This window comes from Protomyctophum parallelum (assembly GCF_964188405.1).
Source record: "Protomyctophum parallelum genome assembly, chromosome: 8".
Classification (NCBI taxonomy): domain Eukaryota; kingdom Metazoa; phylum Chordata; class Actinopteri; order Myctophiformes; family Myctophidae; genus Protomyctophum; species Protomyctophum parallelum.
Window position 1 is genome coordinate 29794781 of NC_139703.1, and position 72089 is coordinate 29866869.

At 41.2% G+C, this 72089-nt stretch overlaps 5 protein-coding genes across 8 annotated transcripts in view; 2 read left to right on the top strand and 3 right to left on the bottom strand.

The window, feature by feature from the left end:
• Nucleotides 1–4849: 4849 nt before the first annotated feature.
• Nucleotides 4850–7604, top strand: slc32a1 (solute carrier family 32 member 1; the record flags this gene model as incomplete). The annotated part of the gene is made up of 2 exons (XM_083771979.1): nt 4850–5485; nt 6417–7604. Exons 1-2 carry the CDS (start codon nt 5084–5086, stop codon nt 7602–7604), a joined length of 1590 nt encoding a protein of 529 aa, XP_083628105.1. The 5' UTR covers nt 4850–5083.
• Nucleotides 7605–9767: 2163 nt separating this feature from the next.
• aurka (aurora kinase A) lies at nt 9768–19581 on the bottom strand. 2 transcript variants are annotated; one of them, XM_083771974.1, is made up of 10 exons: nt 19245–19581; nt 17762–17827; nt 15692–15977; nt 15563–15602; nt 15259–15453; nt 13212–13350; nt 12822–12970; nt 11774–11948; nt 10523–10718; nt 9768–9887 (listed from the first exon to the last, which is right to left on the bottom strand). In XM_083771974.1, exons 2-9 carry the CDS (start codon nt 17822–17824, stop codon nt 10548–10550), a joined length of 1218 nt encoding a protein of 405 aa, XP_083628100.1. In that variant the 5' UTR covers nt 17825–17827; nt 19245–19581; the 3' UTR covers nt 9768–9887; nt 10523–10547. The 2 variants fall into 2 exon arrangements, with proteins under 2 accessions (XP_083628100.1, XP_083628099.1); XM_083771973.1 differs by lacking the exon at nt 9768–9887 and having other exon boundaries at nt 9944–10718.
• An 8915-nt stretch (nt 19582–28496) lies between these two features.
• prelid3b (PRELI domain containing 3) lies at nt 28497–37125 on the bottom strand. The gene is made up of 6 exons (XM_083770437.1): nt 37008–37125; nt 35191–35359; nt 33778–33867; nt 33187–33257; nt 31706–31808; nt 28497–30791 (listed from the first exon to the last, which is right to left on the bottom strand). Exons 1-6 carry the CDS (start codon nt 37037–37039, stop codon nt 30675–30677), a joined length of 582 nt encoding a protein of 193 aa, XP_083626563.1. The 5' UTR covers nt 37040–37125; the 3' UTR covers nt 28497–30674.
• Nucleotides 37126–40344: 3219 nt separating this feature from the next.
• LOC310863651 (tubulin beta-6 chain) lies at nt 40345–44599 on the bottom strand. Its single transcript, XM_083772137.1, has 4 exons — nt 44498–44599; nt 43465–43573; nt 43162–43272; nt 40345–41984 (listed from the first exon to the last, which is right to left on the bottom strand). Exons 1-4 carry the CDS (start codon nt 44552–44554, stop codon nt 40819–40821), a joined length of 1443 nt encoding a protein of 480 aa, XP_083628263.1. The 5' UTR covers nt 44555–44599; the 3' UTR covers nt 40345–40818.
• Nucleotides 44600–56176: 11577 nt separating this feature from the next.
• The window catches only part of LOC310863532 (guanine nucleotide-binding protein G(s) subunit alpha-like), a 43619-nt gene continuing 27706 nt past the window's right edge, over nt 56177–72089 (top strand). Inside the window, exons 1-6 of one of the 3 annotated variants that reach the window (XM_083771944.1) lie at nt 56177–57543; nt 57596–57932; nt 60626–60698; nt 67381–67435; nt 67822–67941; nt 68588–68716. In XM_083771944.1, the coding sequence (XP_083628070.1) occupies nt 57794–57932; nt 60626–60698; nt 67381–67435; nt 67822–67941; nt 68588–68716 (516 nt within the window). In that variant the 5' untranslated portion in view covers nt 56177–57543; nt 57596–57793. Of the gene's footprint in view, nt 57933–60625; nt 60699–67380; nt 67436–67821; nt 67942–68587; nt 68717–72089 lie in introns of all 3 variants that reach the window. The other 2 variants (XM_083771945.1, XM_083771946.1) reach the window with 2 other exon arrangements.

Sequence of the window (72089 nt, forward strand, 5' to 3'; positions counted from 1 at the left end):
AAACGCGTCCACCAGTGACATATGGGGAAATGGGGAATCCAAGCTAATAGAAACTGCAGGCTGTCTATTCCTGAAAAGTTGCAATGCGAAAATGGAAGCCATTATTCTCACGATAATAAAAATCTAAATATTCTTTATATTGATATACGGTATATTGATGTTGCCACTGCAGGTGGACAGGTATCTGCTCCACAGCCCTCCTATAAGACACAGACCAAGTTAAAAACTGTGCTATTTTTATCATGAACATGAGGACCAATTATATGAACATATTGAAAAGTGGTCCTTTAATAAACGTTAATAAAAACTGCTACGTTCAACTATAGCCTACTGGAGTCCCTATTTTTGGCATAGCCTATCATAGCCGTGATAGCCCTAGACGAACATATCTACAACAAGTCTACAAGCTGCACTCAGCAAGTCATTGTGCTGTCAGCTTTATAGCTAAATCCGATAAATCGGTTATTTTCGCTGGGTGACAGTTAAACGTCGAAGTAGGCTTGGTTAAGCCAAAAAAGTCTGAGTGATTGGATGGCTATATTTTATTTTGTGTTTTTTCCGATAGCACCATGGCGCTGCATTGTCCGCTATATAGGCCTGCAAACAAAGAACCTGCCCAGCCCCGCGATTTGGGGTTACCTGCACCTCAGTCCTATGACGATATAGAACATTTAGAATCAGGTTGTTATAGCACAGATATAGCACATCTTAAAGTTTAAGATGTGCTATATGATTAGCCAATCACTTGGCTATATTTAGCAGCATGATGTTTGTAACCTATACACGTTTTTCTTTTTTAAATGTGGCTGTTTATGTTCTTGTTCTCTGTCTAACTGGCAGTATTATAGGCATTGTTGTCAATACTGAGTTACAATTCCCCAACTCAATCCCTATAGGCCTACACTATCATTTAGTTTTTCTAACGAATTTCTCGGAAAGCTGCAAAGGTCCAAAATGCCACAGCTGTGACTGACTGCTGAGGTCCCATATTATTATAAAGCCGATCGAGCTTCAACCTTATTCCTCGCATTATTTGTCATTTAACCCATGACTGACTGGCCGCTGTGTCTTTCTGCCTGCCTAGCGAGGCGGAAAATAACACTCAGCAATACTCAATTAATAAGGGAACCCGAAAAAGACAGTCGGGCCCCCAGGGGAATGCATTGGAGAGAAATGAGTCCACAGACATGTGCATCAGGCTAATCAGACGCCCTCCAAGTCCATTAACATTACCATCACAATCACAGGTATAGGCCGGGCCCGCAATGCCGGCTCCATTTGCAGTTTATGGGCTAAAGCGTATGGCCCTTTGTTTTTTCCGGAATAATAATAGCCTCAACAATACACCGAATAAGATGCCTTTCAGTGTAGTTCGGTTTCAGAACCATGGATAGCTCCCCCACATCTACCCCTCTCCCGCCATATCATCTTCCCATTATACAAGCCTCATATTTGTTTGTAGCCCTATAAAAGCCTATATTATTACTTCGAAGAACATTCTTCTCCATATTGCGTATATCGTATCCTGATAATAATTAATCATTTTCTGTGATTCGAATAAAGGGGCTGGCTGACATGAAACTGAGGAACCGTGCATGTGCGCCAGCTCACTCAAGTGTGTAATGTGAAAAGGAGGGAGCATGGAGCTCCATTTATAGACTCCGTATAGTCCGTACTGAATAGTATACGACGGTGCATGTCGCTATTGGTGTTGCTGCCTGCTTAAAAGAACAGATCACAATGGCGACCTGTTCTTTTCGGGCATGAAACGCCATATAAATTGGCCCTTTGACAGAGTGGAGAACATCGTCAGTTGTTTTAGTGGGTGGGCCCGGCGGGGTGCTGAATGGATATAAATGCAGGGAAATTACAGATTTTCTTCTTCTTCTTCTTCTTCTATCATAAACATGCAGCACCGTTGGCTCGTGGTAGAGTCGAGATCTCAGCTGCCTTTGTCTGACCTCACAAAGCGGAGCAAACTGGGCATACAGTAGATAAGAGCTTGATTGGCTACCGTTGCTCTGTCTGTCCATTCAGATAGAGAGACTCCTCTAGGGACCTGACCCTTCGTTGGCTCTGCACGACCGGCGATAAACTGCAATGAGAGGAAAATCACTTTTACCCTTTGAAGAGATACAGACATATAGTGTGTGTATCATTGTGTGTGTGTGTGTGTGTGTGTGTGTGTGTGTGTGTGTGTGTGTGTGTGTGTGTGTGTGTGCGCGCGCGCGCGCGCACGCGGCCGCGATTGATTTAATACTTTATTAACAGTTTGCAAATAGTATAGGCTACAGTTGTACTACGATATTACAATGATTGCAAAAAAGATAACACAAAAATCCCTAGGGGCTTGTTTCCTTTACGGTCTCAAGAGAGAGAGAGAGAGAGAGAGAGAGAGAGAGAGAGAGAGAGAGAGAGAGATTTTTATTGTTATTTATATTATTATTAGTATTATCATAATCATATGTGTGTGTGCTTGCATTGTTTTCTTATCAGTATACAGCGAGATGAGTGAGTCGGAAATCGCCCTCCTGCCCAGCCCTCATGCACGCCGCGGTGTCACGGCTGTTCTTTTCATCGTGCGTCACACTCAATCAGACAGTTCTAAGCACAGATCAGAAGAGGGCTGCAGCGCGCTGATAACACGCACACACTCATTAACCCTTCCCATTCCCACGCGGGGGAGAATAGAATGGCAGCCATTTTCAGTCAAAATCGAAAATTGTACAATGGTGTTCGTCAATGCTTTCCAAAAAATAATAAAAAATAAATAAAACGACAAAATAAATCGTAATGTATAGGCTGGTCTACTCTCTCTGATATGATGCTATCATAGGCCCACGCCGCCTGCTGAATGCATGTGGCAGGCCTACATTCTGGATCCAGTTTTCATTCATAATTTCAATTTATACGCCTTATCCCTAAACTTATTTGAAATGTTTTACTATTTAAAAAAACCAAGCTCACTCACTCGATGTAGATCGGTGAGTTAGTTGAACTGTTTTAAAATGTTTTTCAAAATAGTAAAACATGGCAAATAAGTTTAGGGATAAGGGATAAGGGTGGCGCAAGATAGAGCCCATACTGCCCTACAGGGCATGAACTAAATAAAATAAAATAAAAAATATAACATGATGCTAACATGATTTAAGGGTAAATCAACGAAGAACACTTTGTGTATGGTATTAGTCTATGATGCACTTTGAGCTGTTTATATCAGGTTACAGAGATAATGGAGACATGTTCAAAGCCTGCCGAGGTTCACAAACGAAAGCCTTTCTAACTAGCCATTTCCTCAAAACAAACAAACGCAGGCCTTTAAAAATAAAATAAACATGCAAGCATGTACAGGTAAGCCTGCCCTACAGGCTAAATTGAAACATGAATACATGCAGCCCGAAAATATTCTATGTACAACAAGCTCACAATACATTGGGTGACCAGTGAGGCAATAAATGTGAGCTTGGCTATAAATGCCTATAATTTGTAGGCTACTAGTAGGCCTACTGCACTGTAGACGTCGCTTGCCCATAAGATCAGTTCTCGACGGCAAGGAAGCGACACCACCCTGCGAGCGACAGACTATAAATGTCACACAGGCTATCAGCAATGCCTCCCTCAAAAATATAAGACAGAATATGTTGATATACTCATGCATGATTATGGCATTATGCAAAGCCTATAATGCATGTTGAGCACAATTAAAAAGAGCTAAAATGAAAGCGACTTATGAGGCCAAATGTATTAAAACAATGATCTGAGTTCAGTCAAATCGGTCTTTATTTAGAGCCTAGATTATGGTAAGGCTAGCATGCATGGTTATTTATAAAGCTATTTTTTTTAAATAGGCCAATTCAGCTGAAACAAAACCTGAAAGAAAAAAATTAAACATTATAGGCTCTTGATGTTATAAAAAAATATTATTATCTTATTACAAGTATAGAATAATTGGTTTAATAAATTAAGTCATGACCCTATAATTATAGCATGTATTTGTAGGCCTATGTTTCGCCTGAATACAAAAAATTTAAAACGAAAAATACATTAAAAGGGGGAAAAAGAAGGAGGAGGTATTGTAGTGGTAGCCTATTGATTGATATAGGCTCTATATGCGCTCTCAAGTTCAATCACCAGCTCGGTTATAAAGACAAAACGCGCAGCAACAACAAAAAGAGAATAAAACAACACGAAATTCGATCCTTATAATTCCAATGGACACAACTCGGGTCCTACTGACAGTCCGCGTCCTCTTGTTGCTCAAAATGAAACTCGTGGAACAACATCACCAACAACAACAACAAAAAAAAGGTTTAAATTCAGTTGTGGCAAGTTATATAACCAATGGTTCAAAGAGTTGTCGGGGTTTCTTCCACTTTCCGCCCCCTTATATACACGCAAAAGTATGCAAGACTAGAGGCCCCCAGAATGCCATTGGATGTTAGAAGGAGGTATATTATAGATTATGGGATGGGGAGGGGATGGGGTACCAACTAGCACCTCCCCTAGAAATGCAGCAAATCTCTGCCGTTTACTTGTGGCGGGGTGGCTGTGCGCACTGGCTGCTGGAGACGTGAGTCCTTGCATTGGAAGACTGATGAGGACACGTGTCTCCTCCCTGCCACCCGGGCTCCACCGTACCGCATTGGCATCATCAGAGAACCAACTGTGGAAACCGACGCCAATTGTAACCCGAAGAAACACGATATTCTTTTGAAACCCCTTTTCCTGCAGGGCTCGCCATTTGCGTAAAGCTTTTTGCGTATCCGCGTCGTTGAGATCAGGCTGCACACCAGACGGATTCGTCGACCATCATCAGAGCGCGTGCAGTGACAAGATGCAGGGACGGAGCAGCGACGTCTGAAGGTGACATGAACCTGGAGGGAATCAGGAGCAGCAGGCAGACCTTCAACAAGAAGTGGAGATAGCAACTAAAAGAAAGCACCTATACCAACTTGCCGAGAACCTGCGCGTTTTTTTCCGTGGCTTTGTCAAAGAACCAAGAGTTGGAATCCAAAATAGCACAATTACATTGACAAAAAAAAAGATTTAGCGGAAAAGAGGTTAACAATTTAGAGGAGCCAAAATGGCGACGTTAATCAAAAGCAAGATTTCTAATAAACTGTCAAATTTATCCACCACCGTGTCGAACAAATCCCAGGCGAAAGTAAGTGGCGCGTTCGCCATGATGGGCTTCCAGGCCGCCACGGACGAGGAGGCTGTGGGCTTCGCAGCCTGTGATGATCTGGATTATGACCACAGACAGGGCATGCAGATGGACATCATGGCTTCAGACGAGCAGGGAGGAGAAGGGAGCGCGGAGCTCGGCGGAGACGGGACGTTGGACGGCGACAGTCACTACCAGAGAGACGGCACCGGTGCACCGCGCTCTGAATCAAAAGACGGAGGTCCGATCGGCGAATTAAAAGAACCGTCACCAAAAATCACAGCTTGGGAGGCGGGCTGGAACGTCACGAATGCAATCCAGGTAAAGACCCCATGGTGTGGGAAATAAAAGTAATGGTACAAATTATAAACGGAAACAAAATAATAAATGAACTATAACCCAAGTAGTCATGTTCCCGATACCAGTGATGAATATATTCACGTTCAGTCGCCAAAAACTGCACATAACCTGAACAGTCAATGTCAGTTGCGCATGCAGTCTCAAAATGATCAAATGAATATCGGAGGGGGACAGTTATTTTGTTGGCTTTGGGTTTATGACTAATAACTACATACACTGGCCCATTTGTTTTATTTAAGCTAAAATCATGAAGCAACAGCATTCAAATGGAAATGTTAGACGTCGACTTGCCCTGAAACATAAACATAATCATGTGAACCATGGCTAGACGACTCGACATGACGCATTCTATCGTACAGGAATTAGTTCCTCATAATAATACCTATATATTTCAAAAAAATCATGTCCATTTCATTTGCACGAGAGGTGTACGGTGTTTAACATATACACATAAGGCTAATGTGTTAAGTATTAGCCTATTTTCATGCTACCCATCCAATTTACGCACGAGAGCGCACGTCTTCATGGTGCCAGTGTGCCTGAAAAGACGACCTGAAAATGTGAATAGAATTGATTAAATTAGGCCTACTCGGCCATTTCTGTGTAGGTGAGATAAAAAAGGGCTGTGGTCACAGCAGTCATCGTTACGTCACACTGTGTCTCCTTCATCGTGTGATGATGACACGCGAGGCGTCATTGCGTCAGAGGATTGGATGTGCTCAAAGCGAACTGGAATGCCCACAACATCAAACCATGCATGGCTTTGCACAGCATAGACCTGAGAAATTAACACCTGAATTATTCCTTGTAAAGTTAAACATGAACAAAATGTGCATTATAGGCTACATTACTCATCATAACCAATGGCATGTGTGTGTTTGTGTATTTGCAGGGGATGTTTGTCCTTGGCTTACCATACGCCATCCTCCACGGGGGATATCTCGGACTATTTCTTATTATTTTCGCCGCCGTGGTGTGTTGTTACACGGGGAAAATCCTCATCGCTTGCCTGTATGAAGAGGACGAAGATGGGCGGCTTGTGCGTGTGAGAGACTCTTATGTGGACATTGCCAACGCTTGCTGCCAGCCCAGATTCCCGGCGTTAGGTGGTCATATCGTGAATGTAGCACAAATCATAGAGCTATTGATGACCTGTGTCCTGTATGTCGTTGTCAGTGGTAATCTTATGTACAACAGCTTCCCCACCATGCCGATTTCCCAGAAGTCTTGGGCCATCATCGCCACAATCGGTCTTCTCCCCTGCGCCTTCCTCAAGAACCTGAAAGCAGTGTCAAAGTTCAGCTTGCTGTGCACAGTTGCCCACTTCATCATAAACGTACTGGTTATAGCCTACTGTCTCTCCAGAGCAAGAGATTGGGCCTGGGACAAGGTCAAGTTCTACATCGATGTCAAGAAGTTCCCAATATCCATTGGCATTATCGTGTTCAGCTACACCTCCCAGATCTTCCTCCCGTCTCTGGAGGGGAACATGTCGAAGCCCAGTGAGTTCCACTGCATGATGAACTGGACACATATCGCCGCGTGCATCCTCAAAGGCCTATTCGCCCTTGTGGCCTATTTGACCTGGGCTGACGCCACCAAGGAGGTCATCACAGACAACCTGCCGTCGACCATCCGAGCTATTGTCAACATTTTCTTAGTCGCCAAAGCCTTGCTTTCGTACCCATTGCCGTTTTTCGCCGCCGTCGAGGTTCTAGAGAAAACGTTTTTCCAAGGACACGGACGAATACAGTTTCCCGACTGCTACGGGGGCGATGGACGCCTGAAATCGTGGGGGCTCACACTCCGGTGTTTGCTCGTGGTGTTTACGTTGCTCATGGCCGTTTTCGTGCCACACTTCGCCCTTCTCATGGGTCTCACTGGCAGCCTGACAGGCGCAGGGCTGTGCTTTCTGCTCCCCAGTCTCTTCCACCTCAGGCTTTTATGGAGAAAGCTGCTATGGCATCAGGTTTTCTTTGATGTCGCTATCTTTGTAATAGGGGGTATATGCGCCATATCTGGTTTCATTCATTCGACGGAGGGGCTCATAGAAGCTTACAAGTATAACATAGAAGAGTAGATGCGAACCACTGCGGCAGCTAGACGTTATAACTGCAAATCCACATTTAGTGAAACGCGACTTTCCAACAAGCGCAGCTATAGACGCAGCAGCCCCCTTGCTTAATTCATGCGTAAAATGCGCGCGCACAACACATGCACATATCTGCGTTCATGCAGTCTTGCGTCGGTTCTCTCTCTCTCTCACACACACACACACACACACACACACACACACACACACACACACACACACACACACACACACACACACACACACACACACACACACACACACACACACACACACACGCGTGAGAGTAGACAGTGAGGGAGACTCAAGCACTCACAACATACTATATGGACAATTATATGTTGTATAAATATGCGAACATTACAAGTACATTTACATTATTTTCCAGTGTGAAGGTTTACAATTAGGCTATTGACCTTTTACGAAATTGCAAAATCGGCAATTTGTCTTTTCATCTCTCATGGGTTTCCCCCCACATGAGAATTCACCTCATTAAACGTTCAAGTTTGTTGTGACTATGGACAGAAATTCGACAATATAATGTGATCTAATAAGATGTTTATTTTAAAAAGAAAATGCCACTTTCTTCTTCAAGGTGATGTGCAGTATTTTATGGGTATAGTGCAGCGATTCCCAACCTGTGGGCCGGGGCCCACTGGTGGGCCGTGATGAAGTAACAGCCCCCCAAATAATTGGCAAAACAGTATGTCTTATTGATAACGTTATTAATGTACAAAATATATATTCATTGTGATACCAATAAATAGGAACTTAGTAGGACTACCTATGTTAGTTCCATTGATCCAAGCCAGAACATGCATGGCGATCGATTGACTGATCACCAAAATAAACATGATCTTAAAAAGCACCCCCCAACAATATCTGACCACTTGACACGGATGCTTTTTGGAGATTTTCAAGTGCGGGCCCTGATCCAGAAAAGGAGGGAGGAAAGGTTGGGAACAATAGTGAATGGTGCCTGCATGGCACAGATAAGCTATATGGACAAAGACGATGGCAACACTATATGGCAATAACAGACAGTAAAAAAAATAGAAATGATAAAATATTTCTTAAGTGAGGAAATTGGACCTTCTACGAACATTTAAAATAGTGGAAATGCATACAGTAAGGTATAGATGGTCTATACAGAAGTTATACAAACTATGCATTGAATGTATGATATTCAGACAAAACCTTATGAAACTGGAAATTACTCAATATTGGCATTAACGAATTTGTTGTGAAAACCTGAGATTTAGGCCTACAACTGGATTTATGTATAGCTTTCAATTGGCGATAAAAGGCTAATACATGCATTTCACCTGAAAGAGGCCTAATCACAGGCCAAATATGTGGTGATATAGGCTATTCACACACAAATGAACCTCAAATTGAAGGTTTCCACACTGTTATCTGTGCATTTGACATGTATATTGCGAGATTAATTCGAATCATTCCTGGCTCGAAATTCGGTTGTCTGAATCAAAAATGTATTGAGCTCATAAAAAAAGAGAAAACATTTTTTCCATTCTGTGCAATCCAATGGGTTCTGTGGAAATGTTATAAAACCGTATGTGTAGTGTTATTGTGGTTTCAAAAAGATGGAATGTATATCTCAAAATCGTTATCATATATGGAAAAAAGAATATTAAAGAATAAAGAAATAAGTGAAATTATATTGTAAAAATGTGTGGTTTTATGTAACGAAAACGGTGAGAAACGTGTATCTTCTTTCTCTATATATAATAAATCAAGTTTGAGAAAATAGTCCCTTTTCCTTTCTATAGCCTGTATCGGCTACATTCGTTCATTATATAGCCCATTTCATTTGTAAGCCGGCGAAGCCGCAGTGAGAGCGGGACAAGGATCCATTTTCATTAAAGCCCAAATTCTGACATTAATCTAATTAGTAGCTATATAAAACCGAAATCGGCAAATGAATATAACAATATGTACGTAAACTTAATCCCCCCCCCCCCCTTGCAAATTGCCATTTATGTCTCCAGTTCATATAAATCCATGTTGTATAGGCTTATATAACTCTGGTGTAGGCGAATCCAGACAAATATGCCCGTATAAAAAAAATCTGGCCATGCGAGGCTATGTTGCATAACGTTCAATCGTTGGGCCCTTCTTGTATGTAGGAGGGGGGAAAGAGGCTGAGCTTCTGGCCCAGGCCTACCTGTTAATTTCATGTGACGGCATCTTGACAAAATGTCCTACTTCGCCATCTGTCCACTGTGCACTTCAGCTTCCTTAAAGCTCCAACTAGGGAGCTCGATCTTTTTATGAATCAATAAAAGTCTAAAGTAAACAAAATATAATGTACGAAATATGTACACACTCTTTATTTAGTCATAGCATAACCACATAAAAAAAAATACAAGTCACATTACAATTACAAATACGTCCGAGTAGCAGGCCTCTGCCTGTCGCTACATTATGCCTATAGAGCCCCCTGGTGGACAAACGAAGACATGAAGAGTTGCAGATGGAACTCAAAATGCATGGTTCTTTTGCATCATATAATGAGCAAGGTTAAACGTGCTGTTACATTGGATGCAAGCAGCAGTCTCCCCGATGTCTTCGTTGTCCCACCAGGTGGTTCCAATAGGCCCAAATGAAAATGTACATCAAGTTATTAAACATTAATTTAAAATAATAATATTCACAGAATGCCATTTGGGATGACCATCCCGTTTTAGAAAAGGCAGACAAAGGACAACATCCATATCAAGATATCAAGTAAATCCACAGTGTCGGAACAGAAATGCTCAGCAACCTGGGTCCCTTTGACATAATACAACGACGCTGCACAGCCAATAGCCTGATAAGACATCACGGTTTAGTTTACCAGGCTATGCAGCCATCACAGCCTGGTAAGACATCACGGTTTAGTTTACCAGGCTATGCAGCCATCACTCTGTACTAGGAATCGATGGGGACAGTGGGCTTCTTTGTAGAGTTCTCAGCCACCCACGGGTGAGTTAGAACCCCCTGGATGGGCAGCCTGTGCATGGGGTTATGCTTCAGCAACCTGCTAATCAAGTCTTTGGCACCAGCAGTGACAGGAATCTGAGCCGGGTAAGTATACTGCACCTGCATGAATAGAAAAATGTTGCACAGGTATGAGCCAAGGGCCTGATTGAGTAATCAGGTAAACTGAGCTTAAAGCTACTATAAGCAATAATATGTCAATTTTAATCACTTTTATTTTTTGGTATTCAGACAGCCAGCAATGGGTAAAACGCTCCACCCCCCAAAAATTAGTCTCTATGACACATCTAGGGGCCGCAATCTGCATTCAAAGATTTTCCTAGAAGCTTTGCCATTGGTCGATTTGCCTGTCTGCTTCCCGATTGGTTAATCATTGCGACCGGGGTTTTTCCGACCAATGACAAAGCTTCTAGGAACAACAGCTTCTAGGAACAACAATGACTACATTTTACATTGGGAGCGTTCTATCCATTGCTGGCTGTCTGTCTGAATACCAAATAAATAAAAAGGTAATTAAAATTTTGACATATTATTGCTTATAGCAGCTTTAACCGGTTTTTTTGTGTCAAGTAATCAGATTACTCACCTAAAAATAAAAAATAGACATTTGACCATGTTCCACAATCATTTCATAGTCTATAGCGAGTGCACTCAATAGTTTGAGTAAGCAGTTGCTAGATCTATGGCAGAGGAGTTTCTGAAGTTCTCCCACTTATATAATAATTCGATTGACACAAACCTGTTATATTGTATACTAATCTTGTATGAAAATATGAAATATCTCAGGGTAATATAAATATTAGACTGCTGCAATGGTCTTGTCGCATTGTGAATCACTGGTGCCGACTGATATAAAATTACATGGAAAATGAAACCAGGCTTCAACCTTTTACATTACAGCAGCGGAGAAGCAGAGGTTTGTTTGTGAGAATAGTTTGTTTTTGACCTTCTCTCCTTTTATTGAGAGTTCAAGTGAAGACTGACGAGTCACTCTGCATTTCAGAGCATCAGTATGCAGACCGCTAGGCCAACAGTCTGGGCCTACTGTATATACAAGTAATGTTTTGTCCAAACGTGGGACGGATAAAAATAACATTTGAGGCTTTTGAAATGCATTTGTGGTTTAATGAAATGTTACTCAGTGAACTGTATCTTACCCGCGAAATCATGCGGTAGGTCTCATCATGACCCTTTGACTCGAAGGGGGGTCTGCCCACCAGGAACTCGAAGCAGAGCACGCCTAAACTCCACAGGTCCACCTTTTCATCATGGGTTTTTCCCTCAATCATCTCTGGAGGTAGGTAGTCCAGAGTTCCACACAGTGTTGACCTCCTGAACAACCAAAGTGAAAGGATAAGTGGTATGAGACAAATGTCACTGTCACAAAGTGTCTGAGGTCATGATCAAACATCGCTGATTTAGCTGGAATAAAGTTTGTAGGACTATTGTTGTCACATGTCATGGCCAACTTTACATAGGTACACAAACAGGTTATTGCTTGAAAGTTTGAATACAAACTAAAGGAAACTGTTATTTCTTGAAAGCTTTAAATCTAAGGGCTAAACATGCAACACCACCAATATGGTCCTTGATGAGATCTAGCAGAACCAACTCGATTATTCAGGCAAGTTCAGTACTATAAATACACATTTGCACGATACAGTATGTGTCCAAACTAAGTTGTCAATTGACAAGATGTGTGGTGAATCTGCTACTAGGTCGTTCAGCCACAGTAAAGTGCAAACTTCTTCAGGATTAAAAGAAGCATTCACCCATTTTCTGATCCTCCCTAAAGCTTATTATGAACCCATTTAGACCAGAGGCCCATTTTGAAAAGGCCTTCTAAAACAAAAAAGTTTTATTTAAGACACCCTAAAACCTGAGGTCCCAATCTACCCAGTCGGTGTCTCAGAGGGCTGTGGACAGTTAGGAAACCTTTGGTAAAACAAGACTTCAAATTGATGCAAGAATGGCTTAAAATGTCTTAAACATGCCAACTTCAAAGAAAACGAATGTTCCATTAGCTTGGCCTTGGACTCTTGTCGATTAAGTCATTGGTTTCTGAACCATCCACAGTGCACGTAGTGAGTTGACAGAACTGGTGCAATCTTATAATGCCACATTAGTGAAGACCAAAGTTTGAAAATGGTTAAGTTCTCCCTTAAAAACAAGTTTAGGTATATGCGATGCATGTGGAATGTGTACCTGGAGGAGGGTGTGTGGACAGACCAGCCAAAATCAGCAATCTTCAGCTCCCCATTGGCCCCCAGCAACAGATTCTCTGGTTTGATATCCCTGTGAATCACCTTCTTGGCATGGCAGTAGTAGAGGGCATCTGCCAGCTCCATGATGTACTGGAAGATGTGAGAAAACAAAAGTCCAATTCAGGGATGTGATCAGAGAAAACAAGACTACACATATACATATTAGTGTGTCAAAGGGCTATATGTTATAAAGTTAAGTTATAAAAATAAGTTATAAATTGAGCGTCTGCTAAATGCCTGAATTATAACTAAAGTGGTTGCATAGCTTTAAGTAAAGCCCCCATCCACATGAAAAACATTACAAATGCCCTGATTCATTAAGCAGACTTACGGTCGCACTCCTCTGCTCGTTAAAATTGCCACAGCGCTGCAGCTCGCCGTAGAGCTCCCCCTTGGGTGCATATTCCAAGATAAGGTACACACGAGCAGTATCATGGAAGTAGCCGTACAGTCGCAGGATATTTGGGTGCCTGTGGTATACAGATATGAATATTGAGACTGAGACACATTGCAGAGAATATTTAAGGTGTACAGGCAGGTGCTGTAGACCGAGTAGACCACAGATTAGATATGATAGAATAATACAGACAGCATTATTCATGGTGAGGGCGACACAGTCATGACTTTAGGTGGATGATCCGGAACTGTATTAACATCGTCACGAGTCAGTATTGTCTGTTATACAATTACAATACAGGTGGTTCTCAAACCTTTGCATTTCAAGGACCATCATAACTCGAGTTTACAAATGGGACCAAATGAACCCTCATTTATCAACATTTTTGGGCGTACGACAAGGTCACCGTAATTTTAGGCATTTGCCATTTATCATTCCAGCGTGACTTTGAACTTGGATATACCCTATGCCAAAACTCACGTTAGGTCGGGAATAGTTTAGATGCTTAATCGAACAGTGCTTTATTGGCTCTGTTAAAATATATGCGAGCGCATTATGTGCGAGATGATTTTGACCATGGGAGCGCATCGCGAAAGACTTAAATATCCCTGTGAATATAACATTTTTATTTTTGCATAAATAGACGTACACCCCCCATTTTATTACCAAAAAGTGACAATGACAAGCATAGCTTGCCTATTTGCAATGGCATAGGCGTTAGGGGCTTAATCATTCACTCATTTAAATAAGTGCTTGCCTTTAAGTCAATGAGAAAAGAATGCAGCTGTGGATCAGTCAGACAGTAGGCTGAGCGCAAGATTATCATTTTCACGAGTTGGTAAGGCGGTGGGCGCCATTTAAATCTTTTCATGGACGTGCATCCCAGGGATCCCACCCAGCCATAAACATGACTGCCTTGCCAGGCTATCTCTCATTAACGTGGCATCACTCACAGCAGTTGGGGATCACCTGTCCTACACTATATGATTTCTTTAACATAAACATGCTCAGTGTCAGACCACAGGAGGAGATGCAGCTAGGAATGCAAAACAAACAGCAGCATGCGTGTGTAGTTGTCACGGGCTGTGCGCGTCCAAACTCATTCCAATGACATGAGATTCATTTTTTTATTCATTCAGGTTTTCGTATACAAATATATCTTGTTGTATATAAAATGAATAAAGACTTTAATAACTTAATATACAACTAACACAGTGACAGTTTGGCTTGCAAGTTGCATATGTGCACGTGTGTGTGGGGGGTGAGGCGGGCAGCGAGGCGAGCAGCGAGGCGAGCGGGGGAAAGTTTTTAGTGGCTTTCCATCATATAACTATGGTTTCCATACGTTTGGTCGTATTGCAGTTGTTCATGTCGCAAAAAAGGGGGCGAGGCTTGATTTTATAGGCTGTGCCAGATTGATTACAGCTGTAGCAAGGATCAACTGTTTACGATCACTTGTTAAAAGCCATGCCGACGTGACCATACGACAAAACACACTCGAATTTAAGGCAGAATTTACACTCCTTAGAGTTACAGTCGTGTACTGGACCATTAGAGGTACTGCTCAGATCGATCTGCCGATTTTCACTCCAAATTACTGGATCGGTGATCAGCAATTTAACTGATCTGGAGAAACCGAACTTTTGTACCATTTAAGTGGTATAAAAGTCAATCAGATATAAAGTATAATATCGTTTTGCATCTTTGACATGCCTACACATTCACCCCTTCCTCCCCACACATAAATAATCCTGCACAGTGTAGTGTTTAACTTTACTGTCAATTGAATGTTTTGGGTCAGAGTATCAGGAAGGACATTTTCCAAGTACATGCATAGGGTATCAGGTCCGATACAATATCAGAGAAACGAGCAACCCCATCATTAACAAACCAGAATTGTTAAAATCCTAAAGGATCCCAACCCAAGACTTGAACGAGAAGCATTTTGTCTTAAAGGAACGTGTGCATTGTTATCCCTCACCTCAGATGAGACTGGATCTCCACCTCTCTCCTGAGCTGGTGCTCCACTCCTGCCTTCTCCAACTGCTTCTTGAAGAGAACTTTAAGAGCCAGGATCCACTTGGATGAACGCTCTCTGGCCAGGTAAACATTGCCAAATTTGCCCTTCCCCAGGGCACGGGCGATTTCAAAGTTATCAAGGCTCCACCGCGCCTTCCTGTACAAGCACAAATAATTTTAGATAACCACCCTAAACATTTTTACTGAATATTATTATGGGCCAAAATAAAGAAAACTAAAATCCTCAACAAGCTAGGTGGACTTACCCTTTCCCCGAGGAAGTGGTTTCATTCTTTTCCGGTTTACCTGACATGGAAGATGATAATGTATCATGATTCAGTAGCCAAACAGATGAAACATTATAAACATTATACAACAAGTTTGTAAATTATTACCTTGTGGCTTCTCCTGACTCTTCAGTTCTGTCGAAGGTTTGGTTGTAGTCGGCTCCAATTTGTCTTTGGCCTTTAGCTGGCCATGGACATTGGGTTTGGGCAAGGCATGTTTCACAATCTCAACAGAGGTACATGTGGGAGCCTTAACACCGGTGCGTGGTTGCTGCATGCGTAGAGGTCCATTTGACACACCTAGGACTCTGTGTTGCTGGGCAGGGGTCACTGGTGGCTTTTGACAGGTCTGCGATTGAGAGACAGGAACCCGCTGTGGCAGGTGGCTACTAGACTGTTTAAAACAGAAAACGGCACCAGACAGTGAGTAATGCAGCATGTACAGCAGGGATTTTAGACATTATTCGGCTGGACTTCATTTAACCAGTAACCACCCCATTGCACATAAAGCTACGTTAAAACGGCTGGTCTACAAGTTCTTCACAACACACTGATGCAATGTTTTGTGAGCCTGTACTGTACTGTAGAGCAGCCAATTACTTTTGAATAAGTAAAGCCTTTGCCGAGCCATGAGGCCCATAGTGCAGTCTATCTGATGTTTCTATAGAGCGTCGCAGTCCCGCCCCGTCGAGACACCCGGAAAAGAAATCCCGTTCATTTTCCTCAGACTTATCAGAAAGTATTTATTTAAAGACGCCGCGGACAAAGCCAACTCTTGTCGTGACTCTTGACAAATCATAAACACAATTTTTCGGGCCAAACAAATAATTTGAAAAAAAAAAACATTTTGTGTCGTTTTTCTTCTTTGTAATTATTTGTTTGGTCAAAAATATTGTGTGTGCTGTCGTGATTTGTCACGACAAGAGTTGGCTTCGTACGACGCTTAAAAGGTCTTTAAATAAATAAGTTTTGAAATGTCTATGGGGAAAATGCATTGGGATTCATTTCCTGGGCCTGGCGATGTCATGAAAGGGGGCGGGACTGCAACGCTCTATAGCGGGAGGCAGCTTGATGTACAAGTACACCACCACGAGGACATGGCACTAGTATGTCATAGGGACTTTTTTTCTGCCTTTATTCATAGTATCAAGTGAAGATGGACTCCTGTCCAGAGGGAGAGACATGCAGCCAAGGTCGTCATGAACGGGACTCGAACACGAGGCATGCACCTGGACCACTTGGCCAGCGGGCGCCCAATATGTCATAGGGCCTTAGCCCCAGTCCAACCCTTGACGGTGACTGCTGAGTGCCAAGCATGGTCCCATTTTTAATAGTCTTTGGTATGAGCTGGCCGGGGATCAAAAATCATCAAACCAAACCTCCCAATCTCAGGCGGACACTTGAACCACAAGGCCACTGAGCTTTGTTTAAGGTTGCTTTGTTTAAATTACAAGCAGTAGGGATAACAGGGTTAAGGTTGTTAATGTAGAGTAGACAATCTCTCAAGAGATTCCAAACACTGCTACTACGTGTAGACGAGTTAGAAATATAAACAGACACGTGCGACCAGAAGTGGAGCGCTAGAGCAGGGGTAGGCAACCTTAGGCATGGGTGCCAACATTGGCACAGAAGAGGGTGATCACTGGCTTAAGTGTGAGAGGTTTTTCTTTTAAAGTAAATTACTCGAAAAAAAAGTGTAGTCAGTTAAATTAAGTCCATTCACAAATTACATCCTGCACATAATTGTACATTCATTCAAACTCCTAACTCATGACTGGGGAGTAGAGGGATTAGGTGGGTTATTGCTCTGAGTTTAATGATCATTACAACCTGAAAATATTTTTACGCTTGTTATGTGTATCCTATATGGACAATCAAATATTTAATTTTGATGTGTTGTCATAATTATATATGGCACACCGACTATCACGAAAATGAAAACATGGCACATGTGAAAAAGGTTTGCAGACCCCTGCACTAGAGTGAAGGACCGAGATTCGGTCTCTACAAGTGAAAGTGGTATAAAATTACTGGTATATATATATTTTGCAGATGGATGGTGTCTACATAACACAAGGATGATTAAATAAATATTGGGTGAACTGAAGTAGTATCCTGTATCCACCAATATCCAGAAAAGACTACTTTTACTCCACAGCAAAGATGACTCCTAGTTACCTTCACTTCGGGCTTTTGGGGGTGGTCCATGCCCTTAGACACCCGGAGTCTGGCAGCGTCCATTTTCTAAAAAAGGAAGAGCAATAACAATGTTAGTTACCAGTTTCTATCAATTACCCTGTAACTCACCCATGAATACATGGAGAATTGTTATTTTTTTGTCACATTCCTTCATTGTAGAAAGAAGAATACTATAGATACTGTAGATTTGCCATTAACCATGGACAACCATTAGAGAATTGTCCCATTTTTTCACTCCCCGTAAAGAAATGGAAGTGAAGATTTCACTCTTTAGACCTTTCTGTAGTGTACACATCTGTATACTGCCCAACTGTGGTGTCGCTACAAAAGGCAGCATGATCAGATTACTCAGTGGCTTGGCTTATATTGACTGTATGAGTCTGACTCTGGCTGCTAGCTCCCTGAAGCCGTTTGTTAGTGTTGGGGTACCCACCTGCTCTGCGATGCAATCTTATGAGCATCTGAGTCAGTAAATCATTGTAGTCATAACTAACACTATTTCTGTCAGGTTCTCCTCTAGACTGTGGAACCATTGGAGCACTTGTCTGTACTTTTGAAACTGAACATTGTTGAAGTATTTTTTTGGCACTTCTGTTATATTAATGTGTTGTGTGAAATCATGGACCCAACTCTGAAATAAAGATTAAATTGATTGAATGCACCAAAAGGGAAAAGGGCTGTTCTTCTCCATTTGCTATGTTCGGAGGAAAACATATTCAAGGCGTCACAGGTAAGATAGAAAAGGATAATTTGTGGTGTGAAGGCCAATGTTCCTTCTGAGCCTGAGGGCACATAGCCCCTCTCGGAACCCCCTGGGTCAGTCCAATCCGAACTGAACCGGGCTGACCCTCTCAAAAATGTCAGAAACTTCAGTACCATTGGGTTCTGACTTGTGGGGCTAGAGGGCACGTATCTTTATGGTCGACATGTTTTTTTTCTCCATTAAAAAAAAAAAGGTGATAAATAAATATATCGGCGAGGCTTACAGTTATTACTATTTAATTTACTAAACATATTGGGTAGACTGTAGCTATTTTATTGCAATTTCACAGACATTGTGGGGCTACGCATATCTGTTGTTAGGGTAACGGTTTGTGTCTCAACTGATACAGCCAACTATAGTCTACTTGCCAAGTTGCCAGCCCATAGAGCCCCATTGTGAACCCAGTTCACACCAAGGTTTTATGTTCGAAATGTTGATTGTAGAGTATGGGTCCCCGGCATGACGACATTTAGATTTCCCCTCCCCTTATAGGTCGTTAATGGAATATTCACATTATGACAATTATGAAAATTGCTCAACATAATGCAAGTTAGCATTCGCCAGTTTCTACATGCTGGGGACCCATACTCAACATAAAAACTTTGATGCACTCAGCATGCCGGGTTCACATTCTGGCAAGTGGACTAGCTTAGGGTAGTTTTAAAAAATACGTCTTACAATGTTATTAACATGACTCACCACAAGATGGTATTGCACAGTTCCCGAAGAGAACCCTCTGTCCGCGGAGACCAAAATGCTCGACGGCAAAACGCACTAAAGCAGAGCCTAGGCCTTCAACTGCTAACTGGTAGCCAACCGAAGCTAACAGTAGCTAGCAGTAGCTACATACATGGGGCTCTGCTGCGACGCTAACCTTTACTCGTGTTCCGTAGATATATACCGTACTTCTGTTTAACTACTTTGAACGACAACGCGATTGTTTTGGTCAAATTGGCCGAAACCAGCGGAGTTTCTTGTCAGTTGTCTTGTTCTCTTCGGAATCGGAATGAGATGCCCTTGCCCACTTGCCCAGACTTCCTACAAACTGTTTTTCCTTTTCAAACAATTCAAACGTCCCTCTTTCACAACCTTTAAACCGTACCGGGCACGCCAATTGGCTGGGGGGATCAGAGATGCTCTGTGCTGCGCAGCCATTGGCTGATACGGACTTCCTAAACACGCGTCACCAGGCTTTCCACCTCGGAGTAATTACTTCAGAACAGTAGGTGGCAGCAGTGTGCAACCAAGCCTCGTTTTAGCTGAGCTTGTATATCTGTTCTTTTTGGATTGATTTTTGATTGATTGATTGAAATCTTTATTAACAGTTTGTAGAATTTACAGTACATTTTAAGCACAAACTCAATACAAAGACTGTCAACTGTGAGTGGACGACCCAATTAAGCATTACACTTGTTTACAACAGGGTCCACATTGTTCAATTCATCAAAACATTTAAAGACATACAAACATTTAGAGACATACAAATAGACATTTCTCTGTAGGTAAAGAACAGAACAGGAATTCATCATATGGGAAGCAAAAAAGGGAAAAGATACTATATACAGTGAGGGAAAATGGGGTGGGGGGGTGGGGGGGATTCAGATTTTACAGAGGCCAGTTTCGAATTGCAGCCATCCGTAGGTGCCCTTTGAGAGCGGTTTTGAAGGAGTCAAGGGATTCACATGTCTTAATGACTGTTGGTAGGGCGTTCCACATTTTGGTGGCATAGGAGCGAAAAGAATTTAGTCCCTTGTTTGTGCCGAATCTGGGTTGTACATGGTTTGTTGCACTCCCTCTGGTGTTGTGGGTGTGGACTTCGTTTACATTAAGGAAGTATTTAGACAGGTACATGGGTATCTTGGTGGTGTATCGAATCTTGTGGACCAGACCCATTGCAAGATGCTGTACTCTGTCGTCGACCCTAAGCCATCCCAGCCTGTCAAAGTGGGCAGGGGTGAGGTGGGTTCGGGGGGTGAGGCCAAGTAGGAGCCTGACCAGTTTGTTTTGAGAGGTCTGGAGCCTTGTTTTAAGGGCCTTTGAGGTGCTGTGGTACCAAGAGGTGGATGCATAGTCAAAGAAACCTTGTACGAGGGCTCCTGTTAAGGTCTTCAAGGTGTTTTTGATTCAAGGATTGATTGATTGAAATATTTATTAACAGTTTGTAGAATTTACAGTACATTTTAAGCACAAACTCAATACAAAGACTGTCAACTGTGAGTGGACGACCCAATTAAGCATTACACTTGTTTACAACAGGGTCCACATTGTTCAATTAATCAAAACATTTAAAGACATACAACCATTTAGAGACATACAAATAGACATTTCTATGTAGCTAAAGAACAGAACAGGAATTCATCATATGGGAAGCAAAAAAGGGAAAATATACAAGCACTGGGAAAATATACAATATACAATATACAGTGAGGGAAATGGGGTGGGGGGGTGGGGGGGATTCAGATTTTACAGAGGCCAGTTTTGAATTGCAGCCATCCGTAGGTGCCCTTTGAGAGCGGTTTTGAAGGAGTCAAGGGATTCACATGTCTTAATGACTGTTGGTAGGGCGTTCCACATTTTGGTGGCATAGGAGCGAAAAGAATTTAGTCCCTTGTTTGTGCCGAATCTGGGTTGTACATGGTTTGTTGCACTCCCTCTGGTGTTGTGGGTGTGGACTTCGTTTACATTAAGGAAGTATTTAGACAGGTACATGGGTATCTTGGTGGTGTATCGAATCTTGTGAACCAGACCCATTGCAAGATGCTGTACTCTGTCGACGACCCTAAGCCATCCCAGCCTGTCAAAGTGGGCAGGGGTGAGGTGGGTTCGGGGGGTGAGGCCAAGTAGGAGCCTGACCAGTTTGTTTTGGGAGGTCTGGAGCCTTGTTTTAAGGGCCTTTGAGGTGCTGTGGTACCAAGAGGTGGATGCATAGTCAAAGAAACCTTGTACGAGGGCTCCTGTTAAGGTCTTCAAGGTGTTTTTGCTGACCAGTGAGGAGATCCTGTAAAGGAATCTTGTTCTTTGATTGACTTTTTTGATTACGTTGGTGGCCATTTTATCACCGGAAAGATTAGCCTCCAGGATGGAACCTAGGTAGGTAATTTGATCTTTTCGTGTGATAATATTGTCACCCACTCTAACCAAGAAGCCATCTGCCTTGCTGAGTTTACTATTTGATCCGAAGAGGATGGATTCAGTTTTTCCCAGGTGTAAGGATAGTTTGTTATCAGCGAGCCAGGTGCAGATTCTACCGAGTTCAGAGCTGAGGGTCTTTTCAACCTGCAGTTTGTTCTTGTCCGAGACCAGCAGTGCTGAGTCATCTGCGAACAGGAACAAGTTGCAGTCACAAGCTGAAGTCATGTCGTTAACATAAATTAGGAACAGTAAAGGCCCTAGTATGCTTCCTTGTGGGACACCACAGCTCACTGGGAGGGGAGGGGACAGTGTTCCGTTCACCTCCACCATCTGTTCTCTCCCCTCCAGGTAGGATTGCATCCAGCTCACTGATGTGCTATCAAAACCAATAGCTTTAAGCTTGTTAACCAGTATGGAGTGGTTCACGGTGTCAAAAGCCTTTTGGAGGTCCAGCATGACCATGCCGCAGTATTTTCCAGCATCCACCTCGTGTTTGATGTGATCGCTCAAATAGAGGAGGCATGTGTCAGTGGAGTGGGATGTTCTGAAGCCAGATTGGAACTCGTACAGCAATTTATTAGTGGCAAGATACTTTTCAACCTGTTCATAGACTATTTTTTCCATCACTTTCGAGATGGAGCTTAGAATAGAAATAGGGCGGTAGTTGCCGGGTTCTAATTTACTCCCTTTTTTGTACAAGGGGGTTACTTTGGCCAGTTTAAAATCTTGGGGGACCTGTCCCTGTTTGATGGAGAGGTTAACTATGTGGGTGATGACTGGAGCTATGGAAAAGGCTGAGTCTCTGAAAAATTTGGAGGGAATATTGTCATGGCCAGTGGCCTTGTGGGGTTGGAGGGCACTCAGTTTTTTAAGTACCTCCTCGGTTGTTACCATTGCCATTTTAAAATCATCTTTACAAACACCAAGGTTTTTGTAGAAGGCTTTGATGTGCTCTACACCAAAACGCCCAGAGTGGGAGGGCAGTTTGCTAACCAGCTTTGTTGCAATGTTTGTAAAGAAGATGTTCAAGTGGTTGGCTACATCGAGTTTGTCAGTGATGAGGGTGTTATTCGATTTGATGTTTATGTTAGTAAACCTGGTTTTTAGTTTCCGACCACAGCCTAGTTGGTTGTTTAGTAACTTCCATAGCTCCCGAGGATTGTTTTTGATTTCCTCGGCTTTATCATTGATAAAGTTACATTTGGCTGATTTGGTCATGGCAATTACACCGTTTCTTAGCTTGTTACACTGGGCTTTTAGGTTGTGCAGTTTGGTTTGGAGATCACTGTCGAAGCGCTTGCACTTGGCTAGTTTGGACTTGCATTTAAGAAGTTCAGAGCATTTGTTGTCTCTGGCTTTCATTGCAGTCAGTATGTCCGAATTCATCCATGGCTCCGAGCGGGTTTTGACCCTGACGGTTCTCAAAGGAGCCATGATGTTTAGTACTGATGTAAATTTGGTTTTAAAGCCAAGCCATGCTTCTTCGATTAGTGAGCTCCTGAGCACATCGGACCAATCCAGATTCTCCAGTTCCAGGTTAAAGGCCTCACTAGAGTAGGTTTTGAGGTCCCTAGATATGACTGTTTTGTGACAGTCAAACTTTAGTTTTTGTATTTTGCGGGTACAGAAAATCATAAAATGATCACTGAGCCCACATACAATAACCCCTTTCTTTGAGATTCTGGATTTGTCCGAGGTCAGAATGAGATCAATGACAGTTTGAGTAGAATCACACACTCTTGTGGGTTGGGTAATTAGCTGACTGACACCATGCAGATCACAAAACCGACTAAATGACTTGAACACAGGAGCTTCCTTACGACGCATATCCGTATTGTAGTCGCCAATCAGGATCTTCTCTACACATTCCTCCCCAGCTAAGCACCCCTCAAGTATATCATAGAACTCATTCTGATCAGGGGGTCTATAGACGGTGCCCACTAATACTGATTTAGCATTTTTGAAAATTAATTCAACCCACACAGTTTCAATTTCATCATGCTGCAAGTCAGTACGAGTAATGTATTCAGTATCTTGGTGAATATACATGCACACGCCACCACCATGTCTGTTTCTGTCATTTCTAATGACTGAGTAATTTTCTATTTCAATCTCTGGGTCTTTAGTAGACTCATCAAGTTTAGTTTCAGAGAAACACAGTATGTTTGCCTTACCGTTTTGGAACAGATGTCTGATCTCAGCTAGTTTGGGACTCAAGCTATTCACATTCAAATGAAACAAGTGAAGGATAGCAATGGTGTAGTAAAACCTTTTTACAGTCTATGAGTAAAACTTAGCCGTTTATATGTTGTTTTAGCATAGTACTGTATATTTGTTGTATGTCATAAATGTTCCTATGAATTGAAAATGGAGGACCACAATGGAAACAAGCCATATACGCTTTCTTGGGTTTTAAATCCTCCTAGCAGAAATGGAACTGTACTTTCCCGTGCTTTTTTCTGCAAACTGTTAATCAATCAATCAATCAATCAATCAATCAATCAATCAATCAATCAATCAATCAATCAATCAATCAATCAATCAATGGCTAGACACTACTACATATTCTAGTAATAGCATTTAATTCCAGTAGATGGCGGTAACGCACCTTTTTTGGAACTTCTGTAAAACAATAAGGGGTTGTAATTAATGTAATGTAATTAATTGTGCATTTAATGTGTAATGTATAGGCTATGCATTGATTGGGCTATTCTTTACGGCACTTCTGATTAATTGAAAAAGGTGGACCCTGTTGTAAACAAGTGTAATGCTTTATCATTGTGTCGTCCACAGTAACAGTCTTTGTATTGAGTTGTGCTTTCAATTTTAGTCTAGATGACAAGATGATTCACCAAGTTGATTCACCTGAGGTCAGAGAAAAGCCACCTTTTTTCGGGGAAACTCTGCAGCTGGATGGAAGTTCTCATCTCCTGTCTCTATGGATCACAGCTAGATGGGAGTGAGTTCATATCAAATTATTTTGAATGAATATACTATTTTGATGTGTAAACTTACGTTACGTTGTGGTTTGAGTAAACTAAATTCATACCAAATGGCATCTATCTGATCTTTGAGGACCACTGCCCTAAATAATTAATAATAGTGGGTAAAAGAAAATCCCTCAACAAGCTAGATGGACTTACCCTTTTCCCTGAGTAATTGTAATTGTAAATAATTACTTTGTAGCCTCTCCTGACTCTTCAGTTCTGTTGAAGGTTTGGTTGTGGTTGGATCAGATTTGTCTTTGGTCACTTTGGTCTTTAGCTGGCCATGGACATTGGGTTTGGGCACTGCATGTTTCACACTCAATGGAGGTACATGTGGCAGCCTTAACACCAATGTGTGGTGCTGCATGCATAGAGGTTCATTTGACACAACTAGAACTTTTTGTTGCTGGGCAGGGGTCAATGGTGGCTTTTGTCACGTCTGTGATTGTGAGACAGGAACCCACTGTGGCAGATGGCTACTAGACTAGACATAAAAAATCACACCTGTGTGAAATGATGGGCGCTCTTATCATCATACATAATCATATATCATCTCATTCCGGCCAATCACAATTTGCGTCCTCACCTTCGTCTTCAAGGTTTGTGTTAACACAGCTGGCCATTCACTGTCAATGGCATTCCATGTTTATGTTTACACAAACCCTCAAAGCTGGACATAGGAGGGGCTAGTGCCCCTCAAAAAACAAAACAGCACCAGACTCCATAGCTCCCGTCATCACCCACATAGTAAACCTCTCCATCAAACAGGGACAGGTCCCCCAAGATTTTAAACTGGCCAAAGTAACCCCCCTGTACAAAAAAGGGAGTAAATTAGAACCTGGCAACTACCGCCCTATTTCTATTCTAAGCTCCATCTCGAAAGTGATGGAAAAAATAGTCTATGAACAGGTTGAAAAGTATCTTGCCACTAATAAATTGCTGTACGAGTTCCAATCTGGTTTCAGAACATCCCACTCCACTGACACAAGCCTCCTCTATTTGAGCGACCACATCAAACACGAGGTGGACGCTGGAAAATACTGCGGCATGGTCATGCTGGACCTCCAAAAGGCTTTTGACACCGTGAACCACTCCATACTGGTTAACAAGCTTAAAGCTATTGGTTTTGATAGCACATCAGTGAGCTGGATGCAATCCTACCTGGAGGGGAGAGAACAGATGGTGGAGGTGAACGGAACACTGTCCCCTCCCCTCCCAGTGAGCTGTGGCGTCCCACAAGGAAGCATACTAGGGCCTTTACTGTTCCTAATATATGTTAATGACATGACTTCAGCTTGTGACTGCAACTTGTTCCTGTTCGCAGATGACTCAGCACTGCTGGTCTCGGACAGGAACAAACTGCAGGTTGAAAAGACCCTCAGCTCTGAACTCGGTAGAATCTGCACCTGGCTCGCTGATAACAAACTATCCTTACACCTGGGAAAAACGGAATCCATTCTCTTCGGATCAAATAGTAATCTCAGCAAGGCAGATGGCTTCTTGGTTAGAGTTATCACACGAAAAGATCAAATTACCTACCTAGGTTCCATCCTGGAGGCCAATATTTCCGGTGATAAAATGGCCACCAACGTAATCAAAAAAGTCAATCAAAGAACAAGATTCCTTTACAGGATCTCCTCACTGGTCAGCAAAAACACCTTGAAGACCTTAACAGGAGCCCTCGTACAAGGTTTCTTTGACTATGCATCCACCTCTTGGTACCACAGCACCTCAAAGGCCCTTAAAACAAGGCTCCAGACCTCCCAAAACAAACTGGTCAGGCTCCTACTTGGCCTCACCCCCCGAACCCACCTCACCCCTGCCCACTTTGACAGGCTGGGATGGCTTAGGGTCAACGACAGAGTACAGCATCTTGCAATGGGTCTGGTCCACAAGATTCGTTACACCACCAAGATACCCATGTACCTGTCTAAATACTTCCTTAATGTAAACGAAGTCCACACCCACAACACCAGAGGGAGTGCAACAAACCATGTACAACCCAGATTCGGCACAAACAAGGGACTAAATTATTTTCGCTCCTATGCCACCAAAATGTGGAACGCCCTACCAACAGTCATTAAGACATGTGAATCCCTTGACTCCTTCAAAACCGCTCTCAAAGGGCACCTACGGATGGCTGCAATTCGAAACTGGCCTCTGTAAGATCTGAATCCCCCCACCCCCCCCCCCTTTCCCCTCACTGTATATGTATCTTTTCCCTTTTTGCTTCCTATATGATGAATTCCTGTTCTGTTCTTTAGCTACATAGAAATGTCTATTTGTATGTCTCTAAATGTTTTGATGAATTGAACAATGTGGACCCTGTTGTAAACAAGTGTAATGCTTAATTGGGTCGTCCACTCACAGTTAACAGTCTTTGTATTGAGTTTGTGCTTGAAATGTACTGTAAATTCTGCAAACTGTTAATAAATATTTCAATCAATCAATCAAAACGGTGTCGGTGAGTAATGTACACAGAGGCATTTTAGTAGAACATGATTAGTATTGTGCAGCTGGACTTCTTCATTTAACCACCCCATTTTGCACATAAGATACTTGAAAACATTTGGTCTACAAGTTCACAACAAATCACGATGCGATGTCTTGATGTTGAGTGCCAAGCGGGGAGGTATTGGGTTCCATTTTTATAAGCTTTGCTATGACCCGGTCGGTGATCGAACCTCCCAATCTCAGGGTGGACACTCTAACCACAAGGCCACTGGACTTTGTTTAATGTTGCTTAATGCTTATAATGACAAGCAGTAGGGATAACAGGGTTAAAGTACTTAATGTTTGTGTCTACATAACACTCTAGGTCGTCCTCAATAAATAAATAGTGGATGAACTGAAGTAGTATCCTGAAAACAATCTACTTTTACTGCATGGGTAATCTTCTTCTCATCTCCTATTGAAATTCATGCAACTGAAGCAGGATTTGGGTATCTTCAACTTTTACCCTGGATGGTCTGCCGCTCTGGCTGCTTTATGGCTCACTTTTCTCGGTGTACCTCCTGTCCTGAATGTATTGTTGTAGATAACATACAGATTTATATTTTCAGTTTTATGGTTGTTTGTAATGTATAGTCTATTAGGTGTTGTATTGTCTCATGTGCCGTTTTGTGTCTAATCCACATTGCCGCTTTTGAAGGGTGACAGTTTTTTTGCAATTAGTTTGAGGTCAAATTACATTATTACTGGACTAATGGCTGTAATGTTCAATTCCATCCAGATCATGCAGGCAGTATGTAATAGCAAGTGCAAGATTCTGAACATATATTCATTGGCTACTGGTTGTTCACTCTGTAAATAAAGAGTCTTGAAAATAAATCACGTGTCCAAAACCTATTTTGTACTACAATATAAACACTTGTAATAGTTATTATACTAATAATAAACACAGGTTATTAGTTTACTATTTGATCAAAACTAACTTGTCATGTTGTGATTTCCCCAGGAGGGGGTGTAATTTGCTACTATGACGGTAGTTTGTTCACATGGAGTTATTTTCTACTTCATATTTAACATCTAAATATAGCAATTAGCAAGTATAGCTCTTAGTTATCTTTGTCGTTGAATTCCTTTGGGCATTTTCACAGCCTGGTTGCAAGATGCAAAAATTGCAAAATTGTCATAAGTTGGTTTATAAAGAGATGGGGCTCATGTGTTTTGTTTTCCCCTCTTCAAAGGATAACTATATGCACATCAACTGTGGGAGCTGGGCTAAAAACATGTATGCTGTTAAATTACAAAAGGTACGAAAATATTTTAATGTGCTTTATAAATAAACATGATTTGATTTTATCTGTGGCAAAAACAAAGTACACGTAAAGCAAGTTCATATTTTTATTTTCCATTTCAAATAAGGAGATAATTGCCAATTGATTTGTCAGAATAAGGGTTTATAATTCACAGATCATATTCACAAATGGTTCAAAATTGTATCAATATACAAGAACGTTTTAAGTAGCTTGCATTAATTGGCATTCTAAGGATGTTCAAATAATTTAGCTTAAGTTCTGGCCACAGTGTGGTAGTAAGTGACCCTAGCATTTCAACATTCCATTGGAACAGTCCCAACAGTAGAATAAAGTACTGAACAACTAGTGTGTGTGTAAATTTGTTTAAATGTCATGGAAGGAGTTTCTGGCAAAGAGCTTGCATACTGTATATCGGCACCCCACGGATTAATACAAAAGTTATCTATGACACAACTCAAACTGACAAATCTTTTTGGAATGTGAATATTTCAGTTGCTGTGGCATATCGTTATCAATGTCTGAGGAACATAGGCTCTCATGTATTAACAATCAGTAATATTTTGGCAGAATCCTATGGCCACAACATCCTTTCAGTGTCATTGACTAAAGAATGATTTTCCTACTTTTCAGAATACAATATATATATTTATGAATAGCAGAAGCAATTTGCCAACATGTTCATGCAAAAGTAAAGTGGCACATTCAAAATAGCAAAATATCTATATTCCATTTCAACTACCACAATGAGTTTTTACATTCTGAGGAACATAATAAAAAGGAATTTAAATAATATGTTGTCTGTTAACCCCTCTGTTGTGCGTTTAAACCATTTATTTTCATTCACATACACCGCTTGGTTATTGAGACCACAATTCTTTGTCAGAGATACCCTGACAAAATCCTTAATTTACATATAACAAAGCGTGTAACAACACAATTCTTGTTAGATAGCCCAGGTCAAACCACTACCTTGAATTAAATGCTGTACTAAATAAATATTGCAGTTATAGGTAATAGAATGAAAATAATTTAAAACTTTCACCATCACCACAACCCTGGTACAACCGTTGAAAATCGGCTCAAATGCAGTTTGTGAACCATTTTCAAAACATCACTCACTGCATGGCTAGCAGCGCAATTGTATGTAATGCCATGTATTCTTTTTTGTAAGCACAAATGTAGTCCAATGCCAAGGTCAACATAAGTTGACAGGCCTGAGGCATGTCTTGCAAAGTTGTTCCCTTGCTCACTAAATGGAACAGCATTCTTTTTCACCTTGCAAAAACCTCATTGAGCTACAAGCTCACAGCGCTGTGAGCTTGTAGATCTTTTTACAGTGTGAGACAATGGCGCACAAGTGTAAACCAGGTTTCCTGTCAACCCACCAGCTAAAGTGTGTGTACACAATCAGCAGCAAAAACATGTAATGTACCTTGATCCCTTCTTGTAAATTAAATAAATATTTGTTCATAACAAAATACAGTACTGTTATTCAGGCTGAGATACACTAATCTGGTACTACATACATGCTTGTTATTAATGAGGCTACTGACGAAAACATAGTCGAGAGCATGGCCCTTACTCAAACAGACCAGATTGGGCAACATTTGATTGTGTACAACTCTCAATGATTGCCCAATAAGGCTTTGTCAATCCTATCTATGTACTGTGATATGCATTGCACTTAACCAAGCACCTGTATGCATTGTTCCCTTCTTTCATTACTCCGAATGTAGGGCACACATAGACAGAACGTCCTCCAGTATACGTTTCACCATGGGTCAATTTTCTTATTAACCTCTTGGTTCTAAACCCACAAGGCCAGAGCAGACCTACTGTTACCATAAGGTCTTATATCAGACCGAACTGTCGCGGACAAATGTATTTTAAAACGACCAGACAAAGTGGTTTGCATACTTGGCACAGTTTTCGGCTAATTCACTTGGATGCCTCATACTTTTCTGCCAACTTTGGCATCCTCGTGCAAACACATGGTCATCAGTAGTGATTATAGTTTCAGTGTACTACCCATTTCTCCAAGAGTCTCTCGATACAGTCCGTGTTGGTAGTTTCCGCCAATGTGACTCCTCCGAGTCCCTTTATGTTGCACTCTGCTGGATGAAACGTATCTAATATAGATAGTAGATGGAGAAGCCGCACCCCCGATGAGTAATACAAAACAAAACAAAAAGAGTACTAGTGCAACATGAAGGGAGGCTGGCAGTGCTGGGAGTAGAGACGGGGAGACGTCATTTTTGAGCGACTGCAGCTGCCATGGGTGTACGCAGGGTCTCGCGCGCGGTGGCCGCAAGATCCTCTATTTCAGCGTTCAGCCGCCTGATCACCCACTCCATGGCCTCACGCCCCTGACGAAGAGCAAATAATTAGTCCACACTCCACAGGAGACATACAATATTTTGAAATGATTTGTCAGTGAATTAAGATTTTCAGAAAAACATTGTAAGTATATAGTAAAACAGTGTTGGCTGGCATGTGTATGTTCAGTTCTGATTGTTTGTGTGAATTACTATGAAATTATTTAATTAACTCAATTGTATGTTACAGTCTGTCTACCCATAAGGAGTCCGGGTATCTTTGGTGCAAGACACCATAATAAAATAAAATCATCAGTCATGACCTGCAAATTATTGTTTATTGTTGACCCCAACCTCCCATCAAACCCTTTCTCTCCCGCCCCGACCTCACTAAAGTTATCCACGCTTTCATTTACTCCCGTGTAGACTACTGTAATTCCCTATACTCCTGCCTCTCAAAAAAATCCATCAACCGGTTACAACTCATTCAAAATGCTGCAGCTCGCCTCCTAACAGGCTCCAAAAAATACGATCACATCACCCCTATCCTGGCCACCCTACATTGGCTGCCTGTCTCATACAGAATACATTTCAAAATACTTTTATTCACTTTCAAAAATCAGGCTGCAAAAAAACTGTAGGCGACCGGGCATTCGCTATCCGTGCACCGACTCTCTGGAATGCCTTGCCCCTAGAGATCAGGCTTGCCGAGTCTGTGCCCCGTTTTAAATCACTCCTTAAAACTCATTTCTACAAAGCTGCATTCAACCCCCTACCCATGTGATTTGTGATTTTATTGATTTCTTGTTGTTATTGTCATGTATTTTATTCTATTGTGTGTTCTCCTTGCTATGTTTTTATATATGTCTCTCTGTAAAAGCACTTTGTGACTTGTTCTTAAAAGGTGCTATACAAATAAAGCTTTATTATTATTATTATGATCAATTCTAAGGGATGCGTCTCACCTTTCCAGCGTTGTTAGAGATGGAGCTAGCCATAACTCCCTCCAGGTAACTGCCGAGACTGACCCCTTTCACTGTGATGATGGCCTCCTGTGTCAGTACCGTTCTGGAAAATGGCAAAACATATATTTAAATTTCCCTTTAGACTACAGTCAACACCAATTGTCTTTGGTGATTATACCTGAAAAATAGCAGCTATATTTGTAGACCTAGAATGCCTGTGATCATTTAATTATACTTCGTAAATTTTCATGTATCTCAGGCATAGATGGCTTGCACCGGGTCCTGGTCGAATTGAAAATGTGCGGCATAAATGTGATAAATGCTCCGTTTGTACTCACCAATTAAATTATTCCAAAGACGTGGAGTGAAATATGGTCCTCTAGTTTTATATCCATGTGAAAGTTCTGGCACAAAACATGTATTTAGTCAATTATCTCCACTTTTTCAAGAGATGCACACGGACATCTTTCTCTCCGGGCGAGGGGGGGGCCGGAATGATCGATGAACTGATTTTACAAATACGTCCCGTTTACCGCAGACGTCATCACCAATTGACCAGGGAAACACAAAGGTTTTCAGTCACACAATTGGCAGGTGGTGTGATTAATTACCCAGCACCTATCGCAAAGCACCTGCCAATTGTGTGACCGCAAACTTTTGTGTTTCCCATGTCAATTGGTGATGACGTCTGCGGTAAACAGGATGTATTTGTAAAATCAGTTCATCGATTGTACCGGCCCCCCTCGCCCGGAGAGAAAGATGTCCGTGTGCATCTCTTGAAAAAGTGGAGATAATTCACTAAATACGCGTTTTGTGCCAGAACTTCCACATGGATATAAAACTAGAGGACCATTTTTCACACCACGTCTTTGGAATAATTTAATGGGTGAGTACAAACGGAGCATTCATCACATTTAGGCCGCCCATGTAGAACCCGAACTGAAATTAACCTGTGTGTTCTATGGCTCTGTATGTGAAATACTGTACATACTGTATGTAACAACAAGAGCCGTTCTAGGGCTACTATATTTGCAGATTGTTCACCAATTTTTGCAGAATGTTGCCTATTCATCATATTCACACAGCAGACTTCTTGCCATTAAGTTAATGAAATGCCACCCTGTTTTTTTGTAAAATGCCAACATGGCTACCGTGTGAATATGGTCTATATGACCACTAATGTTCAAGTGGATAAAATGTTCATGTGATTTAGATGTAGTCTATGCTTCATCTGCCCATTTAATTAATATTTTAAAGCTACAACATGGTTAAAGGAATATTTCATTTTTAAACATGTTTGGGGTCATTTTAAGTTGTCTACTTGGGCTTTTGTGAGCACCTGTGACCCCAGACAGTTAAGTTGCAATTGCAAATCATTGGGGCGGAAAATATTCATATTCACTACTATTCAACTACTACCAGTTAAGCCTGTCACACTTACACTGAATGACAAATAGTGTACTAATTGCATAAGAACTTACTTCTCTGGATCCTCTGGATGAGGTTTGTATGTTAGCCTCTCGTCGACAGATACCAAGTTTGTGAATGTGATCTAAAGCAGAAATGATGATACAAGAACATTGTCAAAATGACATGTATAAAATGGCAACCCACACACTGAACAAAAAATGTAACCCAAATCTTCAGAAGCTCATCACAATGAATGAAATTAATCAGTTTGAAGTGCAACAAGTCCAACAAGTATTACATAACTGCAAAGGATGTTCTTCAATGAATGACTGGGACAATGGCACGATGTTGTTCTGGCCTGTTCTGTGTAATACTTTCACCCATTCTTTCACACATATGGCCAGTTAATCAGTTAAGCCTGTTACACTTGAACAACATGTTGTGAGCTTGACGTTTTAGATTGACAATTTTCACAATTAAAAAAAAATACAAATCACCCACATTTCAGTAAGAAAATCTTTAGATTTTTTGCGTCTTTAATGACATGCTCAAAATAGAGACACCAGTGTGAAAGTGGTCAAGTCTACCAGTTGTAAGGTACATAAAGAGGTCCTGTAGAGTGTCTTGAGACAACTCGTTTCTTCGGTCTTAGTCGTACTCACATTGGAGGATTGGAGTTCAAAGGTCTTCTCTTGAGGATCTACAACAGAGTGTTCCTGGATGTATGTGCATGTCCGTGAAATTCCAAAGATCTAAAGAGTAGAATGAAAGGAACAGGGAATCAATACAAAAGAGTAACATAAGTTGTTGACGTTGTTGAGATGTGCATCTCTAATAATAGCGATTGTATACTGCCTCCTAAGTTGTGCACATGACCAGTGTTCGTAGTGACTTGAGACAATCAGATTACCGAGCTACAGTAATATGGTATTGATCCCTGGGGCCAGTTCAGTGTCATAAACTCTCAATGGAATTAGAGCTGGTATTAATAGACATTGGCACTGCCTTGATCCTCTTGAAACATCCTGGATATCTGAGCCAAAGGCTATAGCTAAAGAATGTGAACGAAATCAACCGATTGGCTAATATTTAAATGGTTTGGACTATCAAGACCTCCATTTATTACAGTCATGAGTCATGACTGAACTCAAAAAGGGGCAATAGGGCAAACAACTGTGTAATACTCCACGGCTCCAGAGATCGTGACCTGGTTCTTGTTACTGATTATCTGAGTTTCCTCACCTGGCCTACATTTATCAGGTGAAGACACAAAGGTCTTGCAAAATAATTTTGCTCAATTTCCATGTTTAGTATAATTTGTAATTTATAATTTGAATGACCAACACTAATTATAAAATTGACAATTGCTGAAAAATAGGAAGTCAGTGGACGCAGCACAATGATAACAAACATCATGGCTGCTCACATTTGGCAGTAGTTCAGAGAAAGTCCTTGACAGCTATTACAGCACTGGAATGTTACATCACATGCTGCCAAGGGCCAGAGTCCTGTCATGACAGGAATGGAAGTCTTGTGTCCTGGACAGCATGTGCCAGGCACGCAGCCATACAGCCAGCAAGATGACCTGCTACAACCTCCACAGAAATAGCATTGGAGTTAAGGTCATCTTCAGGGCCTGTAGCGCATTAGCCTGACTGGCTAATGTGCTGGCTCACTTTTTCCATTCTTATTTAAACCACAAAAAGGAACCATTTGTGTGACTTGAAAATTATGACAAGAAATTCAAAGAGTGATTTCCATTGTATCCCTTCTTCAAGTGCAACATTAACAAGCTGTATAAATCTTATTTACATATTCTTTATTGCTATACTATACATGTTTTCCCTTTTTTCTAAATGATTTCTTTTTAGCATAGAAGTGTATATTGTATGTCTTTAAATGTTTTGATGAATTGAAAATGGAGGACCCTTATGTAAACAAGTCTTACTGCTTTTTCTGGTTTTATCCTCTTAGCAGATTTTGTATTGACCTGTACTTTCCTTGATCTGTACCCATTCTGCAAACCGTTAATACATTTTTCAATGAAAGTTAATTTGACAACTTTTGACACTCACAGATTTGACTATGGATGGAAGGCCCCACTCTGCGCTGAGTAGTTTGTTACTGTGCAGGCGTCCCTGTGTGTCTACCGTCCTATCCAAAACGTCCACTCCAAACACACTGGGGTTCATGGGATTAGGGTACTTCTGCATTGCAGCCTTCGTCACCGTCTCCCAAGGGTGGCTGTAAATGGAGGGGAGAAAGAGAGTGCATTTAAAAGACAATACCGCGTTGCTAGTATCATAATAAGAGAAACAATATTTGTGGTGGAAGTTTCAGTTTAGTCTGTGTTTACACCCAAAGTGTAAATAATAAATTATTCAGTGTCTCCACTGCTTTGGGGCATTTTTTGTTACTGTGCATACATACATACATAGTATGCAACTATGCGCATAATGTACATAAGTATGTCCTGTACATTTATGTATCCTTCCATGGATTGAGTGACATTTATACAGCACCCAGTGTGTAGTTAGGGTTAAGCGTTTTGTTTAGGAGACACCTCAACAGACTGGTCAGACCAGAGGGTGAACCAGGGGTAACAGGTATGGTCGCCCCAATTCCATCTCGCCCCAGCTTTTTTCCGCCGACCTCGGTTCTTGTATTCTTTATTTTGTTTTACTGAGAATAAGGTTAGAAATAAGTTTAGGTTTAGGCATAGTTTTACTGAGGTTAAGGTTAGGTTTAACCGTTTAAGCATCATTTACTTAAATTACTTTAGGAATACCAGGCCACGCTGTTCCGCCGGATGTACACCCGGGGAGAGTTGGTAAAGGGGCGAGTTGTTTTGTATTCGAACCAGGGACCTTCTGATTACTGAATGAGCTCTCTACCATTGAGCTATGGCCGCACAAGTAGGCCTAGTACATATTCTTGTTTTCTGAAGACAACAACGGATCCCTTTCTCTCTCTGTCATCCACCCCACTGTGGTAGAGGAAGACAGCTGCCCACCCAGAGCCATCTTAGCACATCTAGTTTTCTTCCTGGGAGTTTTTCAGCAGTACAGTCACCAATGCTTGAGGGGAAATGTTGGGTCTATCTATGCATAAAGTCTCTCTTGAGACAACAGTGATGTGACACACAAAACAATTTGAAACCCATTTAAATTCAACAAAACTTACAGGGCTTTGTTAGAATAGAGATGGCAGCTAATAAATGATTTAATCTGCATCTATTGCTGCACCGGTAGTCCGGTACGCATGGATGGCAAGGCTGCTCTTCAAAAATTTGCAAGTGGATGGTTGCCATGGACTGGAGATAAACAAGCAACGTGGTTGCCGAGTGACGCATGTACCCATAAAGGGGGCGCGGACAATGTAGGGGAAAGGTTGCGTGCCAGCAGCCGCCAGCCGGCTAGCCATCTTACGCAATGTCACTGCATTTGCTGCTGCAGCCATAGATAGACAGACAGACACACACACACACACCTACTGAGTCGGACACCGTCATTCATTCATGTAATTGTCACGATAACAAAAATCGGATGCTCCGAGTAAAATTATACTCTTTTATTAGTCTACCGTACATAACAGGGCCTAAGCTCTTCAGTTCTTACCCTTCCGAAAGGAACCAGAACTGTACCGGGATAGGCGGGATAAACAACCTTAGTTGACAACTGAACAGAATTGGATACTAAGTTAAATTCTACAGATCAATTCGTTTAGGATTAGCTACATGATACAAGCTCGATCTTGACCTTCTAGACGGAACCAGAACACTGATCATCATAGACTGATCCGTGGACAGTCAGATGGGGGAGGGTGGACCGGCTTTTCAACCGCTACCTGTACAAAGTACGAACGAGTGATTTAAATAAAATGAGCTACTCACTTGAATATGTGTTCTGATGTCCAGATCTTCATGGCTGTATAGTGGCAGAGTACACTACGGTGAGCCGGTAGGAGTGCAGTCACACACTGTACTAAACTAAACTCACCGTGACACACACGTTGAGAAGAAAGAGGATTTTGTTCCCCCGCCCACCTTGGGATGACAGTCACATGATGGCATTGCGCACTTCCGCCTTGCCTAAAAGAACGATCTACAAGCTGTCAACGCGTCGCGCCGCGACTCGGTGACAGCGTCTAGGCAGCTTGTAGATCTGTTCATTGACACAGCAGCTACACCGCCGTACTACGGAGTATACTTTTACACGAGTCCATTGATATTAAAATAATATTATCTGATCAATATAATAATAGAGTAGTGTGTGTGTCATTGACGGATACCGGTAGGCTACTGTTCAATATTTTGAAGTGAACAAAGAAAAGCCTATCCAAAACGTTTGCACACATAGGGAATTCTTGTCTTTATCGATTTTCCACTGCAGCTTGATTGAAGGCAGCATGTTGTAACCTGTAACCTGTTGCACAACAATCCAGCTCACGAGTTGGAGGTTATTTTCTGCACTACGACCTTGGAGTCACGACGAATCACGACGTTCGTAATGTTTTCACTCACACACACACACACACACACACACACACACACACACACACACACACACACACACACACACACACACACACACACACACACACACACAGGGGGGTCCAGTCACCAACCCCTGCTGCTGTCATTAATTGCATGTTATCAGTTAGCAGCTGTGTGAAGGACCCTTTCTAACTTCTACTACTCTTAACCTATATGCCTACACAGACCTATGACCATTTAAGGGGTATAAATTGTATACTTGGATAGTTCACCCACAAAAATAACTTTTTTTTTGATTAGCTGGGAGTGGAACTGATGTTGAGTTTCCATGTCTCTGCTTTTAATACACCCCTCTGGAATGACCAGAATTACCTGCTTTTCTGGTCAGACTCAGACTGAATAAATTGCCTACATGTGGGCCTATTTCCTCTTGGGAGATGTAGACTGTCTTAAATGTTTAAATGTATTTAAAAAATCACACCTGTGTTAAGTGAGGGGCGCTCTTATTACATAATCTCATGAACAACTGAATTTATGTGATTGGTTAGCCAATTTGCTCGTCTAGTTATGACGAACATTTTCCCTTCATTGTCAATGTTTGTGTTTGTCATATTTGGCGGACATTTGACCTAAATTCTCCTTTCGTCGTCAATGGTAAGTAGCCTTGCCGAGCCATGAGGCCCATTAGCCTGGGCACCATTTCATTTCGGTATATGATCCGGGCGGGAGCGGATGATATCGTTACGTCATGTTGTACTGTTGTTTTGTAGTCGACAGACAGGAACAACAGGCGGCGGCAACCTCCTTTTCCCTCTCAATAAAAGCTACAGGCTATGAGAGCTTTTATTGAGAGGGAAAAGGAAGTTGCCGCCACCTGTTGTTCCTGTCTGTCGACTAAAAACAATACTACAACATGACGTAATGATAATCATCCACTCCCGCTCAGATCATACAGACTTTTGTAACAGAGACCAGGCTTTCCTCCGAGGTGGTGGAAAGCCTGGTGAGGCGAGGTTAGAGGCCTATAGTGCAGGAGCCTATCTCCTGTTTCTGTCTATTGAGGCAGCTTGATGTACAATGTACACCCCCTGGGCATGACACTAGTATGACACAGGGACTTTACCCCCAATCCAAACCTTGATGCTGAGTGTCAAGCAGGGAGGCACTGGATACCATTTTTAGAGTTTTTGGTATGACCCGGCCAGGGATTGAACCCCGACCTCCCAGTCTCAGGGTGGACACTCTAACCACAAGGACACTGAGCTGATATTTGAGACACATATGACCTTCATTGAACTCAATTGAACTGAATGTATGTGATTGGTTAGCCGATTTGCTTGTCTACATATGATGTAAAATAAATTTCCCTTCATTGTCATTGGCATTGGCATTTAATGTTTGTGTTGGCACAAATTTACCTCATATTTGGCGGACATTTGACCAATTTCTCCTTTCATTGTCAATGGCTTATATTGAGACGTGTGAGGACAAAAGCTGTATCCCCTCAACAATAACGGCATCCTTTAAAAAAAATGAAAAATAGGGAAAATAGCAGATCGACATGCCCACGACATTGTACCGTATTCTGAGGTCGTAGATCGGCTATTTTTTACTATTTGTCATGAGTATATAGGGCTTACAATGAGCAGGGGTAGACCCGTCCCTGAGTCTATGAACGCCTGGGCGGCTGGGCCATGAGACTGCCTCAGGGCCATCCCCCCCAAACAAACGCACACGCACACGCACACGCACACACACACACACACACACACACACACACACACACACACACACACACACACACACACACACACACACACACACACACACACACACACACACACACACACACACACACACAGCATGCCGGGCCTGGTACCACACCCAGAACCAACCTACACGGTGAGCACACTTGTAATGTGCACATTCGTAATGTGCACATTACAAGTGACTATTCGCATTTAGAAAACCAACACACTGCACTTTCTATGATTGTGGAGATAACAGCTATTGAAGGATACAAAACACTGATCATTTTCAAAGGGATTAGTCTAATATTTTTGAGGGCCGCTAGCCCCTCCTATATTCAGCTATTAATGTAGATGAGCAAATCGTCAATTTCAGTCCTACACAAACATTAAATACCCATTGACAATGAATGGAGAATTTACGTCATATGTGGACGAGCAAATCGACATGTTACAACATGACGATGAGCAAATGTGTCTGAGCAAATCAGCTATTGCTGTCCTACACAAAGATTACATCCTTTGAAATGCAACGGGTCTTCACCCGTTGTACTGTACTGTCGTACTGTAGGCCCAATTTTATAGAGGAGCCCCCCTGATATATATATATATATATTTTACAAATTGAACCCTGGTGCTTAGGGTTCAACATGTAACCTACATGTATGTTGTATTCATTCTGTCCCTGCCAACTTGACTGTATACTGAAGGGGCAGGTCAATGTGCCACGTCAATGTGCTTATCAAGCAGTTATGCGTAATCTCTTTGTCCCAGACTTGAGTGTTTGTGGGAGGGTATAACTTTGTACAGTAACCGAGTACAGTACATTCTGTTCATCATTTGATCATTTAATATGGCGTTAATAGTAATTATAATGAGCATTCTGGTGACTTTATCTAAAATATTATTTGGCAATAATCACAGTCACACAATTATGTTATCACCATACTTATACAATAAAAAAAAACTATGTTAAAACATTGAGGTCATCATTAAGGAAAAGACAATCAATTCATTCAATGACATCACATTGTTATATCATCACCACCATCATATTTACACTTACTTGCTCATTTGATTTCATTAACAAGAGACAAAAAAGAAAATGAATGAATGAAACAATAATCCCCCCTTTATGTACATTTCCATCTAGTTGTCAAAATAACCTAATACGCATAAATCATTATTCAAATACATTGCATTGAATAAATACTATTTTCTATATTAACAAGCATATATAATAGCATAATAACAATTTATATAGGGAAAGGGAGTATTTACTGGTCCCTGTGTGGAGGAGAAATTACTTTTATGCATTACCCAGCAGAAGTCTGCTCAGGTGGCTCAGGTGAGTGCACGGGGGAAAGCTGTTAAAATGTAAAATGTACTACTAAACTCAACTCAGCTAATCAACCCTTATCAGCCCTGCACACCACAGTAGTACGCCACAGTTCTCTTCTCTATTCCTCTACAAATTCAGACGTGATTGTTTCAGTCACTGTCTCCTCCACTGTCCTTTCTGTCCTGGACTGAGACGTTCTTGTCGTTGTCTCTGCCGGTGCCGCTGAGGTGCCCTCCTCTTCTTCATCCTCTTCGTCCCAGGTCTCCAGGTCAGCAGTGGCATCCTGATATTGCTGGTACTCCGACACCAAGTCGTTGAGGTTATTCTCGGCCTCGGTGAATTCCATCTCGTCCATACCTTCTCCAGTGTACCAGTGGAGGAAGGCCTTTCGCCTGAACATGAGGGAGAACTGCTCGCCCAGACGGCGGAAAATCTCCTGTATGGCCGTGTTATTGCCAATGAACGTGGAGGACATGATGAGTCCGCGGGGAGGGATGTCACACACGGCCACCTTGACATTGTGCGGGATCCATTCTACAAAATAGTTGCTGTTTTTCTGCTGGATCAGCAGCATCTGCTCGTCTACCTCCTTGGTGGACATCTTGCCGCGGAATATACCGGCAGCCGTGAGATAGCGCCCCCTTCGGGGGTCACAGGCGCACATCATGTTGCGGGCGTCGAACATCTGCTGGGTGAGCTCGGGCACAGTGAGGGCTCTGTACTGCTGGCTGCCGCGCGCCGTCAGCGGGGCGAAGCCTGGCATGAAGAAATGCAGACGAGGAAAGGGCACCATGTTGACAGCCAGCTTCCGCAGGTCGGCGTTGAGCTGGCCGGGGAAACGCAGCGAGGTGGTGACCCCGCTCATCGTCATGGAGACCAGGTGGTTGAGGTCGCCGTAGGTGGGCGTGGTCAGTTTGAGCGTGCGGAAGCAGATATCGTAGAGGGCCTCGTTGTCGATGCAGAAGGTCTCGTCCGTGTTCTCCAGGAGCTGGTGGATGGACAGCGTGGCGTTGTAGGGCTCCACCACCGTGTCGGAGACCTTGGGGGAGGGCATGACGCTGAAGGTGTTCATGATGCGGTCGGGGTACTCCTCTCGGATCTTGTTGATGAGGAGGGTGCCCATGCCCGAGCCGGTGCCCCCGCCCAGGGAGTGGACGAGCTGGAAGCCCTGCAGGCAGTCGCAGCTCTCGCTCTCTCGCCTCACCCCGTCCACCACCTGGTCCACGAGCTCGGCGCCGTCCGTGTAGTGGCCCTTCGCCCAGTTGTTCCCTGCTCCCGAGTTCCCTGCGCCATAGGAAGCATGAGGGGGAAGGGGTGTTAGTGGATGCACTTATCACACTGACACCGCGGCTGTAAACTCTCCGAGTGTTCATTAAGTCTCAGACTCAGGTGTGCAAATGGAAACAAATATAAACAAACAAACACGACATTTTGAGACCTAATGATCTGTCCAATCTTTTGCCAGCAGATGCTTATGAGCACATGAATTTGTTGGGGGGTTCATTGCCTTGCTCAGGGACACTTTGACGCATAGTATAAATACAGCCTCTCTATACACACTCAAACGGACAGTTATGCCACTTGATAGATGCTTTTATCAACAGTATCTTATCGTTCATGTTGCCCTGCTGAAGGTCTAAGGGCCTAAACGTCGTCACTGAATAAAGATTATTTCACAAGTTCCAGACAGTTTTCTTTCTTCACCATATAAATTCAGAACTTTTTGGGGGATGCATTTCTGCACAGCCGCAGAAAGCATCTGTGTCGTTTTAGATTTGAGCTATAATTCTTTAGAACATGGTTTAGAACAGTGGTTCTCAAAAATAGAAGATATACAAGCTCACAGCACGCCACTTTATTTCTATTTAACACAAATCTTCTCTTTAATATATGCAGGGGGTCCGCTGCCAAATACATAGATCTTTGACATGAATAAGTTTGAGAACTACTGATTTAGAAAGTACTAGAGCGGTGCCCGTTGGAGCCTCTACAGCGGTGCCCGTTGGGCACTGGCCTACTTGGAACGATGCAAGTTGGAAATGCATGCCCCACCCAGAAATTATGTCTATGTCCCTTTTATGCCCATATATGGAGTTATTTGTCAGGCATGCCCAAAATATAGTCTATGCAGACTTCAGAATGATGTCAGAACAGGCCAGCTCCATATATGGACAATGGGCAGGGGTCCTGTCCAGAGCCTGGGCAGAGGCCTTTTTGGGGCGGTTCTGGACAACTGTGGGTCCGACCGACTCGACACCAGGCACTGCACCCCCTGTGATGGGGTGGAACACGTGTCGAATTTGACGTTACGTGGATTACAACAGTAATCACACAAACTTGGTGCATTTATAGTTAGATTTGTAGACTCTGCCTCAGGTCTATAGTTAATGGGCTAAAATAAGGTAATCTGATATGGCAAAATGCGATCTGGCAATTAACGCTCTGTCGCGTTTAAACTTACCGTGGATGTAGTTGTCTGGTCTGAAGAGCTGTCCGAGGCGGCTCCCTCTTATACTGTCCATGGTGCCCGGCTCCAGGTCAAGAAGCAGGGACCTGGGTACATATTTACCACCTGCAAACAGAAGACAGAGAACCTCTATTTAATCAAACGGGAAACCTTGCTTCCTGTATCTAGGCATGTCCTCATGTTGTATCCATGTGCATGTGCAGGAAAACTACAGGGAAACCAAGGGGAACAATTCAAGAAATCAAAGGTAAAGTAGGTAATCAAAAGACAGTATCTTTAAATGAGATAATCTGTTACCATGGGCTTCATTGAAGTACACATTGATCCGTTGCAGCTGAAAGGGGGTGTCTCCCTCATAGATTCCCATTGCGTTGATTCCATGCTCGTCGCTGATCACTTCCCAAAACTGTCAAACGGAAACAAATAATGACAAAAAAGGAGCAACAGTTTAATTTGTTATGAATGTCAATTGTTAATATGGTCATAATGGTACTTTCAGCTGCCTGATCAATTTATCACATGCAGCGTGTCAAATGTATGGCTACACTAACTGCAGTATGTTTGCTATAATCTGTCTGTACTTTACAGTAATGGTACATTCTGATATTTTCCTTGGGTCAACTTCTGTTGGATCGCCATAAGACAAGTGTAGCAACACGTTTCAATGGGAAACAACAAACAAACAACATTTCTATACATTCAGAAATCTTATTTTACAGCACTGGCTCTCAAAGTGGGGTCCATGGATGCTCCCTGGTCCAAGCGGAGGCTTCCAGGGAACCCCCCCCCCCCCCCCCATATTTTAACACATATCGAAAGATAGCCAAACAAACTGCTTCAATCCCATGACACCATCATGTCAAAAGGCTGGATGGGCTCATGAGTTATACTGTCGGTATATTATCTTATTGTTCCCCTTTCTTTCTTTTGTGTCGACCATGATAAAAATGTCCCACCCATCATGCCAGTTTCGCATCGCCGCTTATCTTTTACCAGAATGCCCGCGTGGGAACACCCCATGTCACTCATAACTGCCAGTGGCAATATGTCGAGTCATAATATATGCAGTACGTACTAAACATGCTGGAATTAACCGCAATAATGGAAGATGCAATAACTTAGGTTAGTATAAATATATCTGAGCTTATTATAACAGCAAATAAATAAGTCATCTTTACCACATTAGCTCATGTTACAAGTATATGCTTTTAACAAAATCATTAAGTTAAGCCCCTGTTAAAATCATTAAGCCCTCGTCATAAAGCACATTCTTGTAAAGGTTTGACAATTTTAAGTTTATGAAAACAAAATATTAGTTTTTGTATATTACCTTTGAGCCAATCTGGTTCCCACATTGTCCAATCTGTAGATGTACAATTTCACGCATGATGAGCGAGCACAGTGCACAGAGCAGGCTGGGGTCTCTGATATGCCAGGGCTTTTATACCACACATGATGCCATCAATGGTGTCAGGGAGTCACCCACGTCATTCAGTAGGCCTACATTAGGGGCCCTGGCGCTCTGCTATTGCAATATCATAAATGATTAAATATGGCATTACATTTTGTTGGACTCGATTTCACAGATAGATATTGTGAAAATAGCAGGCTCACCACGTTGCGAGGTGTTGAGTTTGGAGATCTGCCATTTTCACAATTTTTGCCTTTTCTTATTTAATTTGAGTGTTGCAACGATTTAGCAAGCATGTAGCCTACTGTGTATGTAAATACGGAATTATGTAACTAGCCATGTAGTAACTATGTAACAAGTAACAATGTTGCAGCCTTTTATGTAATGTAGTAACTATGTAATATGTAACAACAAAAGTATGTAAATAAAAATATATACAAGTAATTTATGTTTTATTTTTACCGATTTAAAAGTTACAACTATACATTCAGACTTGAGGCCGATTCTACAAATGCCTGCTAAACCAGTAGTTCACAAAACTTCACATACTTTCAAAGTAAATGTAAAAAAAAATAGCAGATGTACAAGCTTGCGACGCAGCACAAAGAGATGCGCTGTGAGCTTGTAGATCTGCTATTTTTGAATAGCCAACACTAAAATCTAAAATAACACAGATGCTTTTCCAGTAAGAACCACAAATGACTTCTATGTCACATGAAAAGGAAACTGGTTGTGGTTGAATGTCTGACAAGCCTCTGTCTGTCACAATGCTACTGTAGCTCTGTGGCCCGGCCTAACACATCTGTGAGCTCTCCAACACAGAGCAGGAAGGAATTCTAGTGGAGGGAGGCAGCTGTGGACGTTTTGATAACATCCATTTCATTCATCAACCAAAAAATGGATGGCTCTCTCTCTCAAGCAAGAGAAAGCAATAGAGTTCCGCAACACTCTCTCTCTCATGCACACTTGGGCACGCACGCACGCACGCACGCACGCACGCACGCACGCACGCACGCACGCACGCACGCACGCACGCACGCACGCACACACACACACACACACACACACACACACACACACACACACACTCAACAGATAGAACTTCTCAAAATTCTTCAAAAGGGATGCTGTTATTTTGTTAGGTTGGCAATTACCGTAGTTGGAAGATTTAGATGAATATAACATGCTACATGCACATGTCATGGAGTTTCTTCCATGACCCAGATGGGAACAAAATAAAATCTTTAATAATTTGCTGAGTGCCATAAAACACCATCTTGAAAAGGCATATCCATTGTAGCATCTCTTTGAGGACAGGTGCAGCTCTATGCTCAGGCCTACAGGAAAGTTCCCCACTCACTATCACTGATAGATAATTTCTATCTGTTTATATTTTATGCTTGATTGACCATTTCCTTTGACCTTTTGACCCTTTTAATCTGGTAGTGACTTCGCGCTGTTAGTGTGAATCACTGTCTCACTGTCTCCCTACATGAATTTGGCCTTGCTGCATAGCTGTCTTATCAGCCGGGTGCCATAGCAACCGGGCCGGCACCCCCTTCCCTGACAAATTTATCCTTTGAGGCCTAGATAGACCTCTGTGTTTTGTATTTTTCCATTCCAGTACTTTTCCATACTTTGAGTGCCCGATACTCCTCGGTCGTGCCACGTACCATTCTCCATTTTGTATTGTAGAGTATAAATACTGTCTGCCATTTTGGAGGCAGTAGAGAGAACCCAACCATTCTACTAGACCCCACGGGGTCTAGGCTCTGTATTTGATTATTATTGCTGTGTTTGTGAATCCATGTTCTATTTCTCTCTGAAACGATGATATAAAACGACTAAAAACCTCCCTCTGAAATGGACGTCTCTTTTGGGGTGAAATAAGGTAATATTTTGGTATATGGGGTAATCCTTCGGTTCATATTGGCTATTTACTTAAAGTATTTTGGTAAAAGCTAAAGTTAAGTATAAGTATTGTAATGGGATTACTCCTAAAAGTAAATGTATTGTGAGGCATCCGGAGCATTTTGGTTCTGTTCCGGAGCAGCTCGCAGCTATAGCCTCGGCTAACGAGAGCTATTATCTTTAGATTCTGTTACAGGGGTTTTTTACAGTCCTCCCCTGACATTTTTTATCATGATGGGATAAATTACCCATCAACTTGGTCCAATCTTGCCGGTCCTTTAACGAGTTTTAAGCCTAATGTTTATTAGCCTGCTCCGAAAAAGGTAAACAACCAGTCCTAATACAGTCCTTGCATTCTAGTCATATGGTAGATAAATTTCTTTGGAATTGGTCCTCTTCGAGTCTCCTTTGAAGTGCGTAAGTCTAATTTATTTAATTAGCTGTTACCGAAAAGGCAAAAAAGAATCAGATAAGAAAAAAAAAATCCTTCTTCCTTTTTTCCCCGAGAGCTCCGCTGTTTTATCTTCAGAGGGGGCTGTTTTAAGTCGCCATTATCGATTCAGGAACATTGGATTATCCTTTTGGACACTACCAGCTATGGGGTTCGTGAATGCCTTCACGAACTGGACCTGTGGACCACGCGTGTCCATAAGTCGGCGTCCATAGGTCTGCACTTCTTCGGTCTTCTGCGCTATTCTTGAGTTAAGTAATCTATTTGTTTTTGTGTTTAAACTGTTGTTATTGTTTAAAAGAAGTAGGACAGCTTCAGCGTTTATCTTATTTCTTTGAAAAATAATTATTCAGTGATTTGTGTGTGCCTGTGTGAATTTTTTTTATGTTTAAACTGTTATTATTGTTTAAAAGAGGTAGGACAGCGCATAGCTTAGGAGGCCAAGCCACCTTCAGCGTTTATCTTATTTCTTTGAAAAATAATTATTCAGTGATTTGTGTGTGTCATTAGGGGGGGGAGGCGTGGGGGGGGACTGTTCCTGTAAACGCATGGAGCTATTTCTTCCTATCTCTCTCTCTCCCTGCCGGTACTCTCGCTGCCTGTGTAAAAAAGTTTCCTGTTTGGAGCCTGTGTGTGTGTGTGTGTGTGTGGGGAGGGGGGAGGGGGGGGGCGTGAGCGCTCTGTTCCTCCGTGTGTAACATCTCTCTCTGTCTGTCTGGAAACATGTCTGTTACGAGGTTTCCATTGTGAACGTCTGCTCTGTGTTTCTGTTTTCTCATGTTGGTTTTTTTTTTTGCTAATGAATGTTTATAAATAGGACGTTTTCGATATCTTGTGAAATATACTCGGGTTCAGCTCTTTGGAGTGGATTAGTAGATGACATAAGGGTATCGATTCTTTCCTTTTCAAAATCTCGTTTCTGCCTTGAGTCGACACGAGGAGAGAGATGTAGATTTTGAATCATGAACATTCTTAGTGAAGTTGATAGTCAAATTAGTTCATTATTCATTATTTTGGCATTCCCCTTTTTGGCCACACATAGTATCATAATAATCTGTGTTTCCGATGAAGGTCGGGAGACTTTTCGGGTGTCTCTTCGCCATTTTTCTAGTATATGCAACAATTTAGACCTTTGACCTCTGGAGCGGACGTGACTGCCGCTATTTGTTGTAAAGGTGATTTGTCTGTGTGCGGCAGTAGTCAAGCCGGAGAGCACATAGCGAGTCATCGTAATGTTTCGAGGCGTCAGTGGTTTGAAACATAACATGTGTAGTTTAGGATTCAACGGTCGCAGACCTCTCTATCTAATTCCATCTCTCTCTCTTATCCTTTTTGAAATCACGAGTATTGATCGAAGTAGAAGACAGACACATGTTTGGTGGGTAAAATAGATCTCTTAGATACGGAGAAACTTGGGGGTCTACCGACAAATAATGATCTAGCTATCACTCTCTCTCTCTGACTACAAGAAGACAATCTCTCTCTAACTCTCTGTACCATGTGCGATGTTGCCCAACGAGTGGCCCACATGTCTGTCGAAGTTGAAAATCTGAAATATACGTACTTTTCTCCTCTATCTAGATCTCTATTTGATACATGTTATTTTTGTTTAGAACCAGTTTTGTTCATTTATTATTCTCCTGCCACTCGCCTGATAATAAACTGTGATATACGTAGATTAAGAACACCTGTTGTTCTAAAGATGCTCTCCCTCCATAAAAGTTCAGTGATATAGATTGTGGCGGGTTAAGAGTGAGGTGAATAGATATATAATGTGGTTTTTCATGTCATTCACCAGTTTGTACTTTGTTTTTGTTCTGTTATCTACAGATAAAGGACTGCTGCAGGTGGGAGTCGGTCGGTGGACAGGCCGAGAATTTCAAAGCCCACAAATGCGATGGAGTCTCTGAAAAGTTTGTGGTGGATTGTGGACTTCGAAATTCCATTCTTGTATACAAGGTTTGACACCAGACCCGACTCCCCAGTGCAGATCTGTCTAAATTCACAGGTTAGGCCCAACCCCAGAACAGTCTAACTAGATTTCCCATTTGGAACAAATTTATTAAATTTTTTGTTTTTTTCGTTTATGTGGTTGTTGTTATTTGTTTGCTAATTTACGCTTTCCAAGCTACGTTTAATCACCTCCAATTGTATTACATTATTGTTGATTTCATTTGATTTTATAAAAAGGTTTTAGTCATTTCATATTTCCCCTAAATTGTCAATATAGTGTGTTGCTGTGTTTGTGAATCCATGTTCTATTTCTCTCTGAAACGATGATATAAAACGACTAAAAACCTCCCTCTGAAATGGACGTCTCTTTTGGGGTGAAATAAGGTAATATTTTGGTATATGGGGTAATCCTTCGGTTCATATTGGCTATTTACTTAAAGTATTTTGGTAAAAGCTAAAGTTAAGTATAAGTATTGTAATGGGATTACTCCTAAAAGTAAATGTATTGTGAGGCATCCGGAGCATTTTGGTTCTGTTCCGGAGCAGCTCGCAGCTATAGCCTCGGCTAACGAGAGCTATTATCTTTAGATTCTGTTACAGGGGTTTTTTACAGTCCTCCCCTGACATTTTTTATCATGATGGGATAAATTACCCATCAACTTGGTCCAATCTTGCCGGTCCTTTAACGAGTTTTAAGCCTAATGTTTATTAGCCTGCTCCGAAAAAGGTAAACAACCAGTCCTAATACAGTCCTTGCATTCTAGTCATATGGTAGATAAATTTCTTTGGAATTGGTCCTCTTCGAGTCTCCTTTGAAGTGCGTAAGTCTAATTTATTTAATTAGCTGTTACCGAAAAGGCAAAAAAGAATCAGATAAGAAAAAAAAAATCCTTCTTCCTTTTTTCCCCGAGAGCTCCGCTGTTTTATCTTCAGAGGGGGCTGTTTTAAGTCGGCATTATCGATTCAGGAACATTGGATTATCCTTTTGGACACTACCAGCTATGGGGTTCGTGAATGCCTTCACGAACTGGACCTGTGGACCACGCGTGTCCATAAGTCGGCGTCCATAGGTCTGCACTTCTTCGGTCTTCTGCGCTATTCTTGAGTTAAGTAATCTATTTGTTTTTGTGTTTAAACTGTTGTTATTGTTTAAAAGAAGTAGGACAGCTTCAGCGTTTATCTTATTTCTTTGAAAAATAATTATTCAGTGATTTGTGTGTGCCTGTGTGAATTTTTTTTATGTTTAAACTGTTATTATTGTTTAAAAGAGGTAGGACAGCGCATAGCTTAGGAGGCCAAGCCACCTTCAGCGTTTATCTTATTTCTTTGAAAAATAATTATTCAGTGATTTGTGTGTGTCATTAGGGGGGGGAGGCGTGGGGGGGGACTGTTCCTGTAAACGCATGGAGCTATTTCTTCCTATCTCTCTCTCTCCCTGCCGGTACTCTCGCTGCCTGTGTAAAAAAGTTTCCTGTTTGGAGCCTGTGTGTGTGTGTGTGTGTGTGGGGAGGGGGGAGGGGGGGGGCGTGAGCGCTCTGTTCCTCCGTGTGTAACATCTCTCTCTGTCTGTCTGGAAACATGTCTGTTACGAGGTTTCCATTGTGAACGTCTGCTCTGTGTTTCTGTTTTCTCATGTTGGTTTTTTTTTTTGCTAATGAATGTTTATAAATAGGACGTTTTCGATATCTTGTGAAATATACTCGGGTTCAGCTCTTTGGAGTGGATTAGTAGATGACATAAGGGTATCGATTCTTTCCTTTTCAAAATCTCGTTTCTGCCTTGAGTCGACACGAGGAGAGAGATGTAGATTTTGAATCATGAACATTCTTAGTGAAGTTGATAGTCAAATTAGTTCATTATTCATTATTTTGGCATTCCCCTTTTTGGCCACACATAGTATCATAATAATCTGTGTTTCCGATGAAGGTCGGGAGACTTTTCGGGTGTCTCTTCGCCATTTTTCTAGTATATGCAACAATTTAGACCTTTGACCTCTGGAGCGGACGTGACTGCCGCTATTTGTTGTAAAGGTGATTTGTCTGTGTGCGGCAGTAGTCAAGCCGGAGAGCACATAGCGAGTCATCGTAATGTTTCGAGGCGTCAGTGGTTTGAAACATAACATGTGTAGTTTAGGATTCAACGGTCGCAGACCTCTCTATCTAATTCCATCTCTCTCTCTTATCCTTTTTGAAATCACGAGTATTGATCGAAGTAGAAGACAGACACATGTTTGGTGGGTAAAATAGATCTCTTAGATACGGAGAAACTTGGGGGTCTACCGACAAATAATGATCTAGCTATCACTCTCTCTCTCTGACTACAAGAAGACAATCTCTCTCTAACTCTCTGTACCATGTGCGATGTTGCCCAACGAGTGGCCCACATGTCTGTCGAAGTTGAAAATCTGAAATATACGTACTTTTCTCCTCTATCTAGATCTCTATTTGATACATGTTATTTTTGTTTAGAACCAGTTTTGTTCATTTATTATTCTCCTGCCACTCGCCTGATAATAAACTGTGATATACGTAGATTAAGAACACCTGTTGTTCTAAAGATGCTCTCCCTCCATAAAAGTTCAGTGATATAGATTGTGGCGGGTTAAGAGTGAGGTGAATAGATATATAATGTGGTTTTTCATGTCATTCACCAGTTTGTACTTTGTTTTTGTTCTGTTATCTACAGATAAAGGACTGCTGCAGGTGGGAGTCGGTCGGTGGACAGGCCGAGAATTTCAAAGCCCACAAATGCGATGGAGTCTCTGAAAAGTTTGTGGTGGATTGTGGACTTCGAAATTCCATTCTTGTATACAAGGTTTGACACCAGACCCGACTCCCCAGTGCAGATCTGTCTAAATTCACAGGTTAGGCCCAACCCCAGAACAGTCTAACTAGATTTCCCATTTGGAACAAATTTATTAAATTTTTTGTTTTTTTCGTTTATGTGGTTGTTGTTATTTGTTTGCTAATTTACGCTTTCCAAGCTACGTTTAATCACCTCCAATTGTATTACATTATTGTTGATTTCATTTGATTTTATAAAAAGGTTTTAGTCATTTCATATTTCCCCTAAATTGTCAATATAGGAACATTTCCTTCTACATTTTATTAGTTTGGTTTTTATCATCATGAGTTTGATTGGACTAGGCATTTAATTCACCCCGGAATCAACTTGATTCTATATCTGACCTGTATATGGTACTTAAAGGACTCCCAAAGACATTGTTGCGACATCGCGCTGGAGCGCATGCAGAATACCCCGTTTCCCCTCTCCAAGTCTGTTTGCAGAGATCGAGTGTATCTGTGAACCTGTCATTAGGGGGGGGGAGGGGCGAAGAATCGGCTCCGACAAACGAGCCAAAAGAACTCTCGCAGATTCAGTTCTGACAACGAACTGATGACGAGCCAAAAGAAGAACTGCTCTAAAAATGAACATTCATGTGGTCAAATGACACATCTCGCCGGCCAGGTAGGCTGCAACGGTTTGCTGGGGTGGGTGCCACTCCCGAAGATCATCTCCATCATCATCATCAAAAGAGAAAAGCCATTTTTTCTCTTTCCCACAGTACCCTCTAATTAAGGATTTTATGCCTAGTAAAGTTGAAATCATTGTGTTTTTTATTTTTCATTGTTCCAGTAAAGTTTCCCCTGAGGTTTTGATTTTGTCAAAGGTCATATGATCATTCGCGCATAAAATGCGATGGGTTTGATAGATAATTTCTATCTGTTTATATTTTATGCTTGATTGACCATTTCCTTTGACCTTTTGACCCTTTTAATCTGGTAGTGACTTCGCGCTGTTAGTGTGAATCACTGTCTCACTGTCTCCCTACATGAATTTGGCCTTGCTGCATAGCTGTCTTATCAGCCGGGTGCCATAGCAACCGGGCCGGCACCCCCTTCCCTGACAAATTTATCCTTTGAGGCCTAGATAGACCTCTGTGTTTTGTATTTTTCCATTCCAGTACTTTTCCATACTTTGAGTGCCCGATACTCCTCGGTCGTGCCACGTACCATTCTCCATTTTGTATTGTAGAGTATAAATACTGTCTGCCATTTTGGAGGCAGTAGAGAGAACCCAACCATTCTACTAGACCCCACGGGGTCTAGGCTCTGTATTTGATTATTATTGCTGTGTTTGTGAATCCATGTTCTATTTCTCTCTGAAACGATGATATAAAACGACTAAAAACCTCCCTCTGAAATGGACGTCTCTTTTGGGGTGAAATAAGGTAATATTTTGGTATATGGGGTAATCCTTCGGTTCATATTGGCTATTTACTTAAAGTATTTTGGTAAAAGCTAAAGTTAAGTATAAGTATTGTAATGGGATTACTCCTAAAAGTAAATGTATTGTGAGGCATCCGGAGCATTTTGGTTCTGTTCCGGAGCAGCTCGCAGCTATAGCCTCGGCTAACGAGAGCTATTATCTTTAGATTCTGTTACAGGGGTTTTTTACAGTCCTCCCCTGACATTTTTTATCATGATGGGATAAATTACCCATCAATCACTACCAATGAGAATGAAGTAGTAGCCTACTGTATTAAGCCAGGACAGCTTAAGGCAAAGACAAATATGTAGAAGGCAATAATATTAGAAAAATATTAGCCATATCCAATTATCCACATTCCACACACACAAAATATCCCAATGACAATACAGGCTGAGACGCTGGAATCACTTTCTACATCATTAGCTAGCTAAATACTGCCGTCTATTGGCCTGAGTTGGTCATTACAAATTGGACTATGTGCATAAATAATAGCTTAACATATCTGTAATATTAATATAGCAGATACAAGATCACTACAATATGTTGCATTGTATGCACACATATTTGTGAGTCTGTTTTGTATAGTTCAAAGTAGGAACATTTGCTGACACTGACTCACCTACTTTCTGTGACACTTAAAAGTGTCTAAACCTAATAGTCTATCAGCTGGATAGAAAATATACCAGACAGTAAATGCTTCTTTTATAGCACTCTCTGCTGCAGGTTATTAATCCTCTCTGAGTCCCAATGCAAGACATGAACAGGAGTATTATTCAAACACAATACATTTTACGGGCCACATCTTTAGCCTTAGAAATACACCAGTGTTTTTCAACCAGTGGTCCGGGGACCACCAGTGGTCCTTGAGGGGTTTCCAGGTGGTCCGCAGCGAAATGATGGAGAGTTGGTAACCAATATGGACCCTTGTAGATCTTTACACAGTTAAATTATTGTTAAATTGTATACCACATCAATACAGCATGGAATTCTGGACAAAATCTTCCGTGGCTCAAATGCCGAATAAATAATGGACCTTGGTATATGAAAAGGGTTGAAAACCACTGTTTTACACCATGCAATGTATCTATGTGCATATTATGGTGGGAGGACAGTGGCAACATTCACAAATTGGATTCATCCAGGGTCACAACTGTTAATTCTCAGAATAACAATATAATGAATAAATAATTTGTCATGATCATATTCAAGGAAGCTGTATTTTCTTTCCTTCATCTACAACAAAACTTTGGTAAAAGAAGAACCATGCATCGATAATTGTATAGGTCCAGAATAGCTCTGATCCACAGCCTTCTACTGCTTCTACGATTCTGCCCTGCGCAGTAAGGCTATGCGACTATCCGTTTTAAATCTGAAGTCGAAATCAGACCAGCCTCTCCTCTTTAGCGTAAATAAAAAGAACGTTTTAGCTACTCACCAAAACAAAGGCGGGTTGTGTCATTAGAAAGCCTACTTTCCTTAGTGGAAGCACTCTGAGCCCCCCACCACATGTATAAACGGTACTTTTTGGCCAGAAAGGGATTTTTTTCCACCCGAGGAAAAATATTCTCTATGAGGCAGTTCTCTGGGCAATATCAGTAGAGGGCGCAGCGGAGTAACTAAAAATGTTTTTTCTCCGGTGGAAACAAAATCCCCTTTTGGCCAAAAAGTACAGTTTATACGTGTGGTGGGGGGCTCAGAGTGCGTCCACTAAGGAAAGTAGGCTTTCTAATGACACAACTCGCCTTTGTTTTGGTGAGTAGCAAAAGCGTTCTTTTTATTTACGCTAAAGAGGAGAGGCTGGTCTGCATTCATGCGAGCGGCGGAAGTTGAGAGTAACATAGCTCTAATGCAACGCATTAGAGCTATGGACCAGAGCTAGGTCCAGAACAAGATTATAAGAACATCGACATGTGTTGCTTGTTTATCTGTTAGAATAAAAGGCTTATCCTGAAAACAGACTTTCAAAGTTGTTTTCGCCTTGCCACTTTGATATTTCAATATCATTCACAACCCCCCTTTGGATTGTAAAATGGCCATTTAGTTTAATTTCCAATAACTAAAGAATTAGCCTTTTAAGCTTTTTGACACTGAATGTGCATGCCTGCTTGAATGTCTGTTTGCAGATGAGTGCATGCCTGCATGGTGCGTTGCAATGACTAAACATCTGTTTTGTATTTTCAAAGTTTCAAAGTCTTTCCAACTAAAGTATAATAATAATAATTATTATTATTATTATTATTTAGGTTGCAATATAAGCTAATGACAACATTACAAAGACAAGACATGTAATATTTAAACTTGCTCAAGCCAAAACCTATATGTATTTCCCAGACCCCTGCACCAACTTAACAGTCCAATATCCAAATGGGAATTTGAAACCCATGCTCAATAAACAGTGGGGATCAAACAGCAAAACAACTCAATTTGTTTTAGGTGACAGGTCCAATCCATTATGAATTGTGGGCTTTATACAGTATAGACAATTTGACAACATGTAAGCCTATAATAAATAATCTAACCCAATCATAATTGGACCCTCTCTTATATGGATCTTCAATTCTTCACTACAGATAATTGTATCGTCAGCTTGTTTGTTTTTAATGTTTGTCACTTTAATGACTGGTTCTTCAAGTCAACCCTATATTACATGCAATGAATATGATTTATTTACCACTTTTCAACACGTATGTTGTATGTGGTGCTTTGAGCATTCAGTGAAAGCAAATGAATGGCACAACGGCACAAGTAACAAGTTAACCAAAATATTTAAAATAAATGTTTTAAAAATAGTAAAATGTCAAATAAAACCACAGGGAATAAGGTTAAAAATAAAATAAAATAAATACATTATCAATATCATTGATGAGCCCCTCTTGGGTGGTAGAGGATCATTTTCCTTCAAAGAGGGCGCCTTTTCGCTTTGTGTATCTATGCTGTGGGCAATCATGTGATTCGACCCTGCTTCTTTCCCAGGGTTCCGTGAGAGCTCGCTGTTTGCCCCACCCCACCTCTCAACGCTATCTGTCTCAATGTTCAATTCTCTGAGAAAAGGAACAAAACTAAAAATATATAAATCAGAAAATTACTTAAAAGACACCGCGATTCTATTCCCATTTCCAAGCGCAGCAGACCCCTGCCTTTCTGCGGTGAAATAAACTGTCATCGCTGGATTTGAGTGATTGTAGGAACCGCGGTATGTTCATATTGCATTGCACATGCAACTATTATCTACCATGCGAATTCAAAAGGAATACAACAAGCTGTGGAGAGTGTGACTGACAGCAGGCTGTGTGTGTAGCCTATACCTGCCTGCCTGCCTGCGCGAAACGGACGGGGACATAACGGAGGATTTGCCATAAATCTACCTGGGCTTTGGTTGGATATCGCATTCTATTCAAGGACATCTAACAGAAGCTTTGTTCATCCGGAGAAGGTTTCCGATGTGAGAAGAAATACAAATTACAGCGGTAAACCTAGAGAAGAAAAAAAAGACGGAGAAAAAGGCCTTTCAGGTCTGGTCTGGTCCAAACCCAAAAAGCAGCACCGTCCGTCCAGGCAGCAGCATCTGTGACAAGGGGAAATCAATTGATACCGGAGCACTAAAACAGGATATTATTGATAAGAAAGGTTCTACCAAAAAATGCAACGGTATAATGTGACGGATTTTTAAAGACACGGGGATTTAAAAGGAAAGAAAAGACAAGAAAAAAGAAAGAAGCTTTGCGTATTCTCTCCTCATGATTTACACGCCGTCGTTTTTTGTGGAAATATTTATTTTTTAAAACACTTCTCGTCCACCCCGTATTTGCTCGTCTCGGCTGAGATCGCAAAGAGGAGAGAAAGGACGAAAATATACGTCTTTGATGTAGGCCTAAATGTTAATGATTTGAATGGCAGAAGTCAGGAATCTGCCGAAGATGGGCTCCGGTGGAGACATTTGCTGAAGATTTGTGTGTTGTGTATTGGGCCCATTTAAAGCCGCACACAAACACGCCGTGGGGATCGCGACACCAGCTCATTCATGGACTTTGGAGCGCAGAACATCTTTAACATCGATACCAATTTTGATGACTTCATTGCGGATTTACAGTGAAAACACTGGAATCAACCGAGAGAGAGAGAGAGAGAGAGAGAGAGAGAGAGAGGAGAGAGAGAGAGAGAGAGAGAGAGAGAGAGAGAGAGAGCGAGCGGCCGGGTATCACCAACGCTCTGCTCCTTTCTGAACGATCCCTAGATTAATTAGCAGTAGACCTGATAGAATTGGTAGTGTGTGTGTGTGTGTGTGTGTGTGTGTGTGTGTGTGTGTGTGTGCGTGCGTGCGTGCGTGCGTGCGTGCGTGCGTGCGTGTGTGTGTGTGTGTGTGTGTGTGTGTGTGTGTGTGCGTGCGCGCGCGTGTGTGTGTGTACGTGCGTGTGTGTGTGTGTGTGCAGTCTCTCTGGGGTGCATTTCTCCATCACCTCCAGGTCATATATTTGTTTCATTCGCATCTGGCAACTTAAATGTCACCCATCTTGAGCCAGGGGTTTCTCTGTTCTTGGGCCAATCCGGGAAATTAGTCCTTATTAATTCATTCTAATAAACCACCCTCTATCCCTCCTCCCCGGGCCCTTCGCTGGCTTCCTGGGAAGATGGGCTGTCTTGGCAATAGTAAGACTGAAGACCAACGAAATGAAGAGAAATCACAGAGGGAGGCCAACAAAAAGATAGAGAAACAGCTTCAAAAAGACAAACAGATATACAGAGCAACGCACCGGCTACTACTATTAGGTAGGTTTTGTGAAATGACATTGCTTTCACACAAATATAAATTCACCCTCTCAATTCAATGTACACCAGTGACACCACGCACGCACGCACACGTACACATTCATGTAGTTTAGGACTATCAGTCATTTGCAACATAGGCCTACAGTCTTGTAATAAAGTTAGATATTGTACTGAACTGCAATCAGCCAATCATCACAGCACTTCATTGACTTGCTTTCAGTTTGTGATTTAGTGGTATTTACTTTTACACAACTGTAATAAGTACTATAGGATTATTTCTGTTTAAACATGCTTTCTGGAGAAAAGGGGGGAGATGAACCCTCATCAACCATAGTAGTCTAACACCAATGTTATAATTACAGGATATTACAATGACCACTGTCACAGAATGTTGTGTAACAGTGTACAGCACCTGATGTATGAAACAGAGGCCGTGGGACATGTAATTGACATATTTGTGTGTGATATGTAGGTCTTTGTGATTAAATTGTTAAAGATTTAGGCCCTTGAGCCTCATGTTTGAAGCCGAAAACATAGGCCACTATTAGAGAGATTTCACTGTATATTCCACTCATAGGCCTGCAACCCCAATCACATTGTATAAGGTTTTAATCACTTAGTAAACTGGGCATGAATTGCACTCTTTTTACCTCCACACCAAATTTCTTTGCCAGAAATAGCCGATCTACAAGCTCAGAGCTTGCAGAGTTGCTAATTTTGGCGAATGTTCCTGTAGAATTTGGATGCTGAGGTTCAAAAGTGTTTATATGAAGACGTGATGACTGCAATTGTATGCTAGAACCCTGGTTATCAACATGGGCTCAAGTAAAACTTGAGTTTACAGGTCTGTAACTCAGAGAAGTGTTCAAATGGAACCAAATTAACCAAATGATGATACAAATAATCTACAATTTGACAGTGTAGCTAGGGGTCCCTGAATTAAAACATTATCCAACAGGGTTCCATGTCATAATTACACCCTATTGGCACCCTATTGGCCCCCTGTGCCCCCCTCAAAGACCTCTGGTAGTCCCTGGACCCCTCTTTGAGAAGCACTGATATGTATGTGCTATAGTCTGGGCCTCTGTCACCTTCAGTGTGCCAGGACTGTACATTTAGGCCCTTATGGTCATTTCTTTAGCGTGAGTGACTGGAGCGGTAACAGACAGTCCACAATGATCCTCCAGGTACAAATGAATGGATACAACATGGCAATGTACTAGGGTTGGGAAATATATTAAAGGGATTGTGACATTAAAAAAAAGGTTTTGGAATTGTTCTTGTTTTTTTTAGGTTTTCTAATCTCAATTGCACCCAAAAAACATGAACTTTTAACATTCAGTAGATTTTCTGTGATCTGGGGTTTTCTGGCTCAAACAGGTGCTCTGATTTTCCGGCAGTAAGTGACATCACTTACTGCAAATCCCATATATGTCAATGGGATTTGCCAGCAGATGTCACTGTTTCACTGTGTTGCCTGTTTTCATTGTAGCTCAAAAGGCCCAAAAAACCCCAAAGAAAACTTCAGACCACAGAAAATCCACTGAATGTTCAAAGTTCAGGTTTTTTGGGTGTAATTGAGGTCATAAAACCTAAAAGAAAAAAGAAAAATAAATGAAAATGAATGTCTTAAAACCTTTAATATTATATCAATATCATGATAATGAGACTAGATATCGCCTGGTATTTGGGACATACTGTACAGTATATAACATACGTGTTGTCTTTTCCTAGCCCACATAAGCTAAGATGTTGGGATGTGACATGTTGTGCAGCATTTAGCTCAGCTATTTATTTTCACAATTGTGGTGAAGAAAATGGAGGAAAATAGTTATATTAGCACAGTTTGAAGAAGGCATGCACTTGGGTGCCGAAACGTGCAACCTCTCCTTCCTTTTTGCAAGTATTATCACAGTATGAAATTATCGTCACAATATCGATAAGTATTTGGTCTAAATATCATTTGATTTTGTCCCAAGATTGATCGCCCCAAGCTAGAGGCAATTGTCTGCCTCCTCACCTGTCCTGATCATTTACATTGTTGAGTTACAGTATGTTTCAGAGCTAGCCTGATAAAGCCAATATTCTTCTTCGGCTAACTCCTTTACATTGTGCTGAAAGACGAAATGCACCATCTTGTTCATATTCATTTAAAAATTGTCTACTAAGGGGGTCATTTTTGTCATTTCACATTGTCACTTTAAATTTAGGGAAAGCTCTAGCTGTGTTAATTAGAAAATGCTTTGTGGTACCGTTTACAACATGATCTAGGTCTAGGAATCGAGAACCACCTGTAGATTCACCTGTTGGAAGTAAAAGCCAGTCTAGAGGTTTACTTGTGAATAAGACCAGTGACTTTGTTTTCTCATCATTAGGCCGTGTATGGAAACTTATTTCCCCAAATGTAGCCTAAACAGTCTTAGCAACATCAGGGTTTCCAGTTTTCAGATTTACCTTACTGCTTGACACGTGAGGGCTGGCATTAGACCAGTTGAACCCATTAGGAACGTCTAGTTGGGAATTTAAAAAAAGGATGGGGGCTATTATAAAGCTCTGGGGGACTCCAGTCAATTAAGTATAGCATTATTAACACAACTACTGCTAACCTGCACACGGTCCCATGGTATTTTATTCACTGCGACATGAGGAGATGTACGTGTGTTAAAATGTCTCACTGCTTTCTCTGCTTTCAGGAGCTGGTGAATCTGGGAAAAGCACGATAGTCAAACAGATGCGAATATTGCACGTTAATGGCTTCAACGCTGAGTAAGTGCTAGTTTTCTTCTTTTCATGCTTTATACATGAATATTGTGCATCCCAACAAAAGGACCAAAATAGCCAATCTATAAGCTTAAAAGGTGTTGCGATGCAACATGTTTGGAGCATGAGGTTTCCATCGCAAACGATATCTACAAGACTGCTGATTTGTTGAAACACTTAGAGCAGTCTTTCAGGTTTTATTCATACCAAGGCCCTGTTCAGACAGAATTAACCATTAATGGTGCCGGAGATTAGCTGGTAACAGACGGACGGACGGACAGACACACGGACACACACACACACACACACACACACACACACACACACACACACACACGGACGGAGTGCAAAACATACTCTCTCCCCATGCCTTCGGCCTGGTGGAGACAACAAAGAAACAGCTCAGATTAGTTTTTGATGCTAAAGAGGTTGCTTTGGAGTCCCACACTGTTTTAGTTTGAAATAATTCTCTTTCCTGGACAGCATGGTCAGAAGGACAATACAAATTCTATAACCATGAAGAAGAAGGAATCATTAGTCCAATCCAGGGTTGCAACTGTTAATTGAACTAATCGATTTAATTGATTATCAACTATTTTATAATATAATCAATCGATCCGTATTCAGGGCATGGCATTATTGTGAAAATGTTTCAAGAAATCCCAAATCCCAAAGTTTTCAAAATAGTGAAAATAGCCTATAAAGCTGAGCTTGTAGATCGGCAAAAAAAAGTATAAAATAACTATTATGTCCTTGATGATTTGTTGCTACTCTGTTATTCCATTAATGGAAAAAGTAATCGATAAAATAATCACTAAGAAAAGAATGATGTGCCACCACTGATAGTGTAGTATAGTAAGTCCCATGGATTATTAATTGAAAAATCACACCTGTGTGAAGTGAGGGGCGCGCGTATCATCATACATCATCATATGTACAAATGACACTATGCCTATTTGCTCAGACACTATGACGTAAACTTTACCATTCATTGTCAATAGAAATGTAATCTTTGTGTAGGACAAAAATAGACACTATGCCGATTTGCTCTTCTACATATGATGTAAATTATCCATTCATTGTCAATGGGAATTTAATGTCTGTGTAGGACAAAAATACAGGTTTGCTTGTCCACATATGACGTACATTCTCCTTTCATTGTCAACGGGAATTTAATGTTCCCCTCAAAAATAGAAGACAACATGTCATGATAAAGTTATGTTTATGTTTGGTTGAAACTGAGGGATTGGATCAAGGTATACAAACGCAGAGCCTCTTTTTCTGAGGCGTGAGACCAAAGATTCTAGAGTCTTGGCTTTTGTTTTCTTTTCTTGCTTTCTTTGAGAGAACATGTATAATCTGCCCTGCTGTGTCACAAGGACCAAACTATGTGAATTCCTAAATTGAGCGGTGTACCTACTGAATTTACTGAACTAAGAGGATTTCAGAACTTAAGACAGGGCCATGTTTAGGCCTGAAATCGTGCAGTGTTGCTAATTATCCACCATTATTCCAGTGGATTTATTTAATACAGCGATTCAGTTTAATGATAAAATCTTTACGTTTCATGAATCTATATAATTCAGTTCATTCATCATTACACACTGAGAATATCACCAATTCATAGTTTTAATATTTCTAGTCTTATTTTCACTGGAATTCATATGGAGAGTAAAGCATATCATCACTGTCGGGCAGAAACCATGTATCTCCATATTGCAACATTTTAATGTTTTCTTTTCATAAATGAATGCCCTACTTTGTCGTACAAGAGTGTCAAGATCTGCTATTTTTGGTATTTTTGAAAGTAAAAGTAAAATTCGTTCGGTCTGTCTGTCTGTGGGTTTTATTAAAATGTAACCAATGAGTAATAACAAGAGCTTGTGACTAAATAATAACTACACTGGATGGATTTTTATTTTTTCTGAAAAGTAGCCTTGCATTGGACATGCAAGGGATTCCTTTTTTTCATAGAAGTGTATATTTGTACTGTACGTCTTTAAATGTTCTGATGAATTGAAAATGGAGGACCCTGATGTAAACAAGTCTACCCATTCTACAAACTACCGTATGAATACAATTTTAAATCAATCAATCAACCCAACCTCGACGGCATACTTCTTTGCTTTGTGGGAAATCTCTCTCATGGAGGGGGTTAAAGGCTCAATCCGCCTCCACCTCGGCCTTGCATTGTGTATGTTTATGTGAAACAGAATCTCTTGCCTACGAGTGATGTTGTGGAGCTATGCATCCCAGCAGCACAAGCCGTGACCGGTAGACAGTTATTGCCTTCCAGTCAAGCGCTACAAAATACGTCAATCTGCTGCTTGAAATTCCATGTTATTGTAATACTTCAAATGAGCCTGTGGGTCGTGCGGGATGGGCCTTTAACCCGGCTGTTGTTCTAAATTGCCAACTATGTCCACAAACTATTCAATATGATCAGACCAAGAAACCTACAAAGCTAACCAGAGGATATATACTTTGTCCTACGACGAATAGTAAAAAACGGCCAATCGTGATGCGACACGTTGTGACGTTGTCGATCTGCTATTTTCACTATGTTTGAAAACACTTTTAAATGTTTGACAATTGAGAATTTGCCCAAAATAGGGATGTCAGGGTTAAAGATGGATGTATTTGTTGTTAACATTTTGAAATCTCTGTATTCCAATAGCAATCGTTTGCTATAGAGTGCTTGTTCGGTAAAAGGGGTCTGCCTCCCCTGCCCTTCAGCTTGGGTTACCGATTTTATCCAGTCAGGAGAGACCCATACAATGATAAAAATCACACTTGTGTGAAGTGAGGGGCGCCCACTGTGGCTGCCACATGACGTCATGCAGATTTTTGAGAAGTTTCCTTCTCGTGCTTTAATGGCGTTGCTAACAGTCGGACACCATCATCATCCTCATCATTCTCCATGAGTCATGAATGCATTGTGTTATTTATTGTAATAAACTAAATTACTTATGAGTTGTATTTACATCGGCCATATGATGTCTCATATTGTCATTTAGTGCACAGACAATCATTAAAGTCCATAGACTTGGCTGGCAAATGATTTGTGATAAAGTGCTCTAAACAAACATTAAAAGTCCATAGACTTGGCTGCCACATGACGTAATGTCGGACAGCCATGAATTGGAGGGGCTAGCACCCCTCAAAAAAGTTTAATTGGAAGTGATTAAACAATTGCAATGAGCAGACAATATTGGAACTAGAACACTGAACTTGTATCGGATACATTTTCTTTGTGGGTTGTCTTTCCTGATAGCATAGCCCCTGGCCTATATAAAATATAGGTATTTAACAGTAATTGTAACAAACTATTTAGTATTTACTACATAAAATAGTGAAAATTAAATAATATCCATAAGCTCACAACGTGTCGCCTTGTGTTGCTATTTTCACAACTTCTGTGCAACAGTTTTGTGTGATGAAGAAAATAAAAAGTTTAAATATGGAAATGCCAGATCTTTCGGAAGGTTTTGAAATAATAATGTAACATTTAAGTATGTGGCTTTAGATGAATGCTCAATCTGTTTTCAGGGGAACATGGCCTCTGATGTTCAGACTAGCCCGCATGTCTGGTGAATTCTGTCTACTTGTCCCCAACATGTTGCTACTGCCGTAGAGCCAGTGTGATGATAAATCCACAGCAGGCCGTGGTTTCCCTGTACTGAAATCAGAACATTTTATGTAGTTTTTAGTGTGAGTTAAACAGTGCATACCAAAATGTGTGCAACGTCATTGTAAACATGGTTTTCAAACTCCAAGCTCACCAATGGGCAAGCCAAACTCTCAAAGCACACCTGCATATTCATAGTGACAATACCTGATCCAGGGCTGGACTGGGACAAAAATTCGGCCCGGGCATTTTCGCGTGTATTTGGCCCAGACCGGCCACCACAACCAGCGCGCAGATAGCAGAAACTCTACCGCCCGCTCTGTCGCGGCACACACAAACAAACAAGCCCTAATACCACCACTTTTACAGAACAACATAGGCCTAAATTATACAAACCAACAGACAACTACACAACCCTTTGTAGAGGGTTTATTTGTCACTCACTGATACAGGTACAGTGAAATTATCATGATGGCACTGGCAGAATGGCAGCACCTTTCCTGGTGGCCTGCCGCCTATTGGCCTGCCTGCCTGTCAATTTATTTATTTATTTTTTAATCATTGCGGCCCCCTACGGTCGCCGCCCACCGGGAAAATGCCCGGTATGCCCTGTGGCCAGTCCAGCCCTGACCTGATCTACAAGCTATACTGTACACACTACTTAACTGGTGTAATATCACAGATTAGTTTAATGTGCGTAACTGCCCTCTTATTGTCTCCACCAGGCCGAAGGCATGGGGAGAGTATGTTTTGCACTCCGTCCGTGTGTCCGTTACCAGCTAATCTCCGGCAATGTTGGTCTGGTCGATGCCAAATGTTGCACACACACTCCCTGGATGCCAACGACGAACCTCTGCCCTAAAATGTCCAGAATGGCCTGTTATAACGCCACCATGAGGCAGATTTTCACATTTTTACCTATAAACTGCATCGATCTGCATGTAACGTTGCATGCACACTCCCTAGAGGTCAAGGAAAAACCTTTGACCTTTGTTTTTTCACATCTGCCTTTTATAGCGCCACCAGGAGGTCGACTTTTGTAAAACTATTTTTTTTATATTACTCCTCCAGATTCTGTCCAGAAATCCTGCAAACCATTACACATTATCTCTATAGTCATGTTCTCAATACGGATCTGTCTGATATTTCATATTCCATCCTAATTGGCTAACATTGGCTTCCAAAGTTTGTAGGGTTGAACAAAAAGCCTCAAATCACGAACGCAGCGTGCAATTTACGTGAAATCTTTCACACACTTTCCTACTAGGCTGAGGAATAAATCCCACCCTTTTCACATTGGCCTGTTATAGCGCCACCAACAGGTGGAGTTTTGCAAAATCATCCAAAGAAAGAAGAAATGGCAGCCTTTTCACATTGGCACTTTTTCTAGTTTCTTAACTGACATTCTGCTACATTGTCTTTTAGGACATGAAGGTTAAACCCTTCAATCGTTGTGGTTGTAATAAAGCCCATAGCTGTCACTTTTTCCCAAAATATATATTTTTTCTTTCTTCTGGATTGTTTGATTCAGACAGATCAGTTCTGGCTGTCATAAGGGACAAGCACCACATCAAACTGTAACGTTGACAATAGGCTTATATGCCACACAATACACTCTCATCATGTACAAGACACACATGTACGTTTGCTGGCTGGAATTACATGTAACCACGTCCTTTTTTCCCCTCTACACTAAATCCCTTCGGCAAAAATAGCCCATCTGCTGTTTTCACAGAATGTTTGCCTGTTTTTGCTGAATGTTTACCTATTATGATATGCCCAGAAGAATTGGGACACTAGGGTTCCAATAAAGCCCTTTATACGATGAAGCATTTATAAAGAATGAATGTCTACTAAAATACAGGGAGCTTTGAATCGTTTCATGCCTATATCACCATACAGAGGAAATCACAGCAGAAATCTGACTATGTAAGCAAGTTAAAGGTTGATTCAATAACAGGCCGAGAGGCATTACAGGATCTGTTCTGAATGTGCATAATGCCCTAGTAGTACCCTCTGTCTTGAAATACAAAGTAATTTCAAGCACAAACGTGAAAAGTCGCTATCTATCACAGGTACACTGCAAGTACACCACTGCAGTGACTAAGTACATTTACTTGAGTAGTGTACTTAAGGACACTTTATGAGGTTTTTATTTTATTTTCTTGAGACCCAAGCATAAAAGCTCACAATGGGCTGCAGCGTGTAGATCACTGATCACTCATTTAAATTTCAGAAAAGTTAACATTTTTACATAAATGCAGTGCAATTGATATTAACTTTGTAATTTGTACTTTTGAATGCTGTGAGTATTTACTTGAGTATATACTTTGTCCACCACTGGCTACTTAGGTGAAAGCCCCCAGATTACACAACCACCGAACACTGGTGAATCTCTGTTTGATGATGATGTGTGAAAGCATAAGCAGCACTTCACTGGGTGCTGTGGGTGTCAAGCACCCCATGACCAACAATCTACAGTCTACACAATCCCCTAGAATACAGTTTGTTTATAAAAGAATAAAACACAGTGATATGATGCACATTATAGCATATCTTAAGAACAAAATTATGGACTGTTTTCCATTGCTTATCTGCTCTATAAGATGCACAACAACTTCATTGTATTTTTGTATAATATTTTTTATAATTGATGACATAAAAAAAAAGTTAACCGAATATTTGTTCGTTTAACTGCACTCATACATATACTTACACCTTGTTATAACACCTGGTGAACCTCTTGATGAACATTTCCAGATATTTAAGCTAATTATTTTGTTGTATTGTAAACAGCGTGTTTTTGAAGCTGTATTGTATTTGTATTTGTCAAAACTACAGCAGAAGTCTTTAGAACAAGTCTTGAAATTCTCTGTGGAGCTCCTATTTTATATCGAATTAATGAGTCTTCAAAATAAACATGATTCATAACTGTATTCACACATTGTTTTGTTTACCTTACTCATAGTTTTATATCGTGTTGTCGTGTTTTGTATTGTATTGTATACAGGAAGATTTTTGTAAACAAAGGGACTAACTTACAGACTTTGTATTTCACAGTGAGAAAAAACTGAAAATTCATGATATTAAAAACAACATTAAAGAAGCGATAGAGGTAAGGATCTTAAATTACCAATTTATCAATGGGCAGCAATATATTTTAAAACATTGTACTATGAACCACTTTAGCCTGATTCAAAAATGCAAAAAAGCAAGCCTACAAGCTCACAACATGTTGCATTGTGACACATTGTGAGCTTGTAGATTGCCAGTTTATTAAATCAGTATAGGCAAATGTTTACCTGTATTGATATGCCCAAAATGAGGATGTCACCATGAAAGTTGTTTAAAGTGTGTGTGTGTGTGTGTGTGTGTGTGTGTGTTTGTGTCTGTGCGTGCATGCATGCATGCGTGCGTGTGTCCGTGCATGCATGCGTGTGTCTATGCATGTGTGTGTTGTACTTTTGTTTTAACTAATGCAATATTATTTTCTCTATATAGACTGTTGTGACAGCAATGAATTCACTCACACCACCATGCAAGTTAGCCTGCCCAGCAAACCAGTCCCGAATTGATTACGTCATGAACCTAGCAATCCAGAAGGATTTTGAATTTCCATCGGTAAGTTGCTGTTACCTGGTGATATACAACTGACACTACTCTCTCTGCCATTCTTTTCAAGCCTAACAGAAGAAAACAGCTAGCCTGGAAACTCCACACGTCCAATGTTTTTGCAACAATCGCTTTTCATCACTGGAGTGCCATGAAAACCGCCATGGTATTACTGGCAGTTGCATTTCAATGGTGATATGTGCAACTAATGAAACTATGCAGTTCTTATGATTAGGGGGCGGCAACAGCTAATGAAACTAATCGATTTAATTGATTAATAAAATAATAAATTAAAAACAATATTGAAAATAACAGATCTACAAGGGCAGATCTATAAGGACACACTATGACAAAGTATAAAATAGGGCTTAAATTGTTAGTCAGACTTATCGATTTAGTCGACTATTAAAAAACCCCAATTAGTATTTATTTTGTCTTTATTTGTCGAGTCGCTCAAATATCATGCAAAAAAGCGAGGTTGGCGACAAAATCACAGACTGTGGTCTCTGGTGGTGTGTTTGCCGGCTGGATCAGTAATTAGCAGGTGTAAAATCCCTTTGGGATGCTGTCAATTGAATGAGGCTCTCACCTGAGAGATCCTCCATGTGGCCTATTAACACTGATTGTCTGTAATAACCCTTTAACGGGTCTGAAGGGACATGAACTCCAGCAATCTGGGAACCCATTACTCTGGAACCATGCCCGGACTTGGGGACACCTCCTGAGCTCCAGTCTGTTCCACGGGCATGAGGAGCTGCAAAGAGGCCAGAAGTCTGCTGAGGAGGTACTGTCAGCCACTTAAAGACGTAATGAAATGACAAATACGGGGTTCACACGTTTAGAGCATACCCCTGGTCATACCTGTTATTACATGCGAAAACAAAAAATAATTTGTGTATTATGTCAAAAGTCCAAATTTAAATTACTTCCTTTCAAATGCAAATGTGCTTATGAATATAATACATCTTGATTTCATTCACCATGCTCACTACTCGTTTTAAACTTAAACAATACATTAAAATATGTAGGCCTATCTGAAAACATTTGAGGTGAGAAATAAGCAATGCTGAGTTCTCAGAGCTATGGGGTCCTTGAAATTAAAACGTTTGACACCACTGTGCAACAAATGTGATACAGCTAGACCCTTCATTAGTATCATTTGTAACAAGTTGCCCAATTTCTTTCCATTTCCTATATGGCTGTTGCTGTGTCGGTTTGATCTAATTCGACTAAGACTTTGTTAGGCCACATGTCATTTTTATGCTTATTCCATTTTTCGTGCACATCTCTCTAGATATAACCGTTTACTTCTGTCAGATCTTAACCACTCAGTTGTAGCCACTATAGCCAGTAGCCGATGTGAAAGAAAGAATGTCCTCTCACATCCAAACCTTTTCAGCTCAAATACCCAAAGGACGTTTACCCAGGGAGCCAAATGTACAAAAATATGTTATGGATCTATGACTTAAGCCCTATTGCAAACATATTGAAAATACCTGATCTACAATCACACAACAGGTTGTGATCCAATGAAAATAGCATTATTATTACTTTGTTTTACTAACATTTCTAGAACATTTAAAATAAAATACAAATCATAAAATCTTTTTGGGGGAAATGTAAAACAACAACAATAATAATGGTGGAAAATTTGGAAATAAAATAAGAAGGGGATATACTATTTTCCTTTTTGCGACCCATAAAAATGGGTACACAACCCAAAACACTACAGTGCCCTAGAGCTCTCCTCAAGTCACTGTTGCATGAAGGCTTTGTCTGCTTCAGGTATTTAGTGCCCACTCGCCCTATTGTCCACACAGGCCATTATCATACTGTAGGCCAGTGTTGCCAGGTTTTGTGAGAGAAACAAGCAACCAGATCTATGAAAACGAGCCCAAAAGAAGCAAGCCCTTCGCCCTTTAGCTTTAAACATGTACATACTGTACATGTTTAAAGCTAAAGGGCTATTTAAAATAAAATAAAAAAACTTACAGACAAATAAATATAAATGTTGGCATCCTTGACTTGAAAATTAAACACTGGTTTAAACAACATTAGGAAACAAGCCCAAAAAACAGCAACCCGCAACTACAAATATTTACAAGCAACTTTACAAAAAAACAAGCCCAAAGCTGCTTATAATAAGCGGACATGGCAACTATGCTGTAGGCCCTTCATCTGTAGGTTAACTTTCCAGAGAATAGAGTTTGTATTTGTATGTAAACGGCAGTCTCCTGATATTGTCTTTGTTGCGTCATGGCACATTTGTTATGCGGGCCTATCTCGAGCTGACCCTTCCCCCAGTCACTAGACTTCTACTAGTATTCTCTGCTGTGCAAACAATGGAGAAGAATAATGATTTGATTGAAAGGGAGGGCTGGTATTAGTAAAGTTACATTTCATAGTTTGACTTATTCTAAGTGTGTGTGTACTGTGTGTTTGTGTGTGTGTAAGGATGGGATGTTTTGGGGCGTTTTACTTAACCACTTAAACCTGATTTATACTTTGTCGTAAGATAGTGTCGCATGGCAGAATTAACTTGTGGAAATGAATTAGTCATTTAGATTGCATTTTATATAGACATAGCACTCATAGTTTTATTGTACAGATAGTCTATTGTTAGACTACAGATAGTCTGGGGACTGCAGATGGAAATTAGCAAGTCTTGCTAAATCTGGTATATTTACACTGCATTTTTAATGTAATGTTCATCAATATACACTGTCCCGACCAAATAAACAAATAAAGTAAAGACGGATGATAGGTTCTTAGCTGACAATCTTTTATGTATTTGATGTATTACCATGTGTTGTTCTTGCTTACTGTAAATTTTCTAAAAATGTAGATTTTCGCCCCCAAATGTCCAAAATACGAATGCCAGTTTGGAAAAATATAGCTTTCTCTTCCCTGAAGCAGCCAGCAAGTTATGTTGACTGGCAATCGAACTGCTGTCTTGATTCGTTGCACAGATTGATTCTTTGAGAGAATAGAATAGAGATAGAACAGAGAAATCTCACTAATTTATACCACATAGTATGGCAAAGTTGCAAGCTGGAAATATGTTAATTGTGGCAAGTGAAAATGTATCAATGATGTTTATGTCCTCCATCCATGATCCCCTTGTCGCCTGGCCTTAGGGCTGCAGTAAACCAGTTGGACTGGTTAACTGCCACTGGGAAGGAGGCAGATTGAGAGAGAGAGAGAGAGAGAGAGAGAGAGGGAGAGGGAGAACAAATTGTATCTCTATGCCCTTCTCAATTCATTTCCAATCACCCTTCATTCCTTTTCTTTTTTTCCTCCCTTTTTTTCTTTTTTTACCAAACAGGACATTTAGAAGTATGTTTTTCTCTTCTAATATGTTCTGTTGTAAGAATGTTAACTGAATAAACTGTGGTTATGAAAAAACGGCTACATGATTACAGTAACCTTTTGATTCCTTATATGGAACATAAAGTGTTGACCATTTTCTGCCATGTGTTTTCTTGTGATGTGGTACCATGTTCATGGGCTTGTGTTTGAATCCATGCAGTTGTTCAAGCTGTCTGCCTTCAGCTCTCTATAGAGCAGAGCCAATACTGACTTTTATTGGACACATTTCATTGTGGGAAAGCTAAAGAGCGATACATCTTTGTCATGTTTGTTGTGTAGTCCTGCACTACCCTCTTTTCCAAACCTGTGAGCCATGGAGATGTTGCAAGTGGGCCCACAAATTATTGGCAAAACACAAAGAAAAAACATATGTGATGTTATTCTTTTGGAGGAAGTCTGCCCACCGCTTTGAAAGCTCCCAAAATGATTTATTACCAAACAGCGATTTATTACCTTCATAAGGTACCTGACGTCCTCCTTCTCTTTTAGTTTATCTCTTTTGCTTGAGCACCCGTTGAATTTTCTTGGATGTGCGTGCGCCTCCTGACCACTATTGTTTTCTTTAAAACCTTGAACTTATAAGGAGTAACCGAAAACAAGACTTGTGATTTGTCGGCAGTTGGAAAAAAAGAGAAAGAAAAAAAACATGAATAAACCAAAATTTCTCTTGCCACTGTGTATTTTGATAAACATCACATTATCCCATGATCCCATGGGTGACTAACATCCATCATCACATACTGTATGTTTGACAAGTACGCTAAACGTTTCTACAATTTGGTACGTGT

Bases quoted from the DNA above. Each gene is read 5' to 3' on its own strand.
- aurka (XM_083771974.1), bottom strand. From the start codon at position 17,824: ATGGACGCTGCCAGACTCCGGGTGTCTAAGGGCATGGACCACCCCCAA. The intron at 15,978-17,761 runs GTAACTAGGAGT...TGTTTTAAACAG, and splicing joins CCCAAAAGCCCGAAGTGAAG to TCTAGTAGCCACCTGCCACA. The intron at 12,971-13,211 runs GTAAGTCTGCTT...CACATCTTCCAG, and splicing joins ACGAGCAGAGGAGTGCGACC to TACATCATGGAGCTGGCAGA.
- prelid3b (XM_083770437.1), bottom strand. From the start codon at position 37,039: ATGAAGATCTGGACATCAGAACACATATTCAA. The intron at 33,868-35,190 runs GTGAGTGTCAAA...TCTACTCTTTAG, and splicing joins TTCCATCCATAGTCAAATCT to ATCTTTGGAATTTCACGGAC. The intron at 33,258-33,777 runs GTGAGTACGACT...TTTCTGCTTTAG, and splicing joins TTGAACTCCAATCCTCCAAT to ATCACATTCACAAACTTGGT.
- LOC310863651 (XM_083772137.1), bottom strand. From the start codon at position 44,554: ATGCGTGAAATTGTACATCTACAGATTGGACAATGTGGGAACCAGATT. The intron at 43,574-44,497 runs GTAATATACAAA...TCCGTTTGACAG, and splicing joins GGAACCAGATTGGCTCAAAG to TTTTGGGAAGTGATCAGCGA. The intron at 43,273-43,464 runs GTAACAGATTAT...TTCTGTTTGCAG, and splicing joins GTACTTCAATGAAGCCCATG to GTGGTAAATATGTACCCAGG.